Source organism: Lolium perenne, chromosome 3 (genome assembly GCF_019359855.2).
Source record: "Lolium perenne isolate Kyuss_39 chromosome 3, Kyuss_2.0, whole genome shotgun sequence".
NCBI classification, from domain to species: Eukaryota; Viridiplantae; Streptophyta; class Magnoliopsida; order Poales; family Poaceae; genus Lolium; species Lolium perenne.
The window spans coordinates 231,892,442-231,964,530 of record NC_067246.2 but is presented as its reverse complement, the minus strand read 5'-3'; the positions used below and the strand labels follow the sequence as shown (position 1 = coordinate 231,964,530).

The following is a 72,089-nucleotide window of genomic DNA, read 5'->3' as shown; positions in this document are numbered from 1 at the left end:
CATGAGCTGCCTTACATGATTGAGATTCATATGATGATGCTTGTAATCTAGATGTCATTATGCTAGTCAAGTGGATTTTACTTTTGTGATCTCCGGAGACTCCTTGTCCCACGTGTGTAAAGGTGACAGTGTGTGCACCGTGTGGGTCTCTTAGGCTATATTTCACAGAATACTTATTCACTGTTATGAATAGCATAGTGAAGTGCTTATTTATATCTCTTTATGATTGCAATGTGTTTTGTATCACAATTCATCTATGTGCTACTCTAGTGATGTTATTAAAGTAGTCTATTCCTCCTGCACGGTGTAATGGTGACAGTGTGTGTGCATCGTGTAGTACTTGGCGTAGGTTATGATTGTAATCTCTTGTAGATTATGAAGTTAATTATTACTATGATAGTATTGATGTGATCTATGCCTCCTTCATAGTGTGATGGTGATAGTGTGCATGCTATGTTAGTACTTGGTTTAGTTGTGTTGATCTATCATGCACTCTAAGGTTATTTAAACATGAATATCGAATATTGTGGATCTTGTTAACTCCGGCATTGAGGGTTCGTGTAATCCTACACAATTAGTGGTGTTCATCATCCAACAAGAGAGTGTAGAGTATAGCATTTATCTATTCTGTTATGTGATCAATGTTGAGAGTGTCCACTAGTGAAAGTATAATCCCTAGGCCTTGTTTCCAAATACTGCTATCGCTGCTTGTTTACTGTTCTACTGCATCTGTACTGCCTGCAATATTACCACCATCAACCACACGCCAGTTGTAGCATCAAGCTATTTTCTGGTGCCGTTACTACTGCTCATATATATTCATACCACTTGTATTTCACTATCTCTTCGCCGAACTAGTGCACCTATACATCTGACAAGTGTATTAGGTGTGTTGGGCACACAAGAGACTTCTTGCTTTGTGGTTGCAGGGTTGCATGAGAGGGATATCTTTGACCTCTTCCTCCCTGAGTTCGATAAACCTTGGGTGATCCACTTAAGGGAAACTTGCTGCTGTTCTACAAACCTCTGCTCTTGGAGGCCCAACACTGTCTACAAGAATAGAAGCACCCGTAGACATCAAGCACTTTTCTGGCGCCGTTGCCGGGGAGGAAAGGTAAAAGGTACTCACACTCCGGATCTCGGCTACTAAGCTATTTTCTGGCGCCGTTGTAAGTACTCGAAGCTATTTCCTTTAGATCCTGCAATTGCATCTTTTTGTTTCTTGTTTTACACTACTTTGGCATAATGGAAAGCAACATGGAGCTTTTTATTCTTTTTCCTGAGTTAAGACATGGATGGTTTGATGCGAAAATTAAAAAACCCATGGAACATATTAGTATGAACACTTTGAATACCATTGTTTCTAATGATATGGAAAATTCTAAGCTTGGGGAAGCTGGTTTTGATGAGCATGATCTTTTTAGTCCCCCAAGCATTGAGGAGAAAATTTACTTTGATGATACTTTGCCTCCTATTTATGATAATTATAATGATAGTGGTCTTATGGTACCGCCTGTTATGGAGGATAAATTTAATTATGATTACAATAGGCCTCCTATATTTGATGATGAGAATAATAATAATAGCTACTTTGTTGAATTCGCTCCCACTATTGCTAATAAAATTGATTATGCTTATGTGGAGAGTAATAATTTTATGCATGAGACTCATGATAAGAATGCTTTATGTGATAGTTATATTGTTGAGTTTGCTCATGATGCTACTGGATATTATTATGAGAGAGGAAAATATGGGTGTAGAAATTTTCATGTTGCTAAAACACCTCTCTTTTTGCTGAAAATCTTGAAGCTGCACTTGCTTTATCTTTCTATGCTTGTTGCATTATGCTTCATGAACTTGTTTATTTACAAGATTCCTTTTCATAGGAAGCATGTTAGACTTAAATTTGTTTTGAATTTGCCTCTTGATGCTCTCTTTTGCTTCAAATACTATTTCTTGCGAGTGCATCATTAAAACTGCTGAGCCCATCTTAATGGCTATAAAGAAAGAACTTCTTGGGAGATAACCCATGTTTTTATTTTACTACAGTACTTTTGTTTTATATTTGAGTCTTGGAAGTTGTTATTACTGTAGCAACCTCTTCTTATCTTTGTTTTATTGCATTGTTGTGCCAAGTGAAGTCTTTGATAGTAAGGTTCATACTAGATTTGGATTACTGTGCAGAAACAGATTTCTTGCTGTCACGAATCTGGGCCTAATTCTCTGTAGGTAACTCAGAAAATTATGCAAATTTACGTGAGTGATCCTCAGATATGTACGCAACTTTCATTCAATTTGAGCATTTTCATTTGAGCAAGTCTGGTGCCTCTTAGAAATTCGTCTTTACGGACTGTTCTGTTTTGACAGATTCTGCCTTTTATTTCGCATTGCCTCTTTTGCTGTGTTGAATGGATTTCTTTGTTCCATTGACTTCCAGTGGCTTTAGGAAATGTCCAGAAGTGTTAAGAATGATTGTGTCACCTCTGAACATGTGAATTTTTGATTATGCACTAACCCTCTAATGAGTTTGTTTCGAGTTTGGTGTGGAGGAAGTTTTCAAGGGTCAAGAGAGGAGGATGATACAATATGATCAAGAAGAGTGAAAGCTCTAAGCTTGGGGATGCCCCGGTGGTTCATCCCTGCATATTTCAAGAAGACTCAAGCATCTAAGCTTGGGGATGCCCAAGGCATCCCCTTCTTCATCGACAAAATTATCAGGTCACTTCTCTTGAAACTATATTTTTATTCGGTCACATCTTATGTACTTTACTTGGAGCGTCTGTATGTTTTTGTTTTTTTTAATAAATGATTGTGTGGGAGAGAGACACGCTCCGCTGGTTCATATGAACACATGTGTTCTTAGCTTTTAATTTTCATGGCGAAGGTTGAAACTGCTTCGTTAATTGTTATATGGTTGGAAACGGGAAATGCTACATGTGGTAATTGGTATGATGTCTTGAATAACTTGATACTTGGCAATTGTTGTGCTCATGATTAAGCTCTTGCATCATATACTTTGCACCTATTAGTGAAGAAATACATAGAGCTTGCTAAAATTTGGTTTGCATGATTGGTCTCTCTAAGGTCTAGATATTTTCTGGTAAAGGTGTTTGAATAACAAGGAAGACAATGTATAGTCTTATAATGCTTGCAATATGTCTTTTATGTGAGTTTTGCTGTACCGGTTCATACTTGTGTTTGTTTCAAATAGCCTTGCTAGCCTAAGCCTTGTATTGAGAGGGAATACTTCTCGTGCATCCAAATCCTTGAGCCAAACACTATGCCATTTGTGTCCACCATACCTACCTACTACATGGTATTTATCCGCCATTCCAAAGTAAATTGCTTGAGTGCTACCTTTAAACAATTCAAAATTTATCACCTCTGATTTGTGTCAATGTTTTAAAGCTCATGAGGAAGTATGTGGTGTTTATCTTTCAATCTTGTTGGGCAACTTTCACCAATGGACTAGTGGCTTCATCCGCTTATCCAATAATTTTGCAAAAAGAGCTGGCAATGGGATTCCCAGTCCCAAATTAATTAACCTTCATAATGTTATAAAAATAGACACTCCTCCATGGTATGTGATTGTTGGACGGCACCCGAGGATTCGGTTAGCCATGGCTTGAGAAAGCAAAGGTGGGGAGGAGTGTCATCTAAATAAAACTAAAACAAAAAGGCACTCCTTCATGGTATGAGATTGTTGGCAGGCACCCGAGGATTCGGTTAGCCATGGTTTGTGAAAGTAAAGGTTGGAAGGAGTGCCACCCAAAAATAAAAATGATTCATGGGAGCCGCTCTTTGAAGGTTTGTTTGGCAAGGGGGTTAGAGTGCCCACTACCATTCGTTGACAACAACAAACACATCTCAAGACTTTACTTTTATGTTCTCTCTATGTTTTCAAAACAAAAGCTGTAGCACAAATATAGCAATCAATGCTTCCCTCTGCGAAGGGCCTTTCTTCTACTTTTATGTTGAGTCAGTTCACCTACTTCTTTCTATCTTAGAGGCAAACACTTGTGTTAACTGTGCATTGATTCTTACATACTTGCTTATTGCACTTGTTATATTGCTTTGCACTGACAATATCCATGAGATATATATGTTACAAGTTGAAAGCAACCGCTGAAACTTAATCTTCCTTTGTGTTGCTTCAATGCCTTTACTTAGAATCTATTGCTTTATGAGTTAACTCTTATGCAAGACTTATTGATGCTTGTCTTGAAAGTACTATTCATGAAAAGTCTTTGCTATATGATTCAATTGTTTACTCATTGCATTACCATTGTCTTGAATCACTGCATTCATCTCATATACGTTACAATAGTATGATCAAGATTATGTTGGTAGCATGTCACTTCAGAAATTATCTTTGTTATCGTTTACCTACTCGAGGACGAGGAGGACGAGTAGGAACTAAGCTTGGGGATGCTGATACGTCTCCGACGTATCGATAATTTCTTATGTTCCATGCTTGTTTTATGACAATACCTACATGTTTTGTTCACACTTTATGATGATTTTATGCGTTTTCCGGAACTAACCTATTGACGAGATGCCGAAGTGCCAGTTCCTGTTTTCTGCTGTTTTTGGTTTCAGAAATCCTAGTAAGGAAATATTCTCGAAATTGGACGAAATCAACGCCCATAGTCTTAGAATTGGACGAAGCTTCCAGAACACCCGAGAGTCGCCAGAGGGGGGCCACAAGCCCACCAGATGATAGGCTGGCACGGCCCAGGCCTTGGCCGCGCCGCCTTACTGTGCCGTTGCCTCATCGACCTTCTGACTCCGCCTCTTCGCCTATATAAAGGTCCCTGACCTAAAACATCGATACGAAAAAGCCACGGTACGAGAAACCTTCCAGAGCCGCCGCCATCGCGAAGCCAAGATCTGGGGGACAGGAGTCTCTGTTCCGGCACGCCGCCGGGACGGGGAAGTGCCCCCGGAAGGCTTCTCCATCGACACCGCTGCCATCTCCACCGCCATCTTCATCACCGCTGCTGTCTCCCATGAGGAGGGAGTAGTTCTCCATCGAGGCTAAGGGCTGTACCGGTAGCTATGTGGTTAATCTCTCTCCTATGTACTTCAATACAATAATCTCATGAGCTGACTTACATGATTGAGATTCATATGATGATGCTTGTAATCTAGATGTCATTATGCTAGTCAAGTGGATTTTACTTTTGTGATCTCCGGAGACTCCTTGTCCCATGTGTGTAAAGGTGACAGTGTGTGCACCGTGTGGGTCTCTTAGGCTATATTTCACAGAATACTTATTCACTGTTATGAATAGCATAGTGAAGTGCTTATTTATATCCCTTTATGATTGCAATGTGTTTTGTATCACAATTCATCTATGTGCTACTTTAGTGATGTTATTAAAGTAGTCTATTCCTCCTACACGGTGTAATGGTGACAATGTGTGCATCGTGTAGTACTTGGCGTAGGTTATGATTGTAATCTCTTGTAGATTATGAAGTTAATTATTGCTATGATAGTATTGATGTGATCTATGCCTCCTTCATAGTGTGATGGTGACAGTGTGCATGCTATGTTAGTACTTGGTTTAGTTGTGTTGATCTATCGTGCACTCTAAGGTTATTTAAACATGAATATCGAATATTGTGGAGCTTGTTAACTCCGGCATTGAGGGTTCGTGTAATCCTACACAATTAGTGGTGTTCATCATCCAACAAGAGAGTGCAGAGTATAGCATTTATCTATTCTGTTATGTGATCAATGTTGAGAGTGTCCACTAGTGAAAGTATAATCCCTAGGCCTTGTTTCCAAATACTGCTATTGCTGCTTGTTTACTGTTCTACTGCATCTGTACTGCCTGCAATATTACCACCATCAACCACACGCCAGTTGTAGCATCAAGCTATTTTCTGGTGCCGTTACTACTGCTCATATATATTCATACCACTTGTATTTCACTATCTCTTCGCCGAACTAGTGCACCTATACATCTGACAAGTGTATTAGGTGTGTTGGGCACACAAGAGACTTCTTGCTTTGTGGTTGCAGGGTTGCATGAGAGGGATATCTTTGACCTCTTCCTCCCTGAGTTCGATAAACCTTGGGTGATCCACTTAAGGGAAACTTGCTGCTGTTCTACAAACCTCTGCTCTTGGAGGCCCAACACTATCTACAAGAATAGAAGCACCCGTAGACATCAAGCACTTTTCTGGCGCCATTGTCGGGGAGGAAAGGTAAAAGGTACTCACACTCCGGATCTCGGCTACTAAGCTATTTTCTGGCACCGTTGTAAGTACTCGAAGCTATTTCCTTTAGATCCTGCAATTGCATCTTTTTGTTTCTTGTTTTACACTAGTTTGGCATAATGGAAAGCAACATGGAGCTTTTTATTCTTTTTCCTAAGTTAAGACATGGATGGTTTGATGCGAAAATTAAAAAACCCATGGAACATATTAGTATGAACACTTTGAATACCATTGTTTCTAATGATATGGAAAATTCTAAGCTTGGGGAAGCTGGTTTTGATGAGCATGATCTTTTTAGTCCCCCAAGCATTGAGGAGAAAATTTACTTTGATGATACTTTGCCTCCTATTTATGATGATTATAATGATAGTGGTCTTATGGTACCGCCTGTTATGGAGGATAAATTTGATTATGATTACAATAGACCTCCTATATTTGATGATGAGAACAATAATAATAGCTACTTTGTTGAATTCGCTCCCACTATTGCTAATAAAATTGATTATGCTTATGTGGAGAGTAATAATTTTATGCATGAGACTCATGATAAGAATGCTTTATGTGATAGTTATATTGTTGAGTTTGCTCATGATGCTACTGGATATTATTATGAGAGAGGGAAATATGGGTGTAGAAATTTTCATGTTGCTAAAACACCTCTCTTTTTGCTGAAAATCTTGAAGCTGCACTTGCTTTATCTTTCTATGCTTGTTGCATTATGCTTCATGAACTTGTTTATTTACAAGATTCCTTTTCATAGGAAGCATGTTAGACTTAAATTTGTTTTGAATTTGCCTCTTGATGCTCTCTTCTGCTTCAAATACTATTTCTTGCGAGTGCATCATTAAAACTGCTGAGCCCATCTTAATGGCTATAAAGAAAGAACTTCTTGGGAGATAACACATATTTTTATTTTACTACAGTACTTTTGTTTTATATTTGAGTCTTGGAAGTTGTTATTACTGTAGCAACCTCTCCTTATCTTTGTTTTATTGCATTGTTGTGCCAAGTGAAGTCTTTGATAGTAAGGTTCATACTAGATTTGGATTACTGCGCAGAAACAGATTTCTTGCTGTCACGAATCTGGGCCTAATTCGCTGTAGGTAACTCAGAAAATTATGCAAATTTACGTGAGTGATCCTAAGATATGTACACAACTTTCATTCAATTTGAGCATTTTAATTTGAGCATGTCTGGTGCCTCTTAGAAATTCGTCTTTACGGACTGTTCTGTTTTGACAGATTCTGCCTTTTATTTCGCATTGCCTCTTTTGCTGTGTTGAATGGATTTCTTTGTTCCATTGACTTCCAGTGGCTTTAGGCAATGTCCAGAAGTGTTAAGAATGATTGTGTCACCTCTGAACATGTGAATTTTTGATTATGCACTAACCCTCTAATGAGTTTGTTTCGAGTTTGGTGTGGATGAAGTTTTCAAGGGTCAAGAGAGGAGGATGATACAATATGATCAAGAAGAGTGAGAGCTCTAAGCTTGGGGATGCCCCGGTGGTTCATCCCTGCATATTTCAAGAAGACTCAAGCATCTAAGCTTGGGGATGCCCAAGGCATCCCCTTCTTCATCGACAAAATTATCAGGTCACTTCTCTTGAAACTATATTTTTATTCGGTCACATCTTATGTACTTTACTTGGAGCGTCTGTATGTTTTTGTTTTTGTTTGAATAAATGCTTGTGTGGGAGAGAGATACGCTCCGCTGGTTCATATGAACACATGTGTTCTTAGCTTTTAATTTTCATGGCGAAGGTTGAAACTGCTTCGTTAATTGTTATATGGTTGGAAACGGGAAATGCTACATGTGGTAATTGGTATGATGTCTTGAATAACTTGATACTTGGCAATTGTTGTGCTCATGATTAAGCTCTTGCATCATATACTTTGCACCTATTAGTGAAGAAATACATAGAGCTTGCTAAAATTTGGTTTGCATGATTGATATCTCTAAGGTCTAGATATTTTCTGGTAGAGGTGTTTGAACAAGAAGGAAGACAATGTATAGTCTTATAATGCTTGCAATATGTCTTTTATGTGAGTTTTGCTGTACCGGTTCATACTTGTGTTTGTTTCAAATAGCCTTGCTAGCCTAAGCCTTGTATTGAGAGGGAATACTTCTCGTGCATCCAAATCCTTGAGCCAAACAGTATGCCATTTGTGTCCACCATACCTACCTACCACATGGTATTTATCCGCCATTCCAAAGTAAATTGCTTGAGTGCTACCTTTAAACAATTCACAATTTATCACCTCTGATTTGTGTCAATGTTTTAAAGCTCATGAGGAAGTATGTGGTGTTTATCTTTCAATCTTGTTGGGCAACTTTCACCAATGGACTAGTGGCTTCATCCGCTTATCCAATAATTTTGCAAAAAGAGCTGGCAATGGGATTCCCAGTCCCAAATTAATTAACCTTCATAATGTTATAAAAATAGACACTCCTCCATAGTATGTGATTGTTGGACGGCACCCGAGGATTCGGTTAGCCATGGCTTGAGAAAGCAAAGGTGGGGAGGAGTGTCATCTAAATAAAACTAAAACAAAAAGGCACTCCTTCATGGTATGAGATTGTTGGCAGGCACCCGAGGATTCGGTTAGCCATGGTTTGTGAAAGTAAAGGTTGGAAGGAGTGCCACCCAAAAATAAAAATGATTCATGGAAGCTGCTCTTTGAAGGTTTGTCTGGCAAGGGGGTTAGAGTGCCCACTACCATTCATTGACAACAACAAACACCTCTCAAGACTTTACTTTTATGCTCTCTCTATGTTTTCAAAACAAAAGCTCTAGCACAAATATAGCAATCAATGCTTCCCTCTGCGAAGGACCTTTCTTCTACTTTTATGTTGAGTCAGTTCACCTACTTCTTTCTATCTTAGAGGCAAACACTTGTGTTAACTGTGCATTGATTCTTACATACTTGCTTATTGCACTTGTTATATTGCTTTGCACTGACAATATCCATGAGATATATATGTTACAAGTTGAAAGCAACCGCTGAAACTTAATCTTCCTTTGTGTTGCTTCAATGCCTTTACTTAGAACCTATTGCTTTATGAGTTAACTCTTATGCAAGACTTATTGATGCTTGTCTTGAAAGTACTATTCATGAAAAGTTTTTGCTATATGATTCAATTGTTTACTCATTGCATTACCATTGTCCTGAATCGCTGCATTCATCTCATATACTTTACAATAGTATGATCAAGATTATGTTGGTAGCATGTCACTTCAGAAATTATCTTTGTTATCGTTTACCTACTCGAGGACGAGTAGGAACTAAGCTTGGGGATGCTGATACGTCTCCGACGTATCGATAATTTCTTATGTTCCATGCTTGTTTTATGACAATACCTACATGTTTTGTTCACACTTTATGATGATTTTATGCGTTTTCCCGAACTAACCTATTGACGAGATGCCGAAGTGCCAGTTCCTGTTTTCTGCTGTTTTTGGTTTCAGAAATCCTAGTAAGGAAATATTCTCGGAATTGGACAAAATCAACGCCCAGAGTCTTAGAATTGGACGAAGCTTCCAGAACACCCGAGAGTCGCCAGAGGGGGGCCACAGGCCCACCAGATGATAGGCTAGCGCGGCCCAGGCCTTGGCCGCGCCGCCTTACTGTGTCGTTGCCTCGTCGACCTTCCGACTCCGCCTCTTCGCCTATATAAAGGTCCCTGACCTAAAACATCGATACGAAAAAGCCACGGTACGAGAAACCTTCCAGAGCCGCCGCCATCGCGAAGCCAAGATCTGGGGGACAGGAGTCTCTGTTCCGGCACGCCGCCGGGACGGGGAAGTGCCCCCGGAAGGCTTCTCCATCGACACCGCTGCCATCTCCACCGCCATCTTCATCACCGCTGCTGTCTCCCATGAGGAGGGAGTAGTTCTCCATCGAGGCTAAGGGCTGTACCGGTAGCTATGTGGTTAATCTCTCTCCTATGTACTTCAATACAATAATCTCATGAGCTGCCTTACATGATTGAGATTCATATGATGATGCTTGTAATCTAGATGTCATTATGCTAGTCAAGTGGATTTTACTTTTGTGATCTCCGGAGACTCCTTGTCCCACGTGTGTAAAGGTGACAGTGTGTGCACCGTGTGGGTCTCTTAGGCTATATTTCACAGAATACTTATTCACTGTTATATATAGCATAGTGAAGTGCTTATTTATATCCCTTTATGATTGCAATGTGTTTTGTATCACAATTTATCTATGTGCTACTCTAGTGATGTTATTAAAGTAGTCTATTCCTCCTGCACGGTGTAATGGTGATAGTGTGTGCATCGTGTAGTACTTGGCGTAGGTTATGATTGTAATCTCTTATAGATTATGAAGTTAATTATTGCTATGATAGTATTGATGTGATCTATGCCTCCTTCATAGTGTGATGGTGACAGTGTGCTTGCTATGTTAGTACTTGGTTTAGTTGTGTTGATCTATCGTGCACTCTAAGGTTATTTAAACATGAATATCGAATATTGTGGAGCTTGTTAACTCCGGCATTGAGGGTTCGTGTAATCCTACACAATTAGTGGTGTTCATCATCCAACAAGAGAGTGTAGAGTATAGCATTTATCTATTCTGTTATGTGATCAATGTTGAGAGTGTCCACTAGTGAAAGTATAATCCCTAGGCCTTGTTTCCAAATACTGCTATCGCTGCTTGTTTACTGTTCTACTGCATCTGTACTGCCTGCAATATTACCACCATCAACCACACGCCAGTTGTAGCATCAAGCTATTTTCTGGTGCCGTTACTACTGCTCATATATATTCATACCACTTGTATTTCACTATCTCTTTGCCGAACTAGTGCACCTATACATCTGACAAGTGTATTAGGTGTGTTGGGGACACAAGAGACTTCTTGCTTTGTGGTTGCAGGGTTGCATGAGAGGGATATCTTTGACCTCTTCCTCCCTGAGTTCGATAAACCTTGGGTGATCCACTTAAGGGAAACTTGCTGCTGTTCTACAAACCTCTGCTCTTGGAGGCCCAACACTGTCTACAAGAATAGAAGCACCCGTAGACATCAGGGACACCAGAGACTTCTTGCTTTGTGGTTGCAGGGTTGCATGAGAGGGATATCTTTGACCTCTTCCTCCCTGAGTTCGATAAACCTTGGGTGATCCACTTAAGGGAAACTTGCTGATGTTCTACAAACCTCTGCTCTTGGAGGCCCAACACTGTCTACAAGAATAGAAGCACCCGTAGACATCAAGCACTTTTCTGGCGCCGTTGCCGGGGAGGAAAGGTAAAAGGCACTCACACTCCAGATCTCGGCTACTAAGCTATTTTCCGGCGCAGTTGTAAGTGCTTGAAGCTATTTCCTTTAGATCCTGCAATTGCATCTTTTTGTTTCTTGTTTTACACTAGTAAGGCATAATGGAAAGCAACATGGAGCTTTTTATTCTTTTTCCTGAGTTAAGACATGGATGGTTTGATGCGAAAATTAAAAAACCATGGAACATATTAGTATGAATACTTTGAACACCACTGTTGCTAATGATATGGAAAATTCTAAGCTTGGGGAATCTGGTTTTGATGAGCATGATCTTTTTAGTCCCCCAAGCATTGAGGAGAAAATTTACTTTGATGATACTTTGCCTCCTATTTATGATGATTATAATGATAGTGGTCTTTTGGTGCCACCTACTATGGAGAGTAAATTTGATTATGATTACAATATGCCTCCTATATTTGATGATGAGAATAATAATGATAGCTACTTTGTTGAATTTGCTCCCACTACAACTAATAAAATTGATTATGCTTATGTGGGTAGTAATAATTTTATGCATGAGACTCATGATAAGAATGCTTTATGTGATAGTTATATTGTTGAGTTTGCTCATGATGCTACTGGATATTATTATGAGAGAGGGAAACATGGTTATATGCATCTTTATAATATTAAGTTTCCCCTCTTTATGTTGAGAATCTTGAAGTTGCACTTATTTTATCTTCCTAATCTTGTCACTTTGCTCTTCATGAATTTGTTTATTTACAAGATTCCTATGCATAGGAAGAATGTTAGACTTAAATTTGTTTTGAATTTGCCTCTTGATGCTCTCTTTTGCTTCAAGTACTATTTCTTGCGAGTGCATCATTAAAATTGCTGAGCCCATCTTAATGGCTATAAAGAAAGCACTTCTTGGGAGATAACCCATGTGTTTATTTTACTACAGTATTTTTGTTTTATATTTGTGTCTTGGAAGTTGTTACTACTGTAGCAACCTCTCCTTATCTTATTTTATTGCATTGTTGTGCCAAGTAAAGTCTTTGATAGTAAGGTTCATACTAGATTTGGATTACTGCGCAGAAACAGATTTCTTGCTGTCATGAATCTGGGCCTAATTCTCTATAGGTAACTCAGAAAATTATGCCAATTTATGTGAGTGATCCTCAGATATGTACGCAACTTTCATTCAATTTGAGCATTTTCATTTGAGCAAGTCTGGTGCCTCAATAAAATTCGTCTTTACGGACTGTTCTGTTTTGACAGATTCTGCCTTTTATTTCGCATTGCCACTTTTGCTATGTGGGATGGATTTCTTTGTTCCATTAACTTCCAGTAGCTTTGTGCAATGTCCAGAAGTGTTAAAAATGATTGTGTCACCTCTGAACATGTGAATTTTTATCATGCACTAACCCTCTAATGAGTTGTTTTGAGTTTGGTGTGGAGGAAGTTTTCAAGGGTCAAGAGAGGAGGATGATATACTATGATCAAGAAGAGTGAAAGCTCTAAGCTTGGGGATGCCCCGGTGGTTCATCCCTGCATATTTCAAGAAGACTCAAGCGTCTAAGCTTGGGGATGCCTGATGACCCACAAGTATAGGGGGTGTATCGTAGTATCTTCGATAAGTAAGAATGTCGATCCCAACGAGGAGCAGAAGGTGTTGACAAGCAGTTTCAATGAAGGATTCACTGTAAATGCTCACAGACAAGTATTCAGGGGGGTTTGATGTAACAGTTGAATAAAGTACGAGTATGTAAAGTGCGAGAGTAATAATTGCAGCGAGTGGCCCAATCCTTTTTAGCACAAAGGACAAGCCGGTTTGTTTACTTATAATGACCAAACGTTCTCGAGGACACACGGGATTTTAGTCTAGTGCTTTCGCTACATACGGCTAAATAATCTTCATTGTTGTGATAAGTGTTGTGTGGGTGAACCTATGCTAATGTACCGCCCTTCCTAGGACTAATACATACTTGTGATTATACCCCTTGCAAGCATCCGCAACTACAAGAAAGTAATTAAGAATTAAATCTAACCACAGCCTTAAACTCTGAGATCCTGCGATCCCTCCTGCATCGATATACCAACGGGGGTTTAGGTTTCTGTCACTCCGGCAACCCCGCAATTGGCAAACGAATACAAGATGCATTCCCCTAGGCCCATAAATGGTGAAGTGTCATGTAGTCGACGTTCACATGACACCACTAGAAGAATAACACCACAACTTAAATATCACACCATTGAATATTACTCAACCATAGTTCACTACTAACATTTAGACTTCACCCATGTCCTCAAGAACTAAACGAACTACTCACAAGACATCATACGGAACATGATCAGAGGTGATATGATGATGAATAACAATCTGAACATAAACTTGGTTCAATGGTTTCACTCAATAGCATCAACAACAAGTAGAAATCGATACGGGAGAGTTTCCCCTATCAAACAATCAAGATCAAACCCAAATTGCTACGGCGGTGGCGGTGTCCAGCGGTGATGACGGCGGTGATGATGGTGGAGATGATGATGATGGTGATGGCGATGATGTCCAGCTCGATGACGGTGTCGATGGCGTCGATTTCCCCCTCCCGGAGGGAATTTCCCGGCCAGTTCACGCCCGCCGGAGAGCTCTTTCTCTCTGGTGTTCTCCGCCCCGCGAGGCGGCTGTAACTCTTCGCGAGGTACCCTCGTGGCTTAGGTCTTCGGGACGAAGGGTTTGGCGAAGAAAAGGAGGCGAAAAGGGTCGTGGGCCCCCGGACCATAGGCCGGCGCGGCCGGGGCACAGGCCGCGCCGCCCTAGGGTGTGGGCCCACCCTGGCTCCTCCTGGCTCCTCCTTCGGCTTCCCTCGTCATCTTGAAAAATAGGATTTTTGGTATAATTTCCTTCGAGTTGATCTTCCGAAATATTGCGTTACGACGGTGCTTTTTCCAGCGAGAATCCTGGCTCCGGTGTTCGATCCTCCAATAATGATGAAACATGCAAAATAGATGAAATAACATAAGTATTGTGTCCCAATATGAAATATATCAATGAATAACAGCAAATTATGATATAAAATAGTGATGCAAATTGGACGTATCAACTCCCCCAAGCTTAGACTTCGCTTGTCCCCAAGCGAAAGCGAGCTCGATAGACATGACCACATGTTTATGGAGTGAAGAGTCGATGAATAAAATACGGACAAGAAGCATCATATTCATTCACACAGGACATTATAGTAAACAATCTCTTATAACTCATATTGAAACAAGTATAAGGTAATCACAAGTAAAGGTGCATAAGAAATCATAATTGGTGATGGCAAACTTCGTTCTTGGTCGAGAGAATAATTAACAGATTATATCTCATTGAGCAGCGCTCCCATGTTAAAGTTTATAAGGCACAACTTGCATACTCAATCATAATGGTTTTCTCATGATCATTGATAACTTGCAAAGCTATATTCATTCAGATAAAACTTGTACTAAACAAAGAAGAATAAAAGACATGATGTAGCAAATCACAATATAATGGTTTGATCACAACTACTCAAATGCTTGCTTGAGATGGAGGGAAATAGGTTTTGACTCAACATAAAGTAAAAGACAGGCCCTTCGCGGAGGAAGCAGGGATTAAATCATGTGCTAGAGCTTTTTCAATTTTTGCGACCATATAAAGAGAATAAAAGTAACATTTTGAGAGGTGTTTGTTGTTGTCAACGATTGTAGCGGGTACTCTAACCCCTTGCCGGACAACCTCCTAAGAGCGGCTCCCATATTATTTTCATTTTGTGTGGCACTCCTTCCAACCTTTCTTTCACAAACCATGGCTAACCGAATCCTCGGGTGCACACTTAACAATCTCATACCATGAAGGAGTGCCTTTTTATTTTAGCTTTATTATGATGATGACACTCCCCAACCTTTGCTTACACAAGCCATGGCTAACCGAATCCTTCGGGTGCCGTCCATCAATCACATACCATGGAGGAGTGTCTATTTAGTTTAATCAATTTGGGGTAGGAATCCCATTGCCGGCTCTTTTTGCAAAATTATTGGATAAGCGGGTGAAGCCACTAGTCCATTGGTGGAAGTTGCCCAACAAGATTGAAAGATAAAACACCACATACTTCCTCATGAGCTATGAAACATTGACACAAATAAGAGATACTAAGTTTTGAATTGTTTAAAGGTAGCACATGAAGTATTTACTTGGAATGGCGAGAAAATACCATGTAGTAGGTAGGTATGGTGGACACAAATGGCATAGGTTTGGGTCAAGGTTTGGATGCACGAAGTAGTCCCTCTCCGTACAGGTCTTTGGCTAGCAAGGTTAATTAGCAAGCATAAGAGTCGAGGGAAACAAACAAATATACATGTGATAGAAACAATCATGCATCTTCCTTGTAAGTACAAACAATTTTAACTTCAGAATAATAAGCTATGAGCTAACAAGAAAGACAATGAAACATCTACATGTATTTCTCTTTTCTATTTAAACCTCAAAGTGTTGTTGCTATTGACCAATGCTAAGTTTGCCAAAACCAAATAGATTTATTCAATGCTCCCAAAGTGATACCAATACTAACAACAAGGTGAATCATATAGTAGAGATTGCAAACTAAAATAAGATGTGCAATATGTAAATGATAAGACTTCTCATTAATATTCCATAACGATAACTCACACCAAGGGATACATAGACAACCAACTAAAGGAGAGATACTTCCAAACGCAACCCATCTTATATGATAACTTCCCTACTCATGATATGATACTACTTGACAATAAAAGTAAAAGGTAGTGATAATGTGATACCGCGGCACTCCCCCAAGCTTGGAACAAACCAAGGGGATGCCAATACCGATGATGAATTACTCCTGCGGTGATGGTGGTGATGAACTCCCGTCATCAAACTTCCAAGGAAGAGGCTCTCCATCAAGAAACGACATCTTGGTCTCGGGGATCCTGAAACTAGCAGCACGGCTTATGTATTTAAACCTGTTTTCATACTCACAGTTCTGATTCTGAAAATCATAGAGTTGTGCTTGGAGCTTGTTGGTGGTGTCGTGAAGTGAGAGGATATCGCTCCAAAGCTTTGCAGTTTCCTTCTCATGTTCAGCAATGAGTTCAGACACAATCCTGTGGAAAATATCCACCTCACGCTCAGCCATCTTCTTGTATTTGAAAACCTCTTGTTCTAGCTTCTCCATCCTGTCTTCCAGGCTTCCTTCTCCTTTAGGACCCTGGACATCCTTGACCTGCAGTTCTCCTTCAACGAGCAGCAACTCCTTGGGTTGCATCCTCAGCTCCTCCATGTACAAGTTGCCAACATCCTTGCTGGAGCTGTCCTTCGGAGTTTCCGACGAAGACATGATGGCTCTAGATCCGAAGCAAATCCTGGCAGAAACAACTCGAAACAAAACACGTCGAGAAAACGATATACGGACCTCCAGGGGTCCGGGGGATTATATAGCAAAATTTTTCTCGTCAAAAGGAAAGCACCAGATCGAACCAGAGTCGGAAAGGGGCGACGAGGCGGCCAAACCATAGGCCGGCGCGGGCCCAGGTCAGGCCGCGCCGCCCTATGGTGGCACCCCCTCGTGCGTCCTTTCCACTCCGTTTCGAACTCGTAATTTCTCATATTTTCCAAAAACAGCAAAAATATAGTTCGGAAAGTAAATTGCGTACTTTTCATTACCAGTACTGTTACCTATTCGAAGTCGAGTTCTGGCGGACTGTCAATTTGCCCTTTGATGTAGGCCTCCGGTGTTTCCACTTGAATAATATCAACATCAACATTATAAGAATCACCCGAGATATAATGCTTGAGTCTTTGTCCATTCACCACTTGCGTAGCATTGCCTTGGAGAGAGCTAATTTTGATTGCTCCTGAACGATACACCTCCTCGACAACATATGGTCCTTCCCATTTCGAGAGTAATTTCCCTGCAAAGAATCTGAGACGAGACCGATACAATAGGACTTTATCCCCAATATTAAATTCTCTTTTGATAATCCTCCTATCATGCCATTTTTTAACTTTCTCTTTAAAGAGTTTAGCATTTTCATATGCTTCACTTCTCCATTCATCTAGAGAACTCAATTGCAACAACCTCTTATCACCGGCAAGTTTAGGATCTTTATTTAATTCTCTAACAGCCCAATAAGCTTTGTGCTCTAGTTCTAGAGGTAAATGACAAGCTTTCCCATAAACCATTTTATAAGGTGACATTCCCATGGGATTTTTATAAGCAGTTCTATAAGCCCAAAGTGCATCCTTCAATTTACTAGCCCAATTCTTTCTAGTTTTATTAACGGTCTTTCCCAAAATAGATTTAATCTCTCTATTTGATAATTCTACTTGACCACTAGTTTGAGGATGATAAGCAGAAGCAATTCTATGATTAATACCATACTTAGCAAGAGTTTTTCTAAAACCTCCATGAATAAAATGAGAACCTCCATCAGTCATAATATATCTAGGTACTCCAAATCTAGGAAAAATAATATCTAAGAGCATTCTTAAAGAAGTCTCACCATCAGCACTTTTCGTAGGTATAGCTTCCACCCATTTAGTAACATAATCAACAGCAACAAGTATGTGAGTGTTACCTTCTGAAGACGGAAAAGGTCCCATGAAGTCAAATCCCCAACAATCAAACGGTTCAATAACAAGAGTATAATTCATAGGCATTTCATTGCGTCTGGAGATATTACCAACCCTTTGGCATTCATCACAGGATAAAATAAACTTTCTCGCATCTTTGAAGAGAGTTGGCCAATAAAAACCTGATTGTAAAACCTTTTGCGCGGTTCTTTCTCCAGCGTGATGTCCTCCATAAGCACTACCATGACATTTACTCAATATTTCTTGTTGTTCATACTCAGGAACACATCTTCGCATAATACCATCCACTCCTTCTTTATATAAGTGTGGGTCATCCCAGAAATAATGCCTCAAGTCATAAAAGAATTTCCTCCTTTGCTGAGCTGAAAAGGTTGGAGGCAAGTACTTGGAAACAATAAAGTTAGCATAATCAGCATACCAAGGACTGTCTCGCGAGCTCACCTTTATTACAGCCAATTGTTCATTTGGAAAACTATCATTAACAGGAATAGGATCATAAGCAATATTTTCCAATCTAGACAAATTATCAGCAACAGGATTATCAGCACCTTTCCTATCTACAATATGTAGATCAAATTCTTGCAAAAGAAGTACCCATCTAATAAGCCTAGGCTTAGCATCTTTCTTTGTCATTAGGTATCTAATTGCAGCATGATCAGTATGAACAGTAACTTTTGAATCAACAATATAAGATCTAAATTTATCACAAGCAAAGACTACAGCTAATAATTCCTTTTCAGTTGTAGCATAATTTCTTTGAGCAGCATCAAGAGTTTTACCAGCATAATGAATAACATTCAGTTTTTTATCTACTCGCTGTCCAAGAACAGCGCCTACAGCAAAATCACTAGCATCACACATAATTTCAAATGGTAAGTTCCAATCAGGAGGTTCAACTATAGGAGCAGTTGTTAAGGCTTTCTTAAGAGTTTCAAAAGCTTCCTTACAATCATCATCAAAAACAAATGGTACATCTTTTTGAAGAAGATTAGTAAGAGGCTTTGAAATCTTGGAGAAATCTTCAATAAATCTCCTATAAAACCCAGCATGACCAAGAACACTACGAATACCTTTAACATCCCTCGGATAGGGCATCTTCTCAATTGCTTCAACTTTAGCTCTATCAACTTCAATACCTCTCTCAGAAATTTTATGTCCCAATACAATTCCTTCATTAACCATAAAGTGGCATTTCTCCCAATTAAGAACAAGGTTAGTTTCTTCACATCTCTGCAAAACTTTATCAAGGTTTCGCAAGCAACTATCAAAAGAATTCCCATAGACGGAAAAATCATCCATGAATACCTCTACAATACTTTCACAAAAACCATGAAAAATAGCAGACATGCATCTTTGAAAAGTAGCAGGAGCATTACATAAACCAAAAGGCATGCGTCTATAAGCATAAGTTCCATAAGGACAAGTAAAGGTGGTTTTCTCTTGATCTTTAGCTTTAACAACAATTTGTGAAAACCCAGAATAACCATCAAGAAAGCAAAAATGAGTATTTTTAGACAATCTTTCTAGCATTTGATCAATAAATGGTAAAGGGTAATGATCTTTCTTAGTAACTTTATTAACTTTTCGAAAATCAATGCACATTCTATACCCTACAACTACTCTTTGAGGAATGAGCTCATCATTATCATTAGGCACAACAGTCATACCTCCTTTCTTGGGAACGCAATGCACAGGACTAACCCATCTACTATCTGCAATAGGATATATAATACAAGCTTCAAGAAGTCGTAATACCTCATTCCTTACCACTTCCTTCATCTTCGGAATTAGGCAACGCTGAGGTTCAACAACGAGCTTTGCATCATCTTCCATATTAATAGCATGTTGGCATATAGACGGAGAAATCCCCTTCAAATCATCAAGAGTGTAGCCAATAGCGCCTCGATGCTTCTTCAATATTTCCAATAACCTTTCTTCCTCAATCTCTGAAAGCTTAGAACTAATAATAACAGGATATATTTTCTTATCATCAATATGAGCATATTTAAGATTATCAGGTAAAGGCTTTAAATCAAAAACAGGATCTTCCTTTGGTGGCGGTGTTGTACCCAAATCTTCCACCGGTAAATCATGCTTGAGAATAGGTTGGCGAAGAAAAATTTCCTCAAGCTCATCTCTTTCTTTCCTAAAAATTTCGCTCTCGCTATCCTCCAAATGTTGCTGCAAAGGATTATTAGGAACAAGAACAATAGATGCACATTGCTCCATTTTAAAATCATTACTAGGCAAATCAGCTTTATAAGGAGTTTTAGTAAATTTAGAGAAGTTAAACTCATAAGATTCACCAGCGAATTTAGTCAAAATTTTCTCTTTCTTGCAATCTATAATAGCTCCACAAGTATTTAGAAAAGGTCTACCAAAAATAATAGGACAATAATCACTAGCAAGAGAACCAAGTACCAAAAAGTCAGCAGGATATTTAATCTTACCGCATAAAACTTCCACATCTCGAACAATACCAATTGGAGAAATAGTTTCTCTATTAGCCAGCTGAATAACCACATCAATATCTTCAAGTTCACAAGAATCAATTTCGTGCATAACCTCCGTGTAAAGCTCATACGGAATAGCACTAACACTTGCACCAATATCACATAATCCATAATAACAATGATCACCAATTTTAACAGATATCATAGGAACACTAGCTTGTTTGGGTTTATTAGGATGTGAAACAATATTAGAAGCATCTTCACAGAAAATAATATGACCATCCTCCACATTTTCAGTCACAAGATCTTTAACTATTGCAACAGCAGGTTCAACTTTTATTTGTTCTTCAGGTTCTACAGGTTTCTTTTCACTTTTATGAACCGCACTATTTATAACAGTACTCTTTCATTTTAGCTGGGAAAGGAGTTTTTCAATATAAGCTTCAGGAATAACATGATCAGCAGTTTCAACTACAACGCATTTATTAATAGATGAATCAATTTTATCTTTATACGGTTCATGATACTTATCAAAATTCTTCTTTGGCAATTCATAATGAGAGGCAAAAGCTTTATAAAGATTTACAGTAACTTGAGAATCAAGACCATATATAGCACTCATATTACGAAATTTATCAGTATCCATAAAAGCTTCAATGCATTTATAATCATAAATTATACCTGATTCTCTATCCTTGTCGTTCTCCCATCCTTCAGTATTTTCTTGGATCCGATCAAGAAGGTCCCTTTTAAACTCTTCTTTGTTGCGTGTAAATGATCCAGAACAAGAAGTATCCAGCAAGGTCTTGTCTTGAAAAGAAAGTCTTGCATAGAAATTATCAATAATAACATTACCAGGAAGCTCATGAATGGGGCATTTGAGCATTAAAGACTTCAATCTCCCCCAAGCTTGGGCGATGCTCTCTCCATCATGAGGCCAAAAATTATATATGCGATTCCGATCCTTATGAATTTCACTTGGAGGATAGAACTTAGAATAAAACCGGGGCACAATATCATTCCATTCAAGAGAATCCCCATTATCCAGTAATTTATACCAATGCGCCGCCTTACCGGACAGCGACAAAGAGAATAGTTTCTTCCTCACTTCATCCATAGCAATACCTGCACATTTGAATAACCCGCATAATTCATGCAAAAACAGTAAATGATCACCGGGATGGACAGTTCCATCCCCTTCATAGCGGTTATCCATAACACGTTCAATAATTTTCATAGGTATTTTATATGGTATCACTTCCTCACCTGGCGCCTCATCCACTACCGTTGCAGTAGTAGTAGATTCCCAAATAGAAATTGAAGAGAAGATCTCTCCATAATGACATATACCAGCACGCAGAAATAAAATCAGCACAACAGTAAAGGTTTTCCTTACCAATTCCACTTACCAATAGCGCTTCACTCCCCGGCAACGGCGCCAGAAAATAGTCTTGATGACCCACAAGTATAGGGGGTGTATCGTAGTATCTTCGATAAGTAAGAATGTCGATCCCAACGAGGAGCAGAAGGTGTTGACAAGCAGTTTCAATGAAGGATTCACTGTAAATGCTCACAGACAAGTATTCAGGGGGGGTTTGATGTAACAGTTGAATAAAGTACGAGTATGTAAAGTGCGAGAGTAATAATTGCAGCGAGTGGCCCAATCCTTTTTAGCACAAAGGACAAGCCGGTTTGTTTACTTATAATGACCAAACGTTCTCGAGGACACACGGGATTTTAGTCTAGTGCTTTCGCTACATACGGCTAAATAATCTTCATTGTTGTGATAAGTGTTGTGTGGGTGAACCTATGCTAATGTACCGCCCTTCCTAGGACTAATACATACTTGTGATTATACCCCTTGCAAGCATCCGCAACTACAAGAAAGTAATTAAGAATTAAATCTAACCACAGCCTTAAACTCGAGATCCTGCGATCCCTCCTGCATCGATATACCAACGGGGTTTAGGTTTCGTCACTCCGGCAACCCCGCAATTGGCAAACGAATACAAGATGCATTCCCCTAGGCCCATAAATGGTGAAGTGTCATGTAGTCGACGTTCACATGACACCACTAGAAGAATAACACCACAACTTAAATATCACACCATTGAATATTACTCAACCATAGTTCACTACTAACATTTAGACTTCACCCATGTCCTCAAGAACTAAACGAACTACTCACAAGACATCATACGGAACATGATCAGAGGTGATATGATGATGAATAACAATCTGAACATAAACTTGGTTCAATGGTTTCACTCAATAGCATCAACAACAAGTAGAAATCGATACCGGGAGAGTTTCCCCTATCAAACAATCAAGATCAAACCCAAATTGCTACGGCGGTGGCGGTGTCCAGCGGTGATGACGGCGGTGATGATGGTGGAGATGATGATGATGGTGATGGCGATGATGTCCAGCTCGATGACGGTGTCGATGGCGTCGATTTCCCCCTCCCGGAGGGAATTTCCCCGGCGGATTCCTGCCCGCCGGAGAGCTCTTTTCTCTCTGGTGTTCTCCGCCCCGCAGAGGCGGCTGTAACTCTTCGCGAGGTACCCTCTGTGGCTTAGGTCTTCGGGACGAAGGGTTTGGCGAAGAAAAGGAGGCGAAAAGGGTCGTGGGCCCCCCCGACCATAGGCCGGCGCGGCCGGGGCACAGGGCCGCGCCGCCCTAGGGTGTGGGCCCACCCTGGCTCCTCCTGGCTCCTCCTTCGGCTTCCCTCGTCATCTTGAAAAATAGGATTTTTGGTATAATTTCATTCCAGAGTTGATCTTCCGAAATATTGCGTTACGACGGTGCTTTTTCCAGTGAATCCACGGCTCCGGTGTTCGATCCTCCAATAATGATGAAACATGCAAAATAGATGAAATAACATAAGTATTGTGTCCCAATATGAAATATATCAATGAATAACAGCAAATTATGATATAAAATAGTGATGCAAATTGGACGTATCAATGCCCAAGGCATCCCCTTCTTCATCGACAAATTATCAGGTTCCTCCCCTGAAACTATATTTTTATTCCATCACATCTTATGTACTTTATTTGGAGCTTCTGTTTGTTTTTGTTTGAATGAATTTATGCTTGTGTGGGAGAGAGACACGCTCCGCTGGTTCGTATGAACACATGTGTTCTTAGCTTTTAATTTTCATGGCGAAGGTTGAAACTGCTTCGTTAATTGTTATATGGTTGGAAACAGAAAATGCTACATGTGGTAATTGGTATGATGTCTTGAATAACTTGATACTTGGCAATTGTTGTGCTCATGTTTAAGCTCTTGCATCATATACTTTGTACCTATTAATGAAGAAATACATAGAGCTTGCTAAAATTTGGTTTGCATGATTGGTCTCTCTAAGGTCTAGATATTTTCTAATAAAGGTGTTTGAACAACAAGGAAGACAGTGTAGAGTCTTATAATGCTTGCAATATGTTCTTATGTGACTTTTGCTGTACCGGTTCATACTTGTGTTTGCTTCAAACAACCTTGCTAGCCTAAGCCTTGTACTGAGAGGGAATACTTCTCGTGCATCCAAATCCTTGAGCCAAACACTATGCCATTTGTGTCCACCATACCTACCTACTACATGGTATTTCTCTGCCATTCCAAAGTAAATTGCTTGAGTGCTATCTTTAAACACTTCAAAAGTTATTACCTCTTATTTGTGTCAATGTTTTATAGCCCATGAGGAAGTATGTGGTGTTTATCTTTCAATCTTGTTGGGCAACTTTCACCAATGGACTAGTGGCTTCATCCGCTTATCCAATAATTTTGCAAAAAGAGCTGGCAATGGGATTCCCAGTCCCAATTAATTAACTTTCATGATTTTATAAAAATAGACACTCCTCCATGGTATGTGATTGTTGGACGGCACCCGAGGATTCGGTTAGCCATGGCTTGAGAAAGCAAAGGTGGGGAGGAGTGTGATACGTCTCCGATGTATCGATAATTTCTTATGTTCCATGCCACATTATTGATGATATCTACATGTTTTATGCATACTTTATGTCATATTTATGCATTTTCCGGAACTAACCTATTGACGAGATGCCGAAGGGCCAGTTGTTGTTTTCTGCTGTTTTTGGTTTCAGAAATCCTAGTAAGGAAATATTCTCGGAATCGGACGAAATCAACGCCCAATATCTTATTTTGCCCGGAAGCTTCCAGAGCACCGAAGAAGGGCCAGAGGGGAGCCAGGGGGGCCCCACCCCACAGGGCGGCGCGGCCAAGGGGGGGCGCCCCCTAGTGTGTGGGCCCCCTGTGGCCCCTCCGACTCCGCCTCTTCGCCTATTTAGTCGTCCCTAACCTAAATCCTCGACCCCGTTCGACGAAACCAGAGAAAACCATCCAGAGCTGCCGCCATCGCGAAACTCTAATTCGGGGGACAGAAGTCTCTGTTCCGGCACGCCACCAGGACGGGGAATTGCCCCCGGAGTCATCTCCACCACCATCTTCACCGCCATCGCTGCCTCCATGATGAGGAGGGAGTAATTCACCCCCGGGGCTGAGGGCTCCGCTGTAGCTATGTGGTTCATCTCTCTCTTTATGTGATCTAGTTGAATATCATCTATGTGCTACTCTAGTGATGTTATTAAAGTAGTCTATTCCTCCTCCACGGTGTAATGGTGACAGTGTGTGCATCGTGTAGTACTTGGCGTAGGTTATGATTGTAATCTCTTGTAGATTATGAAGTTAACTATTGCTATGATAGTATTGATGTGATCTATGCCTCCTTCATAGTGTGATGGTGACAGTGTGCATGCTATGTTAGTTCTCGGTGTAATTGTGTTGATCTATCTTGCACTCTAAGGTTATTTAAATATGAATATCGAATATTGTGGAGCTTGTTAACTCCGGCATTGAGGGTTCGTGTAATCCTACACAATTAGTGGTGTTCATCATCCAACAAGAGGGTGTAGAGTAGTCCTATTATGTGATCATTGTTGAGAGTGTCCACTAGTGAAAGCAGGATCCCTAGGCCTTGCTTCCAAGCATTGAATCTCCGTTTGTTTACTGTTTTGTTGCATGTTTACTCGCTGCCATATTTTATTCAGATTGCTATTACCACTCATATACATCCATATTACTTTTATTTCACTATCTCTTCGCTGAACTAGTGCACCTATACATCTGACAAGTGTATTAGGTGTGTTGGGGACACAAGAGACTTCTTGCTTTGTGGTTGCAGGGTTGCTTGAGAGGGATATCTTTGACCTCTTCCTCCCTGAGTTCGATAAACCTTGGGTGATCCACTTAAGGGAAACTTGCTGCTGTTCTACAAACCTCTGCTCTTGGAGGCCCAACACTGTCTACAAGAATAGAAGCACCCGTAGACATCAAGCACTTTTCTGGCGCCGTTGCCGGGGAGGAAAGGTAAAAGGTACTCACACTCCGGATCTCGGCTACTAAGCTATTTTCCGGCGCCGTTGTAAGTACTCGAAGCTATTTCCTTTAGATCCTGCAATTGCATCTTTTTGTTTCTTGTTTTACACTAGTAAGGCATAATGGAAAACAACTATGAGCTTTTTAATTTATTTCCTAAGTTAAGACATGAATTGTGTGATGCGAAAATTAAAGAACCTATGGAGCCTTATTTGCATGCTAGTAGCAATGTTATTAGTATGAACGCAATCACTACTAATGCTATGGAAAAGTCTAAGCTTGGGGAAGCTAGTTTTTATGATCTTTTTAGCTTCCCACCTTTAGGGGAGAAAATTTGCTCTGATAATGCTTTATCTCCCATATGCGATAATTCTAATGATGCTTGTGATATTTTAAATCCACCTACTACAAGTACTGCTTTCAAGATACCCATGAAAATTATTGGACGTGTTATTGATAACCGTTATGAAGGGGATGGAACTGTCCATCCTGGCGATCATTTACTGTTTTTGCATGAATTATGCGGGTTATTCAAGTGTGCAGGTATCTCTATGGATGAAGTGAGGAAGAAGCTATTCTCTGTTTCGCTGTCTGGTAAAGCGGCGCATTGGTATAAATTGTTGAAGAATAGTCATTCTCTTGGTTGGGAGGAAATTGTACTCTCTTTTACTCTAAATTTTATCCTCCTCATGAAGTGCATATTGATAGAAATTACATTTATAACTTTTATCCTCGTGATGAAGAGAGTATTTCTCAAGCGTGGGGGAGATTGAAGTCACTAATGCTCAAATGTCCCATTCATGAGCTTCCCTGTAATGTTATTGTTAACAATTTTTATGCAAGGCTTTCAGGACAACACAAGGACTATCTGGATGCCTGTTCGGAGGGATCTTTCACAAGCAAGGAGGTTGAAGCTAGGTGGGATCTTCTTGATCGGATTGAGAAGAACGCTGAAGGATGGGAGAACAACAAAGGTGAAGAGTCAGGTATAAATTATGATTATGAATGCATTGAAGCTTTTATGGATACTGATAAATTTCGAAATATGAGTGCTACTTATGGTCTTGACTCTCAAGTTGCTGCAAATCTTTATAAAGCCTTTGCTTCTCATTTTGAATTGCCTAAGAAGAATTTTGATAAGTATCATGAACCTTTTAAAGAGGCTTGCATGAAGAATGAAATTGTTGTTAATGATTGCAATAAACATGCTCAAACTCCTAAGAATGCTATTTCCTATAAGCATGTTAATTTTTGTGGAATGCATAGACCTTGTGGAATTAATCAAATCAAAGATGAATATTGTATCCATCATATTAATGAAAAAACTAGAAAGTGGTTTAGGGCTCTAGATGATCTTGGTAAAAAAGTGTGTGCCCTCTATCCTTTTATTTGTGAACTTTGCCATGGAGTGGGTCATTTTAATTTTCAATGCTCCTCCAATGATAATTTGAACCCCATGAGTGCTACAAATTGGTATTGTGATGATGAAATTACTCCTATTCAGCATGATGAACTTACTTTATTTTTGTGGTGTGAAGAGCTCTCAAGAAAAATCTCTTTGTTACATATGAGTGATCTTGATATTGATGACGTCCTGCATGGGTGTTTTTCTTATTGCATTGATAATAGCCATACAAATACTTACATACAAAATATTTTAGAAGATGACACCTTGCCAAAATATGATAGGACCGCTGTGTGTTTTGAACTAATTAATGAAAAGGAGGAATCCTCCCAAGTTTCTTCTATTGTTTCTGAAAGTAAATCAGGTTATGCGGACAAGCCACCCTTCAAGCCTCTTCCTCCTAAAGAAGGGAACGAGGAGAAGGAAGAGAATAAGAAGAAGAAGGGAACGAAGAAGAAGAAGAAGAAGAAGAAGAAGAAGAAGAAGGAGAATAAAGAGAAAGAGGTAACGGCATATCCCCGCGTGAATGAGATAACGCTAGGTAACCGTAAGTATGTTGCTCCTAATGATTATTATGGTAATGAATCTGAATACAATGATCGTCATATACCCTTTACATACATTAGTGATCATGATTTGAATGAGCACACTACTTTTGATATTGCAAATCTCTGGGAAACTAATTCTAAAAATGATGATGATAATAATTGCCATAGTATCAGTGCTATCCATGCTTCCTCCCATAATGATATAGAAAGCTCTAAGCTTGGGGAAGAGGTGTTTGAAAATCCTTTTGCTACTGATCATTATGTGTTTGATACATCTCCTTCTAATAACAATGATGGTATGGTCACAGATAAACCGACTGTGAAAGATAACTATTCTATTTCTTATGATGACACTATGCCTCCGACCTTTGATGATTATTATAAAGAATGCTATGATATAGGTTATAACTATCCTTATGAAACTTGTCATAGTCATGATTGGATTACCAAAAACAATTCCCTTAATATGCAACTTGTTTACCATGTTCAAATTCTTGATAATAATCTTGCTCCAATTACTATTAATGAGAAGAACTCTTCTTATGCCAAAATTAATGATACCTCTATGCATATGAACCATGATAAGAATGTTTTAAGTGATGGGTGATGTCTACGTTCCCCCTCCTTTCCTGTAGACAGTGTTGGGCCTCCAAGAGCAGAGGTTTGTAGAACAGCAGCAAGTTTTCCCTTAAGTGGATCACCCAAGGTTTATCGAACTTAGGGAGGAAGAGGTCAAAGATATCCCTCTCATGCAACCCTGCAACCACAAAGCAAGAAGTCTCTTGTGTCCCCAACACACCTAATAGGTGCACTAGTTCGGCGAAGAGATAGTGAAATACAGGTGGTATGAATATATATGAGCAGTAGCAACGGTGCCAGAAAATAGCTTGCCGGCGTGTAGTAAACAAGCAGTAGTAACGCAGCAGTAGTAACACAGTAAAACAGTAAACAAGCAGTAGTAACGCAGCAGTATTTAGGAACAAGGCCTAGGGATTACACTTTCACTAGTGGACACTCTCAATATTGATCACATAACAGAATAGATAAATGCATACTCTACACTTTTGTTGGATGATGAACACATTGCGTAGGATTACACGAACCCTCAATGCCGGAGTTAACAAGCTCCACAATAATGCTCATATTTTAGTAACCTTTAGTGTAAGATAGATCAAAAGACTAAACCAAGTACTAGCATAGCATGCACACTGTCACCTTCATGCATATGTAGGAGGAATAGATCACATCAATATTATCATAGCAATAGTTAACTTCGCAATCTACAAGAGATCATGATCATAGCATAAACCAAGTACTAACACGGTGCACACACTGTCACCTTTACACACGTGCAGGAGGAATAAAACTACTTTAATAACATTGCTAGAGTAGCACATAGATAAATTGTGATACAAAACTCATATGAATCTCAATCATGTAAGGCAGCTCATGAGATTATTGTATTGAGGTACATGGGAGAGATGAACCACATAGCTACCGGTACAGCCCCGAGCCTCGATGGAGAACTACTCCCTCCTCATGGGAGCAGCAGCGGTGATGATGATGGCGGTGGAGATGGCAGCGGTGTCGATGGAGAAGCCTTCCGGGGGCACTTCCCCGCTCCGGCAGCGTGCCGGAACAGAGATCCTGTCCCCCAGATCTTGGCGTCGCGATGGCGGCGGCTCTGGAAGTTTTCTGTGGTTTTCGTCGAACGTATCAGGGTTTTCGATCCAGGGGCTTTATATAGGCGAAGAGGCGGCGCAGGAGGGCTTCTGGGGGGCCCACACCATAGGGCAGCGTGGCCCCCCCTCTGGCCGCGCCAGGGTGTGGTGTGGGGCCCCCAGGGCTCCCCTCTGGCCTCTCTGGTGTGTTCTGGATGCTTCCGGGGATTCTAAGATCTTTGGCGTTGATTTCGTCCGATTCCGAGAATATTTCGTTACTAGGATTTCTGAAACCAAAAACAGCAGAAAACAGGAACTGGCACTTCGGCATCTTGTTAATAGGTTAGTTCCAGAAAATGCACGAATATGACATAAAGTGTGCATAAAACATGTAGATAACATCAATAATGTGGCATGGAACATAAGAAATTATCGATACGTCGGAGACGTATCAGCATCCCCAAGCTTAGTTCTGCTCGTCCCGAGCAGGTAAAACGATAACACAGATAATTTCTGGAGTGACATACCATCATAACCTTGATCATACTATTTGTAAAGCATATGTAGTGAATGCAGCGATCAAAACAATGTATATGACATGAGTAAACAAGTGAATCATATAGCAAAGACTTTTCATGAATAGCACTTCCAGACAAGCATCAATAAGTCTTGCATAAGAGTTAACTCATAAAGCAATAATTCAAAGTAAAGGTATTGAAGCAACACAATGGAAGATTAAGTTTCAGCGGTTGCTTTCAACTTGTAACATGTATATCTCATGGATAGTTGTCAATGCAAAGCAATATAACAAATGCAATATGTAAATATGTAGGAATCAATGCACAGTTCACACAAGTGTTTGCTTCTTGAGGTGGAGAGAAATAGGTGAACTGACTCAACATTGAAAGTAAAAGAATTGTCCTCCATAGAGGAAAAGCATCGATTGCTATATTTGTGCTAGAGCTTTGATTTTGAAAACATGAAACAATTTTGTCAATGGTAGTAATAAAGCATATGCATCATGTAAATTATATCTTATAAGTTGCAAGCCTCATGCATAGTGTACTAATAGTGCCCGCACCTTGTCCTAATTAGCTTGGACTACCGGATCATCACAATGCACTGTTTTTACCAAGTGTCACAAAGGGGTACCTCTATGCCGCCTGTACAAAGGTCTAAGGAGAAAGCTCGCATTGGATTTCTCGCTATTGATTATTCTTCAACTTAGACATCCATACCGGGACAACATAGACAACAGATAATGGACTCCTCTTTTATGCATAAGCATGTAGCAACAATTAATAATTTTCTCATTTGAGATTGAGGATATATGTCCAAAACTGAAACTTCCACCATGGATCATGGCTTTAGTTAGCGGCCCAATGTTCTTCTCTAACAATATGCATGCTTAACCATAGGGTGGTAGATCGCTCTTACTTCAGACAAGACGAACATGCATAGCAACTCACATGAAATTCAACAAAGAGTAGTTGATGGCGTCCCCAGTGAACATGGTTATCGCACAACAAGCAACTTAATAAGAGATAAAGTGCATAATTACATATTCAATACCACAATAGTTTTTAAGCTATTTGTCCCATGAGCTATATATTGCAAAGGTGAATGATGGAATTTTAAAGGTAGCACTCAAGCAATTTACTTTGGAATGGCGGAAAATACCATGTAGTAGGTAGGTATGGTGGACACAAATGGCATAGTGTTGTTTGGCTCAAGGATTTGGATGCATGAGAAGTATTCCCTCTCGATACAAGGTTTAGGCTAGCAAGGCTTATTTGAAACAAACACAAGGATGAACCGGTGCAGCAAAACTCACATAAAAGACATATTACAAGCATTATAAGACTATACATCGTCTTCCTTGTTGTTCAAACTCAATACTAGAAATTATCTAGACCTTAGAGAAACCAAATATGCAAACCAAATTTTAGCATGCTCTATGTATTTCTTCATTAATGGGTGCAAAGCATATGATGCAAGAGCTTAATCATGAGCACAACAATTGCCAAGTATCACATTACCCAAGACATTTATAGCAATTACTACATGTATCATTTTCCAATTCCAACCATATAACAATTTAACGAAGAAGAAACTTCGCCATGAATACTAAAAGCTAAGAACACATGTGTTCATATGCAACAGCGGAGCGTGTCTCTCTCCCACACAAGCATGATGTAATCCAATTTATTCAAACACAAACAAAAATAAAAACAAACAAACAGACGCTCCAAGAAAAGCACATAAGATGTGATGGAATAAAAATATAGTTTCAGGGGAGGAACCTGATAATTTGTCGATGAAGAAGGGGATGCCTTGGGCATCCCCAAGCTTAGATGCTTGAGTCTTCTTGAAATATGCAGGGATGAACCACCGGGGCATCCCCAAGCTTAGAGCTTTCACTCTCCTTGATCATGGTATATCATCCTCCTCTCTTGACCCTTGAAAACTTCCTTCACACCAAACTCGAAACAAACTCATTAGAGGGTTAGTGCATAATCAAAAACTCACATGTTCAGAGGTGACACAATCATTCTTAACACTTCTGGACATTGCATAATGCTACTGGACATTAGTGGATCAAAGAAATTCATCCAACATAGCAAAAGAGGCAATGCGAAATAAAAGGCAGAATCTGTCAAAACAGAACAGTTCGTATTGACGAATTTTAAAATGGCACCAGACTTGCTCAAATGAAAATGCTCAAATTGAATGAAAGTTGCGTACATATCTGAGGATCATGCACGTAAATTGGCTTAATTTTCTGAGCTACCTACAGGGAGGTAGACCCAGATTCGTGACAGCAAAGAAATCTGGAACTGCGCAGTAATCCAAATCTAGTACTTACTTTACTATCAAAGACTTTACTTGGCACAACAAAACACAAAACTAAGATAAGGAGAGGTTGCTACAGTAGTAAACAACTTCCAAGACACAAATATAAAACAAAGTACTGTAGCAAAATAACACATGGGTTATCTCCCAAGAAGTTCTTTCTTTATAGCCATTAAGATGGGCTCAGCAGTTTTAATGATGCACTCATAAGAAATAGTATTTGAAGCAAAAGAGAGCATCAAGAGGCAAATTCAAAACACATTTAAGTCTAACATGCTTCCTATGCAAAGGAATCTTGTAAATAAACAAGTTCATGAAGAGCAAAGTAACAAGCATAGGAAGATAAAACAAGTGTAGCTTCAAAAATTTCAGCACATAGAGAGGTGTTTTAGTAACATGAAAATTTCTACAACCATATTTTCCTCTCTCATAATAACTTTCAGTAGCAACATTAGCAAACTCAACAATATAACTATCACATAAAGCATTCTTATCATGAGTCTCATGCATAAAATTATTACTACTCCCAACATAAGCATAATCAATTTTATTAGTAATAGCGGGAGCAAATTCAACAAAGTAGCTATCAAATATAGGAGGCATATTGTAATCATAATCAAATTCACTCTCCATAGTAGGTGGCACCAAAAGACCACTATAATTATAATCATCATAAATAGGAGGTAAAGAATCATCAAAGTAAATTTTCTCCTCAATGCTTGGTGGACTAAAAAGATCATGCTCATCAAAACCAGCTTCCCCAAGCTTAGAATTTTCCATATCATTAGCAACAATGGTGTTCAAAGTATTCATGCTAACATGTTCCATGGGTTTTTTAATTTTCGCATTAAACCATTCATGTCTTGACTCAGGAAATAGTACAAAGAGCTCACAAATGTTTTCCATTATGCCTAACTAGTGTAAACAAGAAACAAAAAGTTGCAATTGCAGGATCTAAAGGAAATAGCTTCGAGCACAAACACAATGGCGCCAGAAAAGTACTTTACCTGGAACCGAAGTATGAGTGCCTTTTACCTTTCCTCCCCGGCAACGGCGCCAGAAAAGTGCTTGATGTCTACGTTCCCCCTCCTTTCCTGTAGACAGTGTTGGGCCTCCAAGAGCAGAGGTTTGTAGAACAAAGAAGTTTTCCCTTAAGTGGATCACCCAAGGTTTATCGAACTCAGGGAGGAAGAGGTCAAAGATATCCCTCTCATGCAACCCTGCAACCACAAAGCAAGAAGTCTCTTGTGTCCCCAACACACCTAATAGGTGCACTAGTTCGGCGAAGACATAGTGAAATACAGGTGGTATGAATATATATGAGCAGTAGCAACGGTGCCAGAAAATAGCTTGCCGGCGTGTAGTAAACAAGCAGTAGTAACGCAGCAGTAGTAACACAGTAAAACAGTAAACAAGCAGTAGTAACGCAGCAGTATTTAGGAACAAGGCCTAGGGATTACACTTTCACTAGTGGACACTCTCAATATTGATCACATAACAGAATAGATAAATGCATACTCTACACTTTTGTTGGATGATGAACACATTGCGTAGGATTACACGAACCCTCAATGCCGGAGTTAACAAGCTCCACAATAATGCTCATATTTTAGTAACCTTTAGTGTAAGATAGATCAAAAGACTAAACCAAGTACTAGCATAGCATGCACACTGTCACCTTCATGCATATGTAGGAGGAATAGATCACATCAATATTATCATAGCAATAGTTAACTTCGCAATCTACAAGAGATCATGATCATAGCATAAACCAAGTACTAACACGGTGCACACACTGTCACCTTTACACACGTGCAGGAGGAATAAAACTACTTTAATAACATTGCTAGAGTAGCACATAGATAAATTGTGATACAAAACTCATATGAATCTCAATCATGTAAGGCAGCTCATGAGATTATTGTATTGAGGTACATGGGAGAGATGAACCACATAGCTACCGGTACAGCCCCGAGCCTCGATGGAGAACTACTCCCTCCTCATGGGAGCAGCAGCGATGATGATGATGGCGGTGGAGATGGCAGCGGTGTCGATGGAGAAGCCTTCCGGGGGCACTTCCCCGCTCCGGCAGCGTGCCGGAACAGAGATCCTGTCCCCCAGATCTTGGCGTCGCGATGGCGGCGGCTCTGGAAGGTTTCTGTGGTTTTCGTCGAACGTATCAGGGTTTTCGATCCAGGGGCTTTATATAGGCGAAGAGGCGGCGCAGGAGGGCTTCTGGGGGGCCCACACCATAGGGCGGCGCGGCCCCCCCTCTGGCCGTGCCAGGGTGTGGTGTGGGGCCCCCAGGGCTCCCCTCTGGCCTCTCTGGTGTGTTCTGGATGCTTCCGGGGATTCTAAGATCTTTGGCGTTGATTTCGTCCGATTCCGAGAATATTTCGTTACTAGGATTTCTGAAACCAAAAACAGCAGAAAACAGGAACTGGCACTTCGGCATCTTGTTAATAGGTTAGTTCCAGAAAATGCACGAATATGACATAAAGTGTGCATAAAACATGTAGATAACATCAATAATGTGGCATGGAACATAAGAAATTATCGATACGTCGGAGACGTATCAATGGGTATATTGTGGATTTCATCAATGATGCTACTGAAAGTTATTATGAGAGAGGGAAACATGGTTATAGGGATCTTAATAATATTAAGTTTCCTCTCTTTATGTTGAGAATCTTGAAGTTACTCGTGTTTTATCCTCTTATGCTTGTCACTTTGTTCTTCATGAATTCAATTGTGTACAAGATTCCTTTGCATAGGAAGTGGGTTAGACTTAAATGTGTTTTGAATTTGCCTCTTGATGCTCTCTTTTTTGCTTCAACTACTATTTCTTGGGAGTGCATCATTGAAACTGCTGAGCCCATCTTAATGGCTATAAAGAAAGCACTTCTTGGGAGATAACCCATGTGTTTATTTTGCTACAGTAATTTTGTTTTATATTTGAGTCTTGGAAGTTGTTACTACTGTAGCAACCTCTCCTTATCTTATTTTATTGCATTGTTGTGCCAAGTAAAGTCGTTGATAGTAAGGTTCATACTAGATTTGGATTACTGCGCAGAAACAGATTTCTTTGCTGTTACGAATCTGGGCCTAATTCTCTGTAGGTAACTTACAAAATTATGCCAATTTACGTGAGTGATCCTCAGATATGTACGCAACTTTCATTCAATTTGAGCATTTTCATTTGAGCAAGTCTGGTGCCTCTTTAAAATTCGTCTTTACGGACTGTTCTGTTTTGACAGATTCTGCCTTTTATTTCGCATTGCTTCTTTTGCTATGTGGGATGGATTTATTTGTTCCATTAACTTCCAGTAGCTATGAGCAATGTCCAGAAGTGTTAAGAATGATTGTGTCACCTCTGAACATGTGAGTTTTTGATTATGCACTAACCCTCTAATGAGTTTGTTTCGAGTTTGGTGTGCAAGAAGTTTTCAAGGGTCAAGAGAGGAGGATGATACAATGTGATCAAGAAGAGTGAAAGCTCTAAGCTTGGGGATGCCCTGGTGGTTCATCCCTGCATATTTCAAGAAGACTCAAGCGTCTAAGCTTGGGGATGCCCAAGGCACCCCCTTCTTCATCGACAAATTATCAGGTTCCTTCTCTTGAAACTATATTTTTATTCGGTCACATCTTATGTACTTTACTTGTAGCGTCTGTTTGTTTTTGTTTTTGTTTGAATAAATTCTTGTGTGGGAGAGAGGCACGCTCCGCTGGTTCGTATGAACACATGTGTTCTTAGCTTTTAATTTTCATGGCGAAGGTTGAAACTGCTTCGTTAATTGTTATATGGTTGGAAACAGAAAATGCTACATGTGGTAATTGGTATGATGTCTTGAATAATTTTATACTTGGCAATTGTTGTGCTCATGTTTAAGCTCTTGCATCATATACTTTGCACCTATTAATGAAGAAATACATAGAGCTTGCTAAAATTTGGTTTGCATAATTGGTCTCTCTAAGGTCTAGATAATTTCTAGTAAGAGTTTGAACAACAAGGAAGACGGTGTAGAGTCTTATAATGTTTACAATATGTCTTTTATGTAAGTTTTGCTGTACCGCTTCATACTTGTGTTTGTTTCAAATAACCTTGCTAGCCTAAACCTTGTATCGAGAGGGAATACTTCTCATGCATCCATATCCTTGAGCCAACCACTATGCCATTTGTGTCCACCATACCTACCTACTACATGGTATTTCTCCGCCATTCCAAAGTAAATTGCTTGAGTGCTACCTTTAAACAATTCAAAAATTATCACCTCTGATTTGTGTCAATTTTTTATAGCTCATGAGGAAGTATGTGGTGTTTATCTTTCAATCTTGTTGGGCAACTTTCACCAATGGACTAGTGGCTTCATCCGCTTATCCAATAATTTTGCAAAAAGAGCTGGCAATGTGATTCCCAGTCCCAAATTAATTAACAAAAATAGACACTCCTCCATGGTATGTGATTGTTGGATGGCACCCGAAGGATTCGGTTAGCCATGGCTTGAGAAAGCAAAGGTGGGGAGGAGTGTCATCATAATAAAACTAAAATAAAAAGGCACTCCTTCATGGTATGAGATTGTTGGCAGGCACCCAAGGATTCGGTTAGCCATGGTTTGTGAAAGAAAGGTTGGAAGGAGTGCCACCCAAAAATAAAAATAATTCATGGGAGCCGCTCTTTGAAGGTTTGTCTGGCAAGGGGGTTAGAGTGCCCACTACCATTCGTTGACAACAACAAACACCTCTAAATTTTTTACTTTTATGCTCTCTTTATGTTTTCAAAACCAAAGCTCTAGCACAAATATAGCAATCGATGCTTCCCTCTGCGAAGGGCCTTTCTTTTACCTTTTATGTTGAGTCAGTTCACCTATTTCTCTCCATCTCAAGAAGCAAACACTTGTGTGAACTGTGCATTGATTCCTACATACTTGCATATTGCACTTGTTATATTACTTTACATTGACAATATCCATGAGATATACATGTTACAAGTTGAAAGCAACCGCTGAAACTTAATCTTCCTTTGTGTTGCTTCAATACCTTTACTTTGATTTATTGCTTTATGAGTTAACTCTTATGCAAGACTTATTGATGCTTGTCTTGAAAGTACTATTAATGAAAAGTCTTTGCTTTATGATTCAGTTGTTTACTCATGTCATTTACCATTGTATTGGATCGCTGCATTCATTACATGTGCTTACAATAGTATGATCAAGATTACGATGGCATGTCACTCCAGAAATTATCTTTGTTATCGTTTACCTACTCGGGACGAGCAGGAACTAAGCTTGGGGATGCTGATACGTCTCCGATGTATCGATAATTTCTTATGTTCCATGCCACGTCATTGATGATATCTACATGTTTTATGCATACTCTATGTCATATTTGTGCATTTTCCGGAACTAACCTATTGACGAGATGCCGAAGGGCCAGTTGCTGTTTTCTGCTGTTTTTGGTTTCAGAAATCCTAGTAAGGAAATATTCTCGGAATCAGACGAAATCAACGCCCAATATCTTATTTTGCCCGGAAGCTTCCAGAGCACCGAAGAAGGGCCAGAGGGGAGCCAGGGTGGCCCCACCCCACAGGGCGGCGCGGCCAAGGGGGGCGCCCCCCTAGTGTGTGCGCCCCCTGTGGCCCCTCCGACTCCGCCTCTTCGCCTATTTAGTCGTCCCTGACCTAAATCCTCGACCCCGTTCGACGAAACCAGAGAAAACCATCTAGAGCCGCCGCCATCGCGAAACTCCAATTCGGGGGACAGAAGTCTCTATTCCGGCACGCCGCCGGGACGGGGAATTGCCCCCGGAGTCATCTCCACCGCCGTCTCCACCACCATCTTCACCGCCATCGCTGCCTCCATGATGAGGAGGGAGTAATTCACCCCCGGGGCTGAGGGCTCCGCTGTAGCTATGTGGTTCATCTCTCTCTTTATGTGATCTAGTTGAATATCATCTATGTGCTACTCTAGTGATGTTATTAAAGTAGTCTATTCCTCCTCCACGGTGTAATGGTGACAGTGTGTGCATCGTGTAGTACTTGGCGTAGGTTATGATTGTAATCTCTTGTAGATTATGAAGTTAACTATTGCTATGATAGTATTGATGTGATCTATGCCTCCTTCATAGTGTGATGGTGACAGTGTGCATGCTATGTTAGTTCTCGGTGTAATTGTGTTGATCTATCTTGCACTCTAAGGTTATTTAAATATGAATATCGAATATTGTGGAGCTTGTTAACTCCGGCATTGAGGGTTCGTGTAATCCAACACAATTAGTGGTGTTCATCATCCAACAAGAGGGTGTAGAGTAGTCCTATTATGTGATCATTGTTGAGAGTGTCCACTAGTGAAAGCAGGATCCCTAGGCCTTGCTTCCAAGCATTGAATCTCCGTTTGTTTACTGTTTTGTTGCATGTTTACTCGCTGCCATATTTTATTCAGATTGCTATTACCACTCATATACATCCATATTACTTGTATTTCACTATCTCTTCGCCGAACTAGTGCACCTATACATCTGACAAGTGTATTAGGTGTGTTGGGGACACAAGAGACTTCTTGCTTTGTGGTTGCAGGGTTGCTTGAGAGGGATATCTTTGACCTCTTCCTCCCTGAGTTCGATAAACCTTGGGTGATCCACTTAAGGGAAACTTGTTGCTGTTCTACAAACCTCTGCTCTTGGAGGCCCAACACTGTCTACAAGAATAGAAGCACCCGTAGACATCAGAGTGTCATCTAAATAAAACTAAAATAAAAGGCACTGCTTCATGGTATGAGATTGTTGGCAGGCACCCGAGGATTCGGTTAGCCATGGTTTGTGAAAGCAAGGTTGGAAGGAGTGCCACCCAAAAATAAAAATGTTTCATGGGAGCCGCTCTTTGAAGGTTTGTCTGGCAAGGGGGTTAGAGTGCCCACTACCATTCGTTGACAACAACAAACACCTCTCAAAATTTTACTTTTATGCTCTCTTTATGTTTTCAAAATAGAAGCTCTAGCACAAATATAGCAATCGATGCTTCCCTCGTCGAAGGGCCATTCTTGTACTTTTATGTTGAGTCAGTTTACCCATTCCCTTCCATCTTAGAAGCAAACACTTGTGTTAACTGTGCATTGATTCTTACATGTTTACCTATTGCACTTGTTATATTGCTTTGCATTGACAATTATCCATGAGATATGCATGTTACAAGTTGAAAGCAACCGCTGAAACTTAGTCTTCCTTTGTGCTGCTTCAATGCCTCTACTATGAATTTATTGCTTTATGAGTTAACTCTTATGCAAGACTTATTGATGCTTGTCTTGAAAGTACTATTCATGAAAAGTCTTTGCTATATGATTCAGTTGTTTAATCATTGTCTTTACCATTGTCTTAAATCGCTGCATTCATCTCATATGCTTTACATTAGTATGATTAAGATCATGTTGGTAGCATGTCACTTCAGAAATTATCTTTGTTATCGTTTACCTACTCGAGGACGAGTAGGAACTAAGCTTGGGGATGCTGATACGTCTCCAACGTATCTATAATTTCTGATGTTCCATGCTTGTTTTATGACAATACCTACAAGTTTTGTTCACACTTTATGATGATTTTATGCGTTTTCCGGAACTAACCTATTGACGAGATGCCGAAGTGCCAGTTCCTGTTTTCTGATGTTTTTGCTTTCAGAAATCCTAGTAAGGAAATATTCTCGGAATTGGACGAAATCAACGCCCAAGATCTTAAAATCCCACGAAGCTTCCAGAACACCCGAGAGCCACCAGAGGGGATCCCTGGGGGCCCCACACACCAGGCTGGCGCGGCCAGGGTGTGGGCCGCGCCCCCCTAGTGTGTCACCGCCTCGTCGACCTTCCGACTCCGCCTCTTCGCCTATATAAAGGTCCATGACCTAAATCATCGATACGAAAAAGCCACGGTACGAGAAACCTTCCAGAGCCGCCGCCATCGCGAATCCAAGATCTGAGGGACAGAAGTCTCTGTTCTGGCACGCCGCCGGGACGGGGAAGTGCCCCCGGAAGGCTTCTCCATCGACACCGCTGCCATCTCCACCGCCATCTTCATCACCGCTGCTGTCTCCCATGAGGAGGGAGTAGTTCTCCATCGAGACTAAGGGCTGTACCGGTAGCTATGTGGTTAATCTCTCTCCCTATGTACTTCAATACAATGATCTCATGAGCTGCCTTACATGATTGAGATTCATATGAGTTTTGTATCACTGTTAATCTATGTGCTACTCTAGTGATGTTATTAAAGTACTCTATTCCTCCTGCACGGTGTAATGGTGACAGTGTGTGCATCGTGTAGTACTTGGCGTAGGTTATGATTGTAATCTCCTGTAGATTATGAAGTTAACTATTGCTATGATAGTATTGATGTGATCTATGCCTCCTTCATAGTGTGATGGTGACAGTGTGCATGCTATGTTAGTACTTGGTGTAGTTGTGTTGATCTATCATGCACTCTAAGGTTATTTAAATATGAATATCGAATATTGTGGAGCTTGTTAACTCCGGCATTGAGGGTTCGTGTAATCCTACACAATTAGTGGTGTTCATCATCCAACAAGAGAGTGTAGAGTATAGCATTTATCTATTTATTCTGTTATGTGATCAATGTTGAGAGTGTCCACTAGTGAAAGTATAATCCCTAGGCCTTGTTTCCAAATACGGAAATCGCTGCTTGTTTACTGTTTCTTTGCATCTGTCTTTGCTGCAATATTACCACCATCAACCACACGCCAGTTGTAGCATCAAGCTATTTTCTGGTGCCGTTACTACTGCTCATATATATTCATACCACCTGTATTTCACTATCTCTTCGCCGAACTAGTGCACCTATATATCTGACAAGTGTATTAGGTGTGTTGGGGACACAAGAGACTTCTTGCTTTGTGGTTGCAGGGTTGCATGAGAGGGATATCTTTGACCTCTTCCTCCCTGAGTTCGATAAACCTTGGGTGATCCACTTAAGGGAAACTTGCTGCTGTTCTACAAACCTCTGCTCTTGGAGGCCCAACACTGTCTACAAGAATAGAAGCACCCGTAGACATCAGTGGGCCCCTCGCATCGCCCCCTGACCTACCTTTCCGCCTACTTAAGCCTTCGTCGATAATAACTCCAGTACCGAGAGCCACGATACGGAAAACCTTCCAGAGACGCCGCCACCAATCCCATCTCGGGGGATTCAGGAGATCGCCTCCGGCACCCTGCCGGAGAGGGGAATCATCTCCCGGAGGACTCTTCACCGCCATTGTCGCCTCTGGAGTGATGTGTGAGTAGTTCACCCCTGGACTATGGGTCCATAGCAGTAGCTAGATGGTCGTCTTCTCCTAATTGTGCTATCATTGTTGGATCTTGTGAGCTGCCTAACATGATCAAGATCATCTATCTGTAATGCTACATGTTGCGTTTGTTGGGATCCGATGAATAGTGAATGCTATGTTATGTTGATTATCAATCTATCATCTATGTGTTGTTTATGATCTTGCATGCTCTCCGTTGCTAGTAGAGGCTCTGGCCAAGTTTTTGCTTGTAACTCCAAGAGGGAGTATTTATGCTCGATAGTGGGTTCATGCCTCCATTAAATGCAGGACGATGTGACAGAAAGTTCTAAGGTTGTGGATGTGCTGTTGCCACTAGGGATAAAACATCAATGCTATGTCTAAGGATGTATTTATTGATTACATTACGCACCATACTTAATGCAATTGTCTGTTGTTTGCAACTTAATACTAGAGGGGGTTCGGATGATAACCTGAAGGTGGACTTTTTAGGCATAGATGCATGCTGGATAGCGGTCTATGTACTTTGTCATAATGCCCAATTAAATCTCACACTACTCATCATAACATGTATGTGCATGGTCATGCCCTCTTTATTTGTCAATTGCCCAACTGTAATTTGTTCACCCAACATGCTTATTCTTATGGGAGAGACACCACTAGTGAACTGTGGACCCCGGTCCATTCTTTTACATCGAATACAATCTACTGCAATACTCGTTCTACTGTTCTCTGCAAACATCATCATCCACACTATACATCTAATCCTTTGTTACAGCAAGCCGGTGAGATTGACAACCTCACTGTCACGTTGGGGCAAAGTAATTTGGTTGTGTTGTGCAGGTTCCACGTTGGCGCCGGAATTCCTGGTGTTGCGCCGCACTAACACTTCGCCGCCATCAACCTTCAACGTGCTTCTTGGCTCCTACTGGTTCGATAAACCTTGGTTTCTTACTGAGGGAAAACTTACCGCTGTACGCATCACACCTTCCTCTTGGGGTTCCCAACGGACGCGTGCTGTACGCGTATTATAGACAGTCACCCTCCCTCCATGCCACCATGACACCACAAGATCTTCATCAACCTTGAAGGAAGGACGGGGAAGAAAACCACCAAGGATCCACCACCGAGGCGTGGCTACGCGTCGTCAATGCCATCACCATCTCCATCGCCGTTTCTCCTTCTTTCCCCACCATGGTCTCTATGATGGGATGTAATATGTTTTGAACCCCTTTATTATGCTATGGTTATTGAAGTATATGTGGATGGTGTTGTGATCTAGAACCCTACAACTATATGTTTATTCAATGTGTTTTCTATTCATTTTATTATTTAGTGATTGGATATGTCCAATCCATTGGTGTAGTTGGAGACATCCAACTCCTGAGGCCACACATGATATAGATATGTATTTTATTGCGAATCATTTGACCTAGTAGTGATAGTCTAGATATATATGTACTTGCCTAGGAGCACGGTTGTCCATAGAAGTAAATGTCTTTGATCCGATCTTTATGATATTAATATCTTCTAATGTTTTGTGGCATACAAGAAAAAGGAGTGGAAAATTGAGTTGTCTTTGATTGTGGCATACTACGGGACAATGGTATGTGAAGGACCGCCAAACATATAGTAAACTATGATTGTAACTCTAGTGATGCATCACCTACACACCACGTTACTTGAGTATTTCGTTGCATTAATTCTCCCCCGCTTGTTCACCGCTTTATGTTTACCTTCGTTACAAAAGTATTTCCTTTTACTTGTAGTCTTTACTTTATCTTGTTTGTTATTGTTCGTATTCACGGGATAATTGATGATAACCCCCTTTGTTCGCGTATCCTTGCTCACCGGAGCAACCTATAGAATAGGCTATTTCTAAACCACGGTTTGGGTGTAACCACGGTTTGGGTGTGAATATGGCTGCACTGACAACACAATGGCGGGGTTGTTTAGTTTCCATTGTGGAAAACTACCATGGGATCGATATTTAATAAATATTTGATGTTGTTAAGTACTGCAATAACCTTGTTGTGGTGCAGGAAACCCAGACTCACGCCTCCCCTCCCCTTCCTACTTCTCAACCTGCGAGCTCCGCCATGTCCCTTCCCTTCCTACCGCTTCACCGCAGAGTAGTGAGCCGCCCCTCCCCTTCGCCCCATCCAGTGGTGAGCACCGTGCGACCATCCCCTTCCTCCCGCTCCATGGGGGAGTGTCGCGCCACCCTGACGTTCCCTTCCCCTCGTCCCCACCTCCCTGTTGCCGCTTTCTCCGTCTCCGGTCCCACACGCCGACAAGGGCACCTCTGATAACTCTGCACGATGGGAGGAGGTGGAGCCCGTCCACGCTGCACGATGGGAGGAGGCGGAGCTCGTCCACGTCGCCAAACACGACAGGAGGAGGCGGAGCTCGTACGCGACAGCGGCATCGATCTATCCATCGGGCTATGAGAAAACCAGAAAAATGAAAATGAAAATGAAGGATGACAGCTATGGCCCACCGAAAAATTACACAAAACCCCAAAATTTAGGCCTATCTAATATTTTTCTCCCTAGACCGCTGTCCCATTTGCATGTCATCACTGACAATGGGCTCATTGTCAGAAACATTGTTAACCCAGCTAACTTTAATAATCAGCGTACATTGCAACAAATTCTTCCTACTTTTGCAATTTAAACGAATAGTGGTGATTTTTCAAACTTGCCGGTGTAATGTGGGGTTTTTTTAAATTTACTCCTAGGAGGAGACGTATGTAATGAATTAGTAAATGCACCACGCTCGGGATCTTTGCTGGAGATCATGTTCTGCGACGGATCAACTGAGCAAATATTTCCCATTATAATGTCTGATCTTTTTTTGCGGGAATTATAATGTCTGATCTTGTAAGGATTGCCTTGCTATCATTGGCACACCTAGGCAATGGCAATAGAAAAAAAAATCATACTATTCGTACGAAAACTTCTTTGGAATTCCAAGCGAAGCAAATCTAGTTTAGAGAATAAATTTGTGTAGCTCCAAGAAACTAAACAAAGTCTACAAGGGAAAAACTCTAAATTTTCAGGAAATTGTTTTTACAATAAGATGGGCTTAGATTTTTAGAACCTCTCCGTCGAATCCACCTCGCGCGGCGGCGATCCGTGGGATTCCTCCGTCTCCAGCGGCTGCTCCGGCAGCGGGAGGCTGGGGAATCCCCGGATCTCGCCATGTATATAGTGTAGGGTTAGAGGGAGTGCCTGCCGGCGGCGTCCTGGAGGCGGTGGCGTCGGTGGTGGGCGTTTTGGTGTCGGCGGCTTCCTCCTCCGACGACGGCGTTCTCCGGAGCTCCGGCGTCAAGCGGTCGACTTCCTTGCGCGCTTGCGGTCCTCGAGGATCGCCGCGTGCGTCTCTTCCCCCACTGGATCTCGGGGCGGCGGATCCAGGTGAAGCTGTGGTTGCTGTTGATGTTGAAGCTGGGCTTGGCTGCCGATGGAGTAGGGTGGAGGCTCTCCGGAGTTCGAGGACCGACGACTTCCCGTCCGCAAGGGGACATCTTCCGATCCAAGGCTTGAGGGAAGATGCGGCGGCGGCGCGCCATCGGCACGTCTTGCTCCTTGCCGGCGGCTTTGTGTTGCAGAAGGACTTGGTTGTATTTTTCTTCTTTGTTGGGTGTCTTTCTGTAATTTCCTGGCTTTAATATTATCAGTTTACCTCGCAAAAAAAAAAAAAAAAAAGATGGGCTTGGAATGCACATAAACACACGGTCACCACTCGCATCACAGGCAGGAAGGAAAGCGAAAAACAACATCAAGATGCTTGCAAGGCAGGATCATCATCACCAACGTTCACCATGACCTCCTCTTCCAGCCGCCTGGCGACGCCACGCGCGAGCTTCTCGAGGAAGCCGACGAAGCCTTCGAGCGTCCACCCCTTGACCGGATCGGCCTCGAACGACCACGCGACGGCGCACCCGGCCGGGTCGGCCTCGACGCCGATGGTGGCCCGGTACCGGCCGAAGCCCTTGTTGGTCTCCACCACCTCGTAGCTGTATGACCTCCCGGCGTCGTCGACCTCGACGAGCCGCTCCTTGGACCAGCCGACCGCCTCCTCCGGCGCGGCCATGTTCACCGGCCCCGCGCAGTACCGGACGCACCCGGGCTCGCCGTCGGCGCCCTCCAGCCTCCGGCACGTCTGCACGAGAGAGACCAACCTGTCGAGGGAGCAGAAGTCTCGCAGCAGCGCCCACGCCTGGTCGGGCGTCGGCCCCGCCGCCGCGGCGCGCACGGCGCCGCGCCACTCGGGCGCCGCCGCTTCCCGGTGATCCGGACCGTGAGCCATGTCTGTCTGCTGTACCTTGCGCAGCCCAGGCAGTGTCGTGACTCGTGCAACGTCGAGATCGCGCGGTGACCGGCGAAAATGACGAGGGGTTTGGATCGGCTGGGGAGGGGTCTAGATATACGACGCGACAGGCGGGCAGGTTGTACGTAGGCTGAGTTGTCTCTCGGTTGAGATCGTGCGATTGGTGTCCAGTCTCCAGTGGCAAGCGGCCACTGTTGGGCGCCTAGCTACACTAGCTAGGTGCGTGCGTTTGCTTGGACATGGCTTGTGAACCATATTAAATCGTGCGTGTATTGTTAACGTATTCTTTCTAGCTGGAAAGTCTGCATGAGTCCGCGGGAGTTAGCTTGTCACCTTGTTTTTATAGACTTTTTCAAAGTGGGGATACGTCCGATCAACTTTGAATTTTTCGAGCTTTTGATGTGGCACCAGATGTGTACGTTTTATCCTTTGTATCATTGTATGCATGCACATGCGTGTACGGTATATATGACTGTGGTATGCCCTGTCAAATACCCCGCTTGCACAACTAAAAGAAAAGGAGAAGGTGCATCCTTGCTAACTCGCACGTTTTGTCAAGCGTGAAGATGATAAACTTGCCCTCTTGCCCAAACCGCAATGTTCAGCGTGGTGAAGTAAAGATTATCTTCTTATTGGTGAAAAAAAATTAGTCTAAGTTTCAATGTAAGAAAATGATCCAAAAATGTCTTTCCCTTCTGAGCTCTAGGAATCCCTTCTTATTTTTTTTTTTAAAAATCATATTTCTTAATTTTAAAAACTTCCAGAAAACAAATCTAGACATAGTCAATGATGTAACTTACAAGAATGCAAAATTTCAAAGCGAAATTCTTTATATTGTGAGCTACACAAAAATAAAAAAATCTTATAAAAAGTAGAGTTTTAGAAATATGTATACATACTCAGATCAACTCGTTTGCCGTTTTTGGTGTAGCCAAGACTATAAAGTATTTGAAATTGATATTTTGCGCGTTTGTGGGTCATTGGCTACATACAGATTTTTTCTTCAAATATTTTGAAACTCCTGAATGTGATTTTCTATTTAAAAAAACAATGGGATCACTGGTACCCATGAGCCAAAAATATCCGATGGAAAATGATCGAGTTATTTTCACATCTCAACAAACTGTTATGGTTCTGAAGATTCGTAAAACAATACTAAATCTTGAAATATGGAATTTAAGGTTAAATGTAAGAAAATCATTCAATTATTTTTCACATCTCAACAAGTTGTTATGGTTCAAAAAAAATTCATAAAACAACATACTAGATCAGTTGTGCGTGTAGATTCACTGTTCAAAAAATCATCCGATTCAACGATTAATCGCTAGTCGGTGGTCACTGATTAGTCGATAAACTTATTTATCGTCCGATTAGCTCATTTATCGTTCGATTAGCTCATTTGGCCGTTTTTCCTATTAATCGCTAATCGCCAGCTAACCGAGTTTACACCGATAAGCGATTTTGCAAACATTGGATTTGTTATTAAAAAGAAGATCCAACTAATTTCGCAGCACAAAAGAACCATTTGCCCACCATGTTTCCACATCTCAACAAGCTAGCTATTGTGGTTTCAAAATCGTAAAACCATATACTAGATCAGTTGTGCGTAGATTTTTTTATTTAAAAGAAGATCCAATTTATTTTGCAGCACAAAAGAGTGGGTGATTGGCTACATCTAGTTTTTTCTTCCTTTTTTCTGAAGCTCGTAAATGTGATTTTCGACTTTTATTTTAAAAAAAACAACGGTATCACATGGAAGCCAGAAAATCTCCGGTTGAAAATGATCCAATTATTTTGTTTTACTAATTTCTCAGCACAAATGAACCATTTGCCCACCTTGTTTCCACATCTCAACAGTCTGCTATGGTTTGAAGAAAATCGTAAACAATACTTGGATCAGTTGTTCATAGTTTTGTTGTACAAAAAAAGCGATCCATCGTATTGCGCCCACCGTGGGGCTCGAACCCACGACCACAAGGTTAAGAGCCTTGCGCTCTACCAACTGAGCTAGACGGGCTTTGTGACTACTTTAATACAAAACGTATTCACCATAGTGAAGAAAAAGAATACGACAGTCAACACCAAACTAGTACTGGCCTTCAGAAGATTCTTTAGCCCAAAATGTTCTTATAGCTTGGAATCCTTAACTTTTACGGTTTCATTTACAGTAATCTCAAGCCTAAATGGCTTGACGTACATGTTACAGGGCCTTACTTGCATAATACGTGCGTTCTTGATCTACACATTTGTGCAAGCACGAGGACATAACCATGGGCAGCCAAAACTAACACCAAAATTACAAGGCAGTGCAGATTGCATTCTACATGACAAAATGTGCGCGTGTACTTTCTATCTCTGTTGGAAATTAAACGCCTTTATGCAGTAAGCATATATCATAGCGAAGAACACAGTGAAGACAGCCAGCACCGCTGCCACAACGCCCATGAAGTCCTGATCATAACCGAAGTAGCTCTTGATGAATTGCCCAACCTGCTGATCGGGTTGACCAGGCACCTTGATCATGTCCTCCACATCTCCGTATTGCGACACGACAAGCCCGTAAACTGTCCATGCCACCGGGCAAAGCCAATAGTACCAAATCCACCATTTTGGGATTTTCTGATGTAGAAAAAAGCCATAAATTGGTTTAATATACACGGGTAGCAACCTGAGTGGGTTGGAGTTCTTAGAATCTGTTTTTGTAAAAGGAAAAAGATTAAGTGACTCACCGATCTTGCGACGAAGAACCCTGAGAAGAGATTGAAGAAGGAGTAGAAGGCAGCAGCGAATATAGAAGCAACTTGACCATTTGGCGATATGGAGACAGTCATCATGCCATAGTAAGTGAAATAGAGGAAGGTCAAGAACGAAACATAGAAGAACCACAAGAACTTTGCCAGCGTCCACTGGAAAGACATCATCGGGTAGACAATGACAGTATAAGCCACAGACTCAACGAACACATATGGTATCTCCACGATAACCTGAACAGACAAATTCAGCGGATTGGTATCAAACAGTTATGCGTAAGTCTATTAAACTAATAATGTTACTGACCTGAGACAGCGCATAGGGTATAGCCGAGTACATTCCAGCTGCCCGTTCTCTGTAAAAGACTGTCCTTTCCACAGCAATGAGGGGTTGAACAGTTATACAATTCTCACAACCAACAAACATCACAGCAGCATACATTGATCCGACAATGACCAAAACATCTGCTGAGCTAGTCCTGCACCACATAATAAAATGACTTAGCATATAGTAAATTCACTTTAAGAAGAATGAGTGAATGCGCAGATAATAGCTTAGAATTATAAAACATACATCTTTTGACCAACCCTCCAAAATATTATCCCAAGAAGTAAAGCCGTAAAAATTGCAAAGAACATCCTGACGAGATTGTAATCAGGACTTCTCCAATAAGTCCACCATTGCTTCCAGAGGCATATTTTAAACTGACTAAAGGAGCTCAGCGAGTATTGAGTAGGGAAGTAAAGGTCCCTAGTACCAGGAGGTGGCTTGCTCAGTTCTTTGACTAATGCTTTGTTCCGCCTGAAATATTAATCCATGCCAGAAAATAGTTGTTATAAACGACTGAAGAGTTCAAGGTGCAGGAAGAGGTAAGTCCATTCTTCCACTAGTTGCAGGATCCGAAGTTCATAGTGATGTATAACTAATTTATTACACATTTTTATGGAGTGCATGCTGATATTGTAATGCTTTCTGCACTTCTGCATAGATGTTTGATTCTTTTGAAAATACGACGATCCAATTTACAGGAAAATTTTGATAGCACATTGCACTTACTGATACATAGTCGAAGATTTGTAATGTTCAGCAAAGTCAATGTTCAGTCGAACTTCTGCTGCCGCAGAGCTTGCATCCAGCATCCATGTAGCTGGGTTGCACTTCTCTACGATCTTTGGGACTCCAGGAATTTCCTGATTTGTACAGTAAGATATAAAACTTAAATATTATGCTATGATCTAAGAAGCAACTTCAAACACGGGAATTCCAAGTATGAAGGCACTCTCATATTTATAGGAATGAAGAATATGTAGAATTCCACTTTTTACCCCCTAGTTGTGCATTTGTGACATGAAAACCTGTCCAGGTTACCCAATTTAAGAAACTTTGCACCCTGTTTTTCTGATGCATGTCTACTGGGCAAGGTGTGAGGTGATGTTCAAGGTTCGAGAATATCAGGAGGATAACGAGAAATGGAACAGATGGAGAAGAAAAGGCTGGACATGATTATCAATGATGTCCTCCGAGCTTTACACTGTTGTCATGCCACATCGGCCTAACATGCCGGTCCTATTTAAAACAACACGTGAAATAGAAAAAATGGGATAAACCTGGTTCAAAGTTCCTTAGATGGGGTATTCTGGTAGAATTTTCACTATATGGGGTAATATGTGTCACAAATGGACAAGGGGTAAAAAATGGAATTCACTACATAGAATATCTTACAAGGTACTACCACAACAAAACAGGAAATGGAAAGCTGTGTGAATAATAAGAAGTACTTCGGATATCAGATCACAAACCTGAAAATATTCGACAACTTTGTGGGAGTTCCTACCCAGAGGGCCAGAATATATGACCTGACCTCCTCTTTTCAGTAATAGGAGCTGCATGGTGAAACCTCAGAAGATTATCAAGTGCCAAAGTATAAATAGAGTATATGAGAAATGTATCTAAAAAATGCATTACCTCATCAAAAGCTTCAAAAATGTCAATACTTGGTTGATGGATAGTACAGACAACAGTTCTTCCAGTATTGACAGTGTTCCGAACAGTTCTCATAACAATTGCAGCAGCTCTTGCATCAAGACCTGAAGTTGGTTCGTCCATGAAGATAATTGAGGGGTTTGCCACAAGCTCTACAGCAATTGTCAACCTCTTTCTTTGTTCAGTTGACAGCCCACTCACACCAGGGAGACCCACAATAGCGTCCTTGAGACCGGTAAGTTCAATCAGTTCCATTACTTCATCCACAAATGCCTACAGACAGAAAGCAGAGTTAATACATCTGAAAAAGTTAATAAATTTCATTCCACCCTCTCTGAAAAAGGATCTTCATTCCGAATTTACCCCATAAAATACCACAGCGCCATAGTATGATAGTAACCATAAAACTCACTACTTAAAGAGAACAGTTGAAAACTGATTCTATAAGTAGAGACAAGAGCTAACCTTCTTTTCTCGATCAGTGACCTCCTTAGGCAGGCGCAGGAAAGCAGAGAAGAGTAGTGACTCCCTGACTGTGATCTGTGGAGAATGGATGTCATTTTGCTCGCAGTACCCTGACATTCTTGCAAATGTTGCCTGGTTCTTAGGATAACCGGATATATAGACTTCACCTTCAATATAGCCACCAGTTTTCCTCCCAGATAAGACATCCATGAGGGTGGTCTTTCCAGCTCCACTCACACCCATAAGGGCAGTAAGAACACCAGGGCGAAAAGCACCAGATATCCCTGACAGCAGCTGAAGCTTATCAGCGGTTACTCCTTGAGTCTTCATCTCCTGGCAGATTAACATCTCGCAAATGAGATTACAGGTTATAAAATCACATAGCATCTCAGTTTTGGGAAGACGTGTATCATGCATAGTTGTCCTAAGAAAATATGTAATTTGTACCACCAAGTCCCCACAGACTGCCCACGATCATGCATTGACTGATAAAAATAACCATCGAAAAGTAGTTGTTCTAAGAAAACATGATTATGCCGAACTTGAAGTTTGCTCGCGCTACAAAAATGTACTCCAGACTATAATGATGTACTTGATGCAGCATGATAGGGAAAGTTCACAGTCAAATATAAATCAATAGGCAATGATACAGAATGCAGTCAACTAAAAAGAATACAAGGACAAGCATACACACCGCAGGCATATCAACATAGTAATTTATCTCGTTGAAGGACATGGAGAGAGGTTCAAATGGAAGAACCATCCCTTTCCCTGGAGCTTCTCTGGCAGCTGCATTCGCATATGACCTCTTAGAAGTATCTGGGGAATGGCCTCGTAATTGTTCAAGAACCTTATCCACTACAAACAAAGAACTCATCAGAGATAGCCAATATATGTAGTGTGTCATTCTCCAAACACGGGAGAAGAGCGAATATGATTCTTTTGGAGAAAAAAATCTTACATGTGATCATTGAGTTTTGGGATGCAGATTCTGTTGTCGGAACTGTAGTTCTCTGTGTTATATGTGTCTCCCTTTTTTGCTCGTGGACATTCTCCGTGCTTTTATCAGTTTCTTCAGGCAAGATGGCTTGTGGTTTTCCAATAGCTAATGCAAGATACAAAACAATGAATAAAATTGTCGATACCAACCAAACAACAAAGTTGTGTCTTTGAATGCCAATATCTATTTTTACCCAAAGACATGAATGTTGTCAGACTACGTAACGATGGAGTTCTCAGATGCAAGTCATGACTTACGGTTTAGAATCATAAGCGATATTGTGAATAGCACATTGAACAAAATGGTGAACCCCAGAAGGGCACCTGTTCCAATCCAGTACCACTCATTGTTGGTGAAGACACCTGAGTTTTCTAGAACTGCAACTCCTAATGGCCTTCCATCAGCTGTCTACTGATACAGAACAAAAATAGTCAAGTACAATAACTTGTATGAGAACAAAGCAGTAGGATGATCTTGACAAGACTTACAAATTGGTCCATCCACCTTGGAGAATGCATCTCATTGGCGGCAAGAGCAATGTATGCATAAGTCATAGGTGAAGACCAATAACCCCATACTAGCCATTTTGGAATTTCATCTGTAACATTGAGAATTGGTTTATATTTGAACATTTGAAATTTCTAAGTTAACAGTGATTTATTTCGATTGCTACGTCACAACTAAATATAAGGCTTAAATAAGTGATTTAAGCCTTTTGAGATATAAGGTGCTTGTATTTTATTTCAACAGATCCATTTCTGATTCTTTTTTTTTTCAAGAATGACAGTAAGAGGCCCAAATGGCACTCTTACCTGCACTTACATGTATTCATGTTCCAAAAATATTGATAATTCTGGAGCTGCTTACCCATGGCACCGCTGTAACAATGTGATTGAAAGCATGGATGATTACCTCTTGGTAGGATGAATCCTCCCAGTACAAACATGATCAAAAGGATAAGAGATCCTGCAGTATTAGTCATGACAACCGTCCTGCATATGCCGGCCACAACCCTGAACAATCCTCCAGCTGCCTGCTGGATCAAGAAGACTGTAATCAGATGCTTGAAGAACCTGCGGGGAGATGAGCATGTTAGGGCCAGAAAGCAAGCATATAATTCGATATTATTTACAAATTAGCGAGATGCCGCACCTGCTAGCTTCAGGGGCAAAGCCTATGAGATAGTAGGTTATTACAACCCAAATTAGCGACTCAAACAAGGACATAGGGACTTTCAGGAGAACATTTGGGAGTGTAAAATTCCATGGCCGGTAGAATAGAAAATCCCTATGTTTGTAGAATACAGGGAGCCTTGCGAGAGTAAGGGTTGCCTCAGCAAAACCATTGAACATGTTAGCTATCAGGACAAATATAAGTGCCCCAAGGTAGACTTGGCCATCTTCCTCATTATTTTGACGGAGTCGCAAGAAAACCGTTGATGCTACTAGAGCAACTATGATTCCCTTCAAAAGAAAGAAAGACAAAGAATCAGATTCCCGTTAAAAATCTGGTGTCGACAACTAAGAGGAAGGAGTGCGCTGAAGAGATAGAAGTTAAAAGATGGCCTGATTTATTATAAATGTTTAGAAGTTGTTATCTATAGTAGATGAGAAAACATTGGACAATTTAGGTCTATCTCGCATCTAGGTACCTGAACTATTTTGAAAACGTAGATAAAGGAATTTCTCTTCATGAGAAGCCATTCCTTGGCAAAGGAGGTCTTGAGAAGTTCCAAAGCTGGAACAGACTGCTGGGAGAAAGCCAGAGCAGATTTGTGGATCTTTCTCTTGTTGAAAGGAACCGAAAGCTGCTTTTTTAGGCTCTTCCCCATGTGGAATTTTTTGAACTTTGCAACAAACTCAGGTACTGTTACATAGCGATAAGGCTTTTCATCCCGTATCCAGTATTGCTCCTGATCCTTCTTTGATGTAACCTGTAAAAAAATTCATTTCTCAGAACCAGGTGAAATATATATTGGATGTACTAGCTATAAGAAAACAGATCTTCGTGCAAACTCTAAGATGTCAAAGTTGTCAACTACATCACTACATGGCACATGAACTTCTATACATGCTAGCTACTAGAAGATGATGATTCTTATTCTACAAAAGAGTAGTAGAAGTTTTACATATAGTCATACCAAGCTGTTATATAAGTGGCTTGAAAATTGTGATAGCACGAACCTCTTGCAAGAAATCAGCGGCGCCTTTCCTCTCGGGGCAGCGGAAGCCACACTTCTCGAAGAACTCGAGCACGTACTCCCTGGGACCCTGGTAGACAATCTGCCCCTCCGAGAGCAGCATGACGTCGTCGAAGAGGTCGAAGATCTCGGGCGCGGGCTGGAGCAGCGACACCAGCACGGTGGCCTCGCCCAGGTGGACAATCTGCTGGATGCACCTGACGATCTGGAAGGTGGTGGAGCTGTCCAGGCCGGTGGATATCTCGTCCATGAAGAGCACCTTGGTCGGGCCGACCAGCATCTCCCCTGCAACCAGATCAATCGGTACGGCATCATCAATGGGGAAGAAGAGTGCAACTAAAACTGAGGACTTGAGCCTTGAGGTAGAGGAATGGACGCGCAAAGACTACGTACCTGTGGTGAGGCGCTTCTTCTGGCCGCCGGAGATGCCGGTCCGCATTTCGTCGCCGACCATGACGTCGGCGCACATGTCCAGCCCGAGGATCTGCACACACGAGCGGCATTAGGGACGCGGGACAGCAGCGTAAAAGCAAGAGTTCCCCCATTCGTTTCTCTACGCGGGAGCGGCAAACGGTCGAACGACTTGCGTGCGTGCAACTTCCCTGCTATTCTATTCCCACCCCGTTTGTCTGTGGCTCCGCGCTTTGAGACCTGGCTCTAATCCGGATCCTTTTCGGTCCGGTGCTTGTGCGATGTTAGAAAGCCATGCCAAGCAGTTGGGCTTAGGCCTAACAGAGCTGTACAACAGGCTGTACATGGATAAGGCCCAAAAAACAGTTCGGCAAGCCCTATCCAGATGGGTCCAAACTTATTTTTTTTTGGACAACTAGGGATTTCCCTACCATACCGCAGTTACTAGCCTGTAATCGGAATTCTTACCGGTAAATGAGCTTATCGTGGGAAAATATCAGATCATTAGAATTTGAAGTGATTGGTTAGTCCAACCTAAACCATATGTCTTCTCGCTCTACTATAACCCATGCCTGAACTCATTTGTTTGAACTTTTAATTCCTTCTCCTCTAAAAATTATATTAAAAAACATAGATTATTAAATCTTAAATTCAGATTTTATCTGAGAATCCCGTTCGGTTTTCCACGGGTACAAGAAATCCCCCCTCACTCCTTCTTCGAGATTCTTTTCTCACTGGTACCCAAATCCTTGGTGGTCATGCCCCTATCCACCATATTTTATACGAACATACATTCCACCTTTATGAATTTCATAAAGGTGAAATGTTGTTTTCGTTGTTTGTGTCTACGATGTAACGGTCACTCTTGGCTTCTGACATCGCCAAAGCTTATCCCTGGATTGAGCATGTCATCGCTGATTAGTCGTTCTCTCCCACTTTTGGTGGCCATTGTAGTCTCATGGATTATTGGAGAGCATCTAAACCAGCATTTCAGTCCATGGATTTTAGTCTTTGTGTTGGGCATGATATCATCTTGATCAAAGATACATATTGAAGACCATGTCAATGTTTCAAACATCGCCTATCTAATAAAATGATTAAATGGGGAAGTTCCCTCCTTCAATTGTGCGTTGTTTAGGTAGAAATGAGGTTCCCCCGTGTTCGATCGTGATGATGTCATGGTCAAAGATATATATTGGGCAATGTTTAGAACATCACCTATTTGGAGACGGAGATAATATAAGAGTGATTGTTTCTTAGTCGTTTTCGAAGTTAGAGATTTAATTATAGTGCTCTCATAAAAATCTTCTCAACTTTTTTGTACTTGCACAAATCTCAATGGTCAAATCATATGGTTTTACTGTCGACTTAGAAGTAGTTATTGCACGGTTGTCTGAGAACTAGCAAAATTGATAGTGTAATTAGTGTTTAGATAGTGTAGTTAGTCTTTTTTTAACTGTGTTCTTAATCTTGTTGCTAATGGATGATTCTAGTGGTTAGGCGTTGCCCCTTCGACAGTCGAGAAAACCCGCTGGTGCCAATTGCTTAATTTCCAGACTTACCCTTAGAATGTAGTCTGTCTGCAGGGTGCCCCCTTCAACTGAAGTTGCCTGCCGATCAACACAAACAGAAGCTTCAGACATTAGCAGTGAGACCAACGAATGTGTTAGGCCTTGGGGAGGGAGTCGCGCATACCTTCATGAAGAGGTCAACCTCTGGATCAGGATAAATGCCCAGCTGCCTCTCCTTCTTCATCAGCTCCTGGAGCAACTCTGCACACCAAGCATGTACTATCAGTTTGCTACGACGGGACGTCAGAGGAACTGCTAGTGCAGACGCCTGGTCATGCTATGAGGGGCTCACCGTATCTCTGGCCTACCCCCTGGCACCTGGCGGAGAAGTCGAGGGTCTCCTTGACGGTCATCTCGCCGGCGTGGACGTCGTTCTGGCTGATGTACGCCGCGGTCTTCTGCGGCACGAACTCGTCCAGCCCGTACCCGTTGTACGTCACCTCTCCGCTCACCTGAGAGCCGGACAAACAAAACAGTTGATTATGCCGAAGAAGACCACCAACTGTCAGGATTTATAAATCCGAAAGTTCTGGCTTTGTTTATTTGCCACTGGATTATGTGGAAAAGGAAATCAATGAGAGAAATCCACACCCTTAGACCAGGATCCAGCTTTCCAGCAAGTGCCAGCAACAGCGTTGTCTTGCCGGAAGACGGTGGACCGAGCAGCAGCGTCATCCTGGAGAGAAAACAACAGGTTAAATTCAGAGCTGTACTTCAGAGTTCAGACAAGTTAAATTCAGAGCTGTACCTCGACGGCCTTACGACGCCGGAGACGTTCTTGAGAATGTGCAGCGTCTTGGTCTTGCCGAGGCTGGCCCCGACGAGCCCCAGCATGGATTCCACCGCGTCCAGCGCCGCGTTCGTCAGCGTGGGCAGCATGCGGTCCCCGACGTGGCACTCAGCCTCCACGCTCAGGCTCCGGAACCTCACCTCCGCCGTCGGAATCTGGATGCCGGCGCTGCATGCCAAAACACGCCACACACCGTCAGACCCAACGCACGCATGTCCCATGCACCCATTCTCGATTCGAAAACAGCTAGCTAGCGTACGTACCGGTCAATGCGCGCGCGGAGCTTCTTGAGGAAGCGCGCGTTGTCCTCCTCGGCGACCTTGAACACGTTCTCCACGAACGCCTGCCGCTGCGTGAGCTCCAGCATGCGCACGTCCACCTCCACGCCGGGTCCCCGCCGCCGCTCCGACCTCAGGATGCCCGTGCGCAGCCGTTCGAACGACGGCAGCCGCTCCAGCGCCGCCCACCGTAGCGCCTCCTCGTCATCGCTCTCGGCGCCGCTGCGGTTCCGCGACGACCCGCCCGAAAAGTAGACGCTCACGTCCGGGCTCCCCATGCTCTGCAGGCTCCGGCTTAGCATGTCCATGGCGGCGCCGCACTAGCATGCGCGCGTGCGCGCTCCTTCCTTCCTTCCTTCCTTCCTTCCTTCCTTCCTTCCTTTCTTGCTTGTTCAACCTGTTGGTTATCCCGCCTCGAGACCGATAGTCTATATGTTGGTTGATCAGCCTAGCAAACGGAGTAATGAGAACGCAACAAAATCCGCGCTTAGAAAACGCCGGCTGCTACATCGGCCGGCAGGATTCGTCAGTTCTGATGTCGACGGATTACTCCCAGCTAGTTTGGGGCGACTTAGACGGATCGGGATATGCTGCTGTTGTTTTGCATGACAGCTCTAATACAGTACTGCACCTTGTGTGGCAATCGAAGATGATAGGCCGATAGTTGGAAAGTTTCTTTGTGCTTGTGTCAGTAGGATCCTTCGACGGGAACAAAACGAGCGCAGAAGAAGCCAATTGGCAGAGGCCTGAGCATCTTAGGAGTTCCAGCCGCGCGCACCTTGGTGCCGGTTCTGGCTGTAGCGCTGTCGCTGAAGAGTTCAATGATTTTTGAGTGTGATTGTCTAGCAATTTCTTGGTAGGGGACAAGAGAAGCATCGATGGAGAGCAACCTGAAATTATATTCCGACGCCTGCTGCTGCCAGATACTGATTAAGTGGCACTGTAACTGTAGTCGCTATTAGTTGCAGCTGAAAACGTCGATTCTTGGTGCAATATGAAAATCGAAATTAGAGGTCCCAGCTCTGACATACTCCAAGATGATACATGCAGTCCCTGCTGACAGAAATGACAAACAGCGATGGTAACCTTGTTGTAGCGTCATTAGTGACATAGCTGCATACGGATCAATGCTATATCATCGACTGGTCCAAATATAGATGCAATTTCTCCTTACAAATTTCTTGATATTACAGTGGGTATTGAGATATCTCCTGTAGATAATAATTTTGTTTCACCTGCTGTAGTTAAACAATCAGTTACCCATATTTCTTCTATCGTTCACCCGGAGGGTGCTAGTTATGATGACAACTTCCCTGATGCTTTAGGTTGGTCTAGCATAGGAAAAAAAACTAGGCGGGACATGCACCCCATGAAAGATGGGTTCCAATGAATATTTTTCTTTGGAACCCAAGGGGGATTCAAGCCCCAGGTAGAAAAAAATGCTTTAATTGACCTATTCAAAAAAATAAAATAGGCCTAGTATAGTAGGTTTCCATAAAACAAAAAAAGAAACTATTTCTGATAACTATCTGAATTTCTTAGTTGGTAATAGAATGTTTTCTTGGAATATTTACCAGTCATTGGCTCTGCTGAAGGCATATGTGTTGGTATAGACATTGATGTCTTTGATATTATTAGCCGGGAAGTTAGAACCTTTTCGGTTTCAGTTGTCGTTAAAGTAAAAACTTCTGGTCTTATCCTTAGGGTAGTTACTTTGTATGGCTCCTCTTATGAGGAAAAAAGAGAGGCTTTTATCTCTGAATTACATAGCCTCTATTTAGACTATCAAGGTCACTCTATTATTGGAGGTGACTTCAATTTAGTTAGATACCAGGGTGATAAGAGCAATGGTATAATTGATCACAGATGGAGTGATAAGTTACTTGGGCAATAGACAATTTAACTTGGGGTAACAACCAGGAAAATCTGATCATGTCTAACATTGATAGAGTTTTCTGTAATGTTGAACTTGATCAAAGTTTCCCCTTAGCAACTATTAGAGCTCTTCCTAGGATGGGTAGTGACCACACACCAATTCTGTGGGAATCTGGTTGTGGTTCTACACCAAGAGCTGCTCTTTATAGATTTGAGAAGTGGTGGCTCATGAGGAAAGAATTTAAAACTCTTGCTAGACAAAATTGGGCCCTACCAGTTAAGGGAGGCTCCTCAATTGATATCTGGCAAGAAAAAACTAGGAGGTTTAGGAAATGGTCCAAAGGTTGGAGCAAAAGTATAGAATCTGAACTCAGAATTTTTTTTAAAAAAGATCTGATGGAAGAGTATGATACCTTAGATATTAAAGCTGAAACTGAGGAGTTGACTTCTTCAGAGCTTCTTAGGTTGAAAGAAATTTATGTTGAAATGCATAACCTCTGGTTGAATGAGGAAGTAAAATCCAAACAAAGATCTAGAGATAGAGATAATAAAGAAGATGATATGAACACAACTTATTTTCATTCTGTTGCTAATCAAAGGAGAAGAAAAATGCTAGTTCACTCTCTTGATGGGCCTGATGGACCCATCACAGATGAGGCTGACATGCTTGATCTGGCTACATCCTTCTAAAAAAATCTTTTTAAAAAAGAGGAACCCTCTGGATGTAAGCTAGCTGATAATTTCTTTTCCACTGATGAGTGTATTTCTGAAAACCAAAACAGAGAATTAGAAGATCCTTTTACCGAAGAGGAGGTCAAGAAGGCTATTTTTGACTCCTACTCAGATGGTGCCCCTGGCCCTGATGGGCTTCCTTTTATTTTTTATCAGCATTTCTGGGATAAGTTGAAAGTGATCTCATGGCTATGTTTAAAGATTTTCATGAAGGAAAACTTGATATCTTTAGATTGAATTTTGCTATTTTAACATTGATCCCCAAAGAACCTGATGCTAGTAGTATGAAGAAATTCAGCCATATTAGCCTTCTGAATTGTTGTTTTAAGATCTTTACTAAAGTCCTGATTAATAGGCTTGCTCCCATAATGGGCATCATCACTTCCGTAAATCAATCTGCCTTCATCAAAGGCAGATTCATCTTGGAGAGTGTGGTTACTGCCCATGGAGTTCTACATTCAATAGTGCATGAGAAAAAAGAGGGGTTTGTTCTTAAATTAGATTATGAAAAATCATTTGATAAAGTTGATGTTGTTTTTATTTTGGACATCCTTAAAAAAAAGAGGCTTTTGTCCCAAAGTTATCGCCTCGATCAAAGCCATTACCACAAATGGCTATGTTGGAGTCAAACTCGATAATGCTATTCAAATTTTCTTTGTAACTGGTAAAGGGCTTAGACCGGGAGATCCTCTCCCCCCTTCTTTTCAATTTAGTAGTGGATGTTTTAACTAGAATGCTAATTAAAGCTTCCAATGCAAACCTCATTAAAGAACTTTGTTCCAATCTGTGCTCTGGAAGGATTATTTGCCTCCAATATGCAGATGATACCATCCATTTATCCGAAAAAGATCCCGTTTTAGCATCAAACCTTAAGATGGTGCTAACTTGTTTTGAACAAGTCTCAGGAATGAGAATAAACTATGAAAAGAGTGAACTTATTCCTCTCTGTATTGAAGGAGAGGAGGTAAACACATATATTAACATCATTGGGTGTGCTTTAGGAAAATTCCCCATTAACTATTTAGGTATTCCCTTACACTATGATAAGATCATAAGGGGGGACATCCAACCTCTTATAGATAAAATTCCGAAAAGAATTGCTGGATGGAGAGGTAAACTACTTTCCTATGCTGCTAGATTGAGACTCATAAAAGCTTGTCTTGCTAGCATTCCCGTCTATCTGCTTTACTTTTTCAAATTCCCCAAGTAGGCTCTAGATCTCATTAACACTCAGATGGCCAACTGCTTGTGGAATGATTTTGAGGGGCATAGGAAGCTCCATCTAGCAAATTGAAAGTTAGTTTGTAAAAAGGCTTTTTTTGGTGGTCTGGGTATCCCAGACTTAGCCAATGTCAACCTCTGCCTTCTGGGTTCCTGGATAAAAAGATACTCTAAGGATGATGGGAAACTCTGGGAAACTATTGTAGATGCTAAATATAATACCTATAACCCCAACATCTTCTGCAGCTCTACATCAGGGGTCTCCAATTTTGGAAGGGAGTGATGTGGGCTGCAGAAAGTGTCAAACTTGGATATAGATGGAAAGTTGGAGATGGGAGTAAAATTAGGGTTTGGGAAGATACTGTTGGAGATATGCCCAAGAGGCAATAATAAAATGGTTATTATAATATCTTTGAGTTTATGATAATGTTTACATACCATGCTATAATTGTATTAACCGAAACATTGATACATGTGTGTTATGTGAACAACAAGGAGTCCCTAGTAAGCCTCTTGTATAAGTAGCTTGTTGATTAATAGATGATCATCGTTTCATGATCATGAACATTGGATGTTATTAATAACAAGGTTATGTCATTATGTGAATGATATAATGGACACACCCAATTAAGCGTAGCATAATATCACGTCATTAAGTTATTTGCTATAAGCTTTCGATACATAGTTACCTAGTCCTTATGACCATGAGATCATATAAATCACTTATACTGGAAAGGTACTTTGATTACATCAAACGCCACTGCGTAAATGGGTGGTTATAAAGGTGGGATTAAGTATCCGGAAAGTATGAGTTGAGGCATATGGATCAACAGTGGGATTTGTCCATCCCGATGACGGATAGATATACTCTGGGCCCTCTCGGTGGAATGTCGTCTAATGTCTTGCAAGCATATGAATAAGTTCATAAGAGACCACATACCACGGTACGAGTAAAGAGTACTTGTCAGGAGACGAGGTTGAACAAGGTATAGAGGGATACCGATGATCAAACCTCGGACAAGTAAAATATCGCATGACAAAGGGAATTGGTATCGTATGTGAATGGTTCATTCGATAACTAAAGTCATCGTTGAATATGTGGGAGCCATTATGGATCTCCAGATCCCGCTATTGGTTATTGGTCGGAGTGAGTACTCAACCATGTCCGCATAGTTCGCGAACCGTAGGGTGACACACTTAAAGTTGGATGTTGAAATGGTAGAACTTGAATATGGAATGGAGTTCGAATATTTGTTCGGAGTCCCGGATGAGATCCCGGACATCACGAGGAGTTCCGGAATGGTCCGGAGAATAAGATTCATATATAGGATGTCATTTTATGTGATTTAAAATGATTCAGAAGGTTCTATGGAAGGTTCTAGAAGGCTCTAGAAAAGTCCGGAAGAAACCACCAAGGAAGGCGGAGTCCCGGTGGGACTCCACCTCCCATGGCCGGCCAACCCTAAAGGGGAGGAGTCCCAAGTGGACTCCCCAAGGGGGGTCGGCCACCCCCTCCCAAGGAAGGTGGAACTCCCACCTCTAGTGGGAGTCCTAGCTTGGGTAGGTTTCATGAGTTATGGAAGGTTTTGGTTTGGGGTCTTATTCGAAGACTTGTAGACCAACTCTTGGGTGTTCCACCTATATAATGAGGGCCAAGGGGAGGGGGCCGGCCACCCCAAGACCACAGCCTGGCCGCACCCCCTAAGTGGCCGGCCACCCCCTCCCAAACCCTAGCCGCCCCTCTCTCCTCCATAGCTCCCGCACGCTTAGCGAAGCTCCGCTGGAGTTCTCCACCGCCGCCGACACCACGCCGTCGTGCTATCGGATTCAAGAGGAGCTACTACTTCCGCTGCCCGCTGGAACGGGGAGGTGGACGTCGTCTTCATCAACAACCGAACGTGTGACCGAGTACGGAGGTGCTGCCCGTTCGTGGCGCCGGAAGGATCGTGATCAAGATCTTCTACGCGCTTTTGCAAGCGGCAAATGAACGTCTACCGCAGCAACAAGAGCCTCATCTTGTAGGCTTTGGAATCTCTTCAAGGGTGAGACTCGATAATCCCCTCGTTGCTACCGTCTTCTAGATTGCATCTTGGCTTGGATTGCGTGTTCGCGGTAGGAAAATTTTTGTTTTCTATGCAACGTTATCCTACAGTGGTATCAGAGCCGTGTCTATGCATAGATGGTTGCACGAGTAGAACACAATGGTTTTGTGGGCGTTGATGCTCTTGTTGTCTTTAGTTTGAGTACTTTGCATCTTTGTGGCATAGTGGGATGAAGCGGCCCGGACTAACTTTACATGACCACGTTCATGAGACTTGTTCCTCGTTCGACATGCAACTTGTATTGCATAAGAGGCTTTGCGGGTGTCTGTCTCTCCTACTATAGTGAAGATTCAATTTACTCTTCTATTGACAACACTAGTATCACCGTTGTGGTTCATGTTCGTAGGTAGATTGGATCTTACTCGAAAACCCTAAACCACGTAAAATATGCAAACCAAATTAGAGACGTCTAACTTGTTTTTGCAGGGTTTGGTGATGTGATATGGCCATAATGTGATGATGAATATGTATGAGATGATCATTATTGTATTGTGGCAACCGGCAGGAGCCTTATGGTTGTCTTTAAATTTCATGTTGAGTAGTATTTCAAAGTAGTTGTAATAGTTGCTACATGAGGTGAACAACCATGAAGACGGCGCCATGGATCTTGACGCTACGCCGACGATGATGGAGATCATGCCCGAAGATGATGGAGATCATGTCCGTGCTTTGGAGATGAAGATCAAAGGCGCAAAGACAAAAGGGCCATATCATATCACATATGAATTGCATGTGATGTTAATCCTTTATGCATCTTATTTTGCTTAGAACACGACGGTAGCATTATAAGATGATCCCTCACATTAATATCAAGATAATAAAGTGTTCTCCCCTCGTATGCACCGTTGCCAAAGTTCGTCGTTTCAAAGCATCTCATGATGATTGGATGTGATAGATTCAACGTTCATATACAACGGGTGTAAGCCATGTTGCACACGCGGAATACTTGGGTTTGCTTGACGAGCCTAGCATGTACAGACATGGCCTCGGGACAACAGAAACCGAAAGGTTGAACACGAGTCATATGGATGATATGATCAACATGTTGATATTCACCATTGAAGCTACATCATCTCACGTGATGATCGGTTTTGGTGTAGTGGATTTGGATCGTGTACCACTTAACAACTATGAGGGATGTTGTATTAAGTGGGAGTTCATTAGTAATTAGATTAAAACATGAACTAATTATCATAAACATAGTCTGGGTAGTATTTTGAATTAATTTTGTAGTATTGGCATCCGTTTTCTACCATGCGCTAGTCTTGTTATTGAGATAGAAATACTGTTAAAATCTGACAAGAAACTTTACGGATTGGTACCGTATTGTTAAAGAATCAATATTTGATTAAGTCCTATTGCAAACTTTTAGTAAACCTCACATTGTTGATTCAAAGAGCTATGGTTTCAATTAGTACATAAAGTTATCTTGTCTCCGTGAAACTTGAAGTTCAAATTTGTTTGAAAAGTAAGGAGCTGAAAATTTAGTTTTCAGAAATAATCAAGGTATGAGATATATATGATATCTAAGACCTTATTGCAAGATGATAGAATATAATTTGGTGAGACTACATAAACTCATAAGTTTTATGGGAATGTATGAAGGTTGAAGACGCCAGGCGTCACAATCCTCCAACTATTGGGGCACTAATAATATTCGCATATCCATGAAGTTATCATCCTTAGTATGCACCATTGCTAAGACCTGTCGTTTCGAAGCATCACATGATGATCGGGTGTGATAGATTCTACGTGTGCAAGCCAGATTTGCACATGCGAATACTGAGGTTAAACTTTACGAGCCTAGCATGCACAGACATGGTCTCGGAAAGTCGTCATGATATAATGGATAAAATTATGAGTGAAATTGTTCATCATATTACAAAGTTACTAATAGTGAAATCTAGAACACTTGTCATATGATGATGAACTTCAAAGTAAGAACCTCAAGGTTATTGGTATTTGACCAACAAACCTAGAAGTTAATGATGTTGAAGTATTTTTCTGAATAATGAGGAAAACTAAAAGAGAAACTGCAAAAGATATATTGGCAGAAAGAAAGAAAAGACTAGAAAGTCTAGCTCAGGTGTATATAAATGATATACATGTTATGAATGTATTCCTCGTTTGGTCACACAATGAAATTCTTGGGTAATTGTACCATATTGGTTGGTATGAAGTGTCATACAAAACAACGCAATACAAGAATACAATGGCCTAAGTGACTGACAAGGAATATGATAGGAATGCACGTCTGGAACAAAATAAAGTGTTATTATGTTTGTCGTTAGCATTCTATCTAGCCCTTAGAATTTATAATAAAGAACTTAATAATTGTTATTTTGCTCTGGTCAAATGAAAACAATGAGTTGTTCAAATTATGACATTACTCCATGTACGATGGATAAGTTATTATAAATCTTAATGGTGAAACACACATACATAACACTGATGCTAAAATGCCATAAGGCAAATGATTTGAATTCCACTTATTTGTGGAACCGCCATTTAGGTCATGTTAGAAAGGAACGCATGAAGGAACTCCATGCAAATGGATTTTTTGGAGACATTTGATTTTTGAATCATTTGGCGCTTGCAAAATCTTTTCTAAAAGATTCATAGGCCAAAAGTTGAACGGGCAACTAACTTAGTGAAAACATACATAATGATATATGTGGTTCACTGGGCATAGTTGTGTGCGGGAGATTCTTCTACTTCATGAAAACTTCCAACAATGAATTGATTATATATATGTGGATATATTCGATAAGGAAGAAGTTTGAAATATTTGAATGGATTCAAATAATTTTCAGCATGAAGTGGAAATCATCGTAATAGAAAAGTCAAATATCTATGATTGGATCATGGTAGAAATATTTGAATTACGAGTTTTAGCGAACATCTAAGAGAGTTATGAAATTGTTCTACAACTCACGTTTCTTGGAGTATCATAGTGATGATGAAGTATCCAAGAGATGTATCCAAACCTTGTTGGGTCAAAGATAAAATATTGATGCCATTATATTTTTTGTGGATTATGCTTTAGTGACTACCGTTTTTACACTTAGTAGAGCATCATCATGATCCGTTGAAAATGACACCATACGAGTTATGGCATGGGTATGAATCCTAATAGTCTTTTCTTAAAATTTTGGTATGCATAGCATAAGTAAATAAGTTTACAACCAAAATCGGATGAATATCTTTGTTGGTTATCCCAGAGAATTGATTGGGAATTCTTCCCACTATGTAGACAAAGACAAAAGTGTTTGTCAATGTTTTTTATTTCCAAGAAATTGTTTCTAGCGAAGTATTTGAGTGGGAGGACAATAAAACTTGATAAGGTTTATGAACCTGAGCATAATGATCAGAGTAGCGCAGCATCGGAATTGGTTCGAGAGCGGCCCACGACAATCATGGCTCCCATGACTACAAAGTGTTTTAGCCATGGAGATCGAAGTACTTATTGAACCTTGTAGGTATGGTTTACTTTGTGATCAAATAAATGATTTGTGGACAAAGGATTGATTTTGAACAATGATAAACCAACTACAAACAAAGAAGTTATGATGGGCCCTGACTCCGTTTAAAATGGCGATACGCCATGAAATCCAAAATAGATGAATACTTATTGAAAGTAAATGGATCTATAAAATAGATGAAGCTTGACTTGTCGAAAAGTTGTTTGCGACAAAGTTCAAAGAGTTGAATACAATAAGATTAGATCTTCTGTAGCAATGCTTATAGTCTATGTGGATTATTCTAGTAATCACTACATTTTTCTTTTATGAGATATGATAGTAGGATGGCAAAATACATTACTTATCAGAAGTGTGTATTAAAGGTGTATACAAGATACAACCAAGAGTTTTGCTGGTCCGTGGAATACTAGATAGGTATACAAACTTCAATTAGATGAAGTAAGTATCATGGAGTTGGAATCTTCACAAGATGAAATAGTCAAAGAGTTTTTGATTTCATCAGAGACGATGAAGAGACTTGCATTTGCAAGAAATTAAGTGGGAGCGCTGAGACATATTTATAATACTTTATGTAGATGACATATAGTTGGTTATAAATGATGTAATTATATACTTGATTAAAAAGGTTTCATTGATAAATTAACTTCAATGAAAGGATATGGACTGAAACAAATTTAGTGTCAAGATCTATGAAGATAGATTGAAACACATAATAAGTTTAAGTCAAAGTACATAGAATGGATATTGAAGTAGTTCAATATAGAAATATTAAGAAAATGTTCTTGTCATGTGAAAGTTTAACAAGACTTGAGTGTATCTGACACTCGATGAGTAAAAACACATGAGTGATTTTAGATCATGAATAATATGTACAAAAATCAGATATCTTGTGCTCTTAAAAATGTTATGAGCATATACCAGAATGATTCATGTGATGATCATTGAAAAACAGTAAGAATATTCTTGAGTACTTAAGAAGAACCAAGAATATATATATATAGTTTTTGTATGAAGAAATGACAAACAAATCGATGTAAAGTGTTGCACCGATATTTGGTTTGTCACATATAAAAATAAAATTTCAATTTCAAATTAGACTAAGTGTTGTTTAAAAGGTAGCACAATGAGCTAGAAGTTGTCTATGCTAGATTTAGAAGAGTTCTAAATATTGTGACGGATTCTACAAAAAGAAGGCAGAGTATGTCATTGTTTTGACAATGACAAAGGATGTTAAGTCAAGAGGTTCTTTTAGAACTTGGTGTAGTTCCGACAGAGTCAGAACTTTGAAGCTATATTGTGTGTGACAATATTAGTGACATATTTCAGACCGCGGAATTAAGGTTCCACCAAAAGACCAAACATATTTAATGCCGACTCATTTGGAAATGAGTGATGCGTTGAGACGCAAATGAATTACAAAATACATACGTTTCTGAGCGTGTCAGATCCGTTGACTGAAACCTCTCCTGTGAGCAATACATGATAAAGCACCGGAAGGCCAAGGTGTTATATCTTTACAAATGTAAACTAGATTATTGACTCTGTGCAAGTGGGAGACTGTTGGAGATATGCCCAAGAGGCAATAATAAAATGGTTATTATAATATCTTTGAGTTTATGATAATGTTTACATACCATGCTATAATTGTATTAACCGAAACATTGATACATGTGTGTTATGTGAACAACAAGGAGTCCCTAGTAAGCCTCTTGTATAACTAGCTTGTTGATTAATAGATGATCATCATTTCATGATCATGAACATTGGATGTTATTAATAACAAGGTTATGTCATTATATGAATGATATAATGGACACACCCAATTAAGCGTAGCATAAGATCACGTCATTAAGTTATTTGCTATAAGCTTTTGATACATAGTTACCTAGTCCTTATGACCATGAGATCATATAAATCACTTATACCGGAAAGGTACTTTGATTACATCAAACGCCACTGCGTAAATGGGTGGTTATAAAGGTGGGATTAAGTATCCGGAAAGTATGAGTTGAGGCATATGGATCAACAGTGGGATTTGTCCATCCCGATGACGGATAGATATACTCTGGGCCCTCTCGGTGGAATGTCGTCTAATGTCTTGCAAGCATATGAATAAGTTCATAAGAGACCACATACCACGGTACGAGTAAAGAGTACTTGTCAGGAGACGAGGTTGAACAAGGTATAGAGTGATACCGATGATCAAACCTCGGACAAGTAAAATATCGCGTGACAAAGGGAATTGGTATCGTATGTGAATGGTTCATTCGATCACTAAAGTCATCGTTGAATATGTGGGAGCCATTATGGATCTCCAGATCCCGCTATTGGTTATTGGTTGGAGTGAGTACTCAACCATGTCCGCATAGTTCGCGAACCGTAGGGTGACACACTTAAAGTTGGATGTTGAAATGGTAGAACTTGAATATGGAATGGAGTTCAAATATTTGTTTGGAGTCCCGGATGAGATCCCGGACATCACGAGGAGTTCCGGAATGGTCCGGAGAATAAGATTCATATATAGGATGTCATTTTATGTGATTTAAAATGATTCGGAAGGTTCTATGGAAGGTTCTAGAAGGTTCTAGAAAAGTCCGGAAGAAACCACCAAGGAAGGCGGAGTCCCGGTGGGACTCCACCTCCCATGGCCGGCCAACCCTAAAGGGGAGGAGTCCCAAGTGGACTCCCCAAGGGGGGCCGGCCACCCCCTCCCAAGGAAGGTGGAACTCCCACCTCTAGTGGGAGTCCTAGCTTGGGTAGGTTTCATGAGTTATGGAAGGTTTTGGTTTGGGGTCTTATTCGAAAACTTGTAGACCAACTCTTGGGTGTTCCACCTATATAATGAGGGCCAAGGGGAGGGGGCCGGCCACCCCAAGACCACAGCCTGGCCGCACCCCCTAAGTGGCCGGCCACCCCCTCCCAAACCCTAGCCGCCCCTCTCTCCTCCATAGCTCCCGCACGCTTAGCGAAGCTCCGCCGGAGTTCTCCACCGCCACCGACACCACGCCGTCGTGCTGTCGGATTCAAGAGGAGCTACTACTTCCGCTGCCCGCTGGAACGGGGAGGTGGACGTCGTCTTCATCAACAACCGAACGTGTAACCGAGTACGGAGGTGCTGCCCGTTCGTGGCGCCGGAAGGATCGTGATCAAGATCTTCTACGCGCTTTTGCAAGCGGCAACTGAACGTCTACCGCAGCAACAAGAGCCTCATCTTGTAGGCTTTGGAATCTCTTCAAGGGTGAGACTCGATAATCCCCTCGTTGCTACCGTCTTCTAGATTGCATCTTGGCTTGGATTGCGTGTTCGCGGTAGGAAATTTTTTGTTTTCTATGCAACGTTATCCTACAGATACTTGGTTTGGTACCTCCCCATTAGCAGTTCAGTTCTTTGAACTCTTTGTAGTCTGTAATGAACAAAACAAAACCATTGCCCAGATCTAGAATGGTTCTATTCTTATGCTCTCCTTTAGGAGAAACTTTCCTCCTGCCCTTATGCAACAATGGCAAGAATTGGAAGAGATTGTTTCTAGTATCACCTATACAAATGATTGTGACTCTTTAATATGGCAATATGAATCTTCTGGTGAATATTTAACTAGCTCACTCTATGACATTATTAACTTTGGAGGTGTTACCCCCATTCATATACCTGCTGTTTGGAATCCTGTTATACCTCCTAGAGTTCATATTTTCCTATGGCTTCTATCTCACGACAAACTCGTGACTAGAGATAACCTGCTAAAAAGGAAAATGAATAAGCCTATGTGTTGCATATTTTGCTCGGAGGATGAAAGCATTGATCATCTTTTTATTTTCAAATGCATTGTGGCTAAGAAAGTTTGGAACTTTGTTTCAAGTTTCTTCAACATTTAGATAGGAACGTACTATTTGTCTATTGCTAGGTTCTGGGTTGCAAATAAAAAACACCCAGTGCTGAACTCTGTTTGTGCTGCCACTCTTTGGTACATTTGGAAATTTTGTAATGAGATGATCTTTAATGGACAACCTTGGCTTAATTTGCACCAGATTCTTCGGATGATCCTGCTTTCGATCAGAAGATGAAAGATTATTTTCAAGGACCTGATGCTTCCCCTCATCGACCGCTTCTATGAGCATGCATCGAAGGAACTATCGACAAACTTCAGAATCATGGGTGGCTGAATGAAGGCCGTTCTCGCCAGTGTTCTTGCCCATCTCCCCAAATGCCAAGAAGAAGGCATTGCCTGGAACATGGACTACCCCTACATCGACTCTAGTGGCGTCGTCCTACATCTCCCCTGCGATTACAGAAGCATGAAGCCCTTCCTTCGCTGAAGTCGGCTTTGGCGTCTTTGGGCCGTGGGGTTTTGGAGAACCCCCTGGAAAACTCTGAGAAAAACTATATCTAGCTTCGTTTCTGCTGTTTGGATTTTGCATTTGTCTCTTGTTATTCCTGTTTAAAGTAGCAAAGACTCTTAGGATTTTGTTTTCGTTGTTGTTTGAACCTCGAGCCAGCTTTTTGGTTTCGTTGATGGTATCAATGGAGCCGGGGAGGTCCTCCCTGTTGATCTAAAAAAACGAAAAGCTAATTTCAGGAAGTAAAAATACTCGGGAAAATGAAGTGACAACAACAAAAAACGAAATAACTAAAAACTAGTTTCAGTGAACAGAGAAGGTGTCTTTTTTACGGGTAAAAGAGGATATATTAAATGATAGGGCTTACAAGAATGTCTTGGTCATAAACCTGGGACAAGCCCTCGGGTCCTGAGCTAATCCAAAGATCTGTTTGTCCTTTTGTCCTCGCATGGTTTGCGAGATAGTGACTCGCCCTATTCTATATCGATCCACTTTACAATACAAAATAGTTCTAGTACTATTACACAAATCTCTAATAAAAGAAATCATATGAATGAACGACGAACGATCCTTGTTCTTCTATTTGATAGCATCGATGAGGGCTTTGCAATCAAGTTCCAGAACCACTGGTTTGTCACTCCATCGCATGGTCAGCAATAATTCTTCCTCACATGCCCTCGCTTCAGCATCAAGAGGGTCGAGGTAGTTTAGCAGCTTCCGATATGCCGAGAAGATAGTGTCACCGTTCTCATCTCTAAGCACCATGCCTGCTCCTGCGGGTTCATCCTCAAATTAACCTAACCATCACAATTCAGTTTTACCCATCCGGCTGGGGGTTTTGTCCATCTCTTATCAGGTGGTTCCTTAGGATAGGGCGAA

At 41.2% G+C, this 72,089-nt stretch overlaps 2 protein-coding genes and 1 non-coding gene across 3 annotated transcripts; all 3 read right to left on the bottom strand.

Annotated features, from left to right (window-relative positions):
• Positions 1 to 45,063: 45,063 nt before the first annotated feature.
• On the bottom strand, positions 45,064 to 46,203 carry LOC127343651 (lachrymatory-factor synthase). Its single transcript, XM_051369814.1, has one exon. The coding sequence runs from the start codon at positions 45,992 to 45,994 to the stop codon at positions 45,464 to 45,466; it is 531 nt and encodes a 176-aa protein (XP_051225774.1). The 5' UTR covers positions 45,995 to 46,203; the 3' UTR covers positions 45,064 to 45,463.
• A 1,756-nt stretch (positions 46,204 to 47,959) lies between these two features.
• Positions 47,960 to 48,032, bottom strand: TRNAK-CUU (transfer RNA lysine (anticodon CUU)). Its single transcript has one exon. It is a non-coding gene; the product is annotated as a tRNA-Lys (tRNA).
• Positions 48,033 to 48,288: 256 nt separating this feature from the next.
• LOC127343650 (ABC transporter G family member 38) lies at positions 48,289 to 57,999 on the bottom strand. The gene is made up of 23 exons (XM_051369813.2): positions 57,450 to 57,999; positions 57,145 to 57,354; positions 56,988 to 57,072; positions 56,689 to 56,848; positions 56,521 to 56,597; positions 56,388 to 56,435; positions 54,808 to 54,898; positions 54,398 to 54,699; positions 53,866 to 54,147; positions 53,367 to 53,677; positions 53,127 to 53,287; positions 52,703 to 52,812; positions 52,472 to 52,622; positions 52,176 to 52,319; positions 51,909 to 52,072; positions 51,215 to 51,547; positions 50,732 to 51,022; positions 50,566 to 50,649; positions 49,823 to 49,956; positions 49,340 to 49,567; positions 49,073 to 49,244; positions 48,745 to 48,999; positions 48,289 to 48,634 (listed from the first exon to the last, which is right to left on the bottom strand). Exons 1-23 carry the CDS (start codon positions 57,770 to 57,772, stop codon positions 48,365 to 48,367), a joined length of 4,386 nt encoding a protein of 1,461 aa, XP_051225773.1. The 5' UTR covers positions 57,773 to 57,999; the 3' UTR covers positions 48,289 to 48,364.
• Between the last annotated feature and the right edge of the window lie 14,090 nt (positions 58,000 to 72,089).

Excerpts from the sequence above, each read along its gene's own strand:
- LOC127343650 (XM_051369813.2), bottom strand. The coding sequence starts at position 57,772 with ATGGACATGCTAAGCCGGAGCCTGCAGAGCATGGGGAGCCCGGACGTG. Across the intron at positions 57,355-57,449 it reads CTCCGCGCGCGCATTGACCG|CGCCGGCATCCAGATTCCGA; the intron begins GTACGTACGCTA and ends TTTGGCATGCAG. Across the intron at positions 53,288-53,366 it reads TTTGCCCCTGAAGCTAGCAG|GTTCTTCAAGCATCTGATTA; the intron begins GTGCGGCATCTC and ends ATCTCCCCGCAG.
- LOC127343651 (XM_051369814.1), bottom strand. The coding sequence starts at position 45,994 with ATGGCTCACGGTCCGGATCACCGGGAAGCGGCGGCGCCCGAGTGGCGC.